At 38.8% G+C, this 72089-nt stretch overlaps 1 protein-coding gene across 2 annotated transcripts; it reads left to right on the top strand.

Moving 5' to 3' along the window:
- Nucleotides 1-21389: 21389 nt before the first annotated feature.
- Nucleotides 21390-47331, top strand: Zc4h2 (zinc finger C4H2-type containing). 2 transcript variants are annotated; one of them, XM_042666908.1, is made up of 5 exons: nucleotides 21390-21640; nucleotides 40939-41110; nucleotides 43141-43313; nucleotides 44515-44677; nucleotides 45951-47331. In XM_042666908.1, exons 1-5 carry the CDS (start codon nucleotides 21588-21590, stop codon nucleotides 46062-46064), a joined length of 675 nt encoding a protein of 224 aa, XP_042522842.1. In that variant the 5' UTR covers nucleotides 21390-21587; the 3' UTR covers nucleotides 46065-47331. The 2 variants fall into 2 exon arrangements, with proteins under 2 accessions (XP_042522842.1, XP_042522843.1); XM_042666909.1 differs by lacking the exon at nucleotides 45951-47331 and having other exon boundaries at nucleotides 44483-44675.
- The last annotated feature ends 24758 nt before the right edge of the window (nucleotides 47332-72089 follow it).

Here is a 72089-nt window from a genome sequence, read left to right as displayed (position 1 = left end):
GTGCCTTCGCCTCTCCTTTCCTTCTCATATTCTCTCTGTCTCTCTGTTTCTCTGTATCTGTGTCTCTGTCTCTTTCTCTTCCCCTTTTTCTGGCCGCCATAAGGTAAGCAGCTCCTATCACATTCTGTCATGATATTCTGCTTCATCTTAGAGGTCACTAAACAATGGATCCAACTGACCATGGACTGAAGCCTCTGAAACAGCTTAAATAAATCATTCCTCTTTTAAATTGCTTTGTTCAAGTATTTGTCACAGTGACAAAAAGTCTGACTAACACTAGTGATTTAATTTCCTTTGGATATTTGTACGTTACAGTGAGATTGATGGATCATATGGACATTCTGTTTTCAGTTTCCTGAAGAAACTCCATACTGTTTTTCATGATGCCTGTACTAATTTATACCCCTAAATGCGGTGTATAAGAGTTTCCCTTTTTCTATATTCTAGCCAATGCTTATTATTTTTTAACTGATGTGAGTTTATAGGCTATTTCATTGTGGTTTGAACTTTCATTTCCCTGATAGTTAATGATATTGAGCTTTCTTTTTCTTTTTCTTTTCTTTTTTTTGCTGGTCCTGGGACTTGAACACAAGGCCTGGGCACTGCCCCTGAGCCTCTTTGTACTCAAGAAAAGTGCTCCACCACTTGAGCCATAGCCCCACCTCCAGATTTTTCTGAGTAATTTATTGGAGATTAGAGTCTCACAGGCTTTCCTGCCCGGACTGGCTTCAAACCTCAATCATTAGATCTTAGCCTCCTGAGGATTACAGACATGAACCACTTGTGCCCATCTGTTACATCCAAATCTTTAAGATCATCAAGACCACATGCTTTCATGGAAAACAAAGTCCTACATAATCTGAGTCCTGTTTCTAGTGCTATCCAGAATGTAAGCTGTGGGTTTTTGGCAGCCTGTTACCCTTAGGCCAATATGAAATGCATTTTCATTTCCAAGCAAATATTAATTGATTACAACACAGACACATGCTGTGTAGCAGAGGGAAACCAGCTTGAGATTTTAATTTGTCACCAATGATCCACAAAGTATACAGTCAAGCAGATAATCAAGGGTTGGCAGTATATAGCCATTACTCACAAGTAGGAGCTGTTTAGGTTATTCATTTATTCTAAGTATAGCAGGGGATAACAGAAAGACAACCAACTAATGCTACAATGTTGAGAATGATAGAGAATTTTTATGAAGTGAAATTATAGAGTTTTGCTCTCTTTATAATGGTATGACATTTGTGAGCTCCAGAAATATGTTCATAAATGCACTGTAATATAAATTCACTCACCTTTGTCGAAGGGAATAGAATTAGCATTTATTGAATGGCTAGGATCCTTGGAGATGCCTTATTCACTCTTCTGTATAATTTATTGATTATATAACTGAGTCCCAGAGAGGCAAAATGACTTCCCAGAAGATTATAGCCAGAAAATACAAATATGAAGATTTAAATGAAATTTATTTGAAGGTTAGTGAAATAAAGATTGCTGGACCTCAATCTCAGAGCTTCTGATTTGATAAGTTTAGGATAAAATTGAGAGTTTGCATTCTACAGGGGCCAGGTTGTGCCTACTGCTGTTCTGGGACTCACACCATAAAAACTATTGCTGCAGGGATTCTAACTATGGAAAACCTTAAGTCATCTTGACTTGGAGTTTGAAATCAATGAAATAAGGTACTAATGAATTCCAGTTATTCAAAATTCTAAGAAAGGTTGAGTAGGACCTAGAAAAATTAGTCACAATTTTTAGACCACAGCAGCTTTGTTTGCATGCAGTGTACCATACATATTTTATATAATCTTTAAAGGGCTACCACACACTCATCTAGTTCATCCATTCATTTGATGCCTTACCACAAAACTTCTATATGTTTATACAGCTTCTGCTTGCATAGTTCTTGAGATAGGGAGCTCATTCACCTATGAAAGATTCCTTTCCACTCTTATACTCACTGCTTTAACCTGAAATTAGAAATACTTTTCTTTCTTCCTTCCTTCCTTCCTTCCTTTTTTGAATACATTTTTATTGTAAAAATACTGTATAGAGGGGTTACAGATACATGAGCAAGGTAATGAGTACATTTCCTATAAAGCATTGTTACCTCCTCCTTTGTTTTTCCCCTACCATCCCTTCCCTCCCACCTCCACAATTACACTGCCCCTTCTCCCCTCCCCTCTCCCCACCTAAGCTGTAAAGTTCATTTTTCAACATAGTGTCTTGTACATGTCATTGTTACAATGGGTCAACCTGTATCCCTATTTAAGCATTTTGTTTTTTCCCTTCTCCTCTCCAAGTTAGAGAAGTGTATGTACAAGATGCAGGGCACCAACATCAAAGTTGTGGGGCTTTGAACTCAAGGCCTGGGTGCTGTTCCTGAGCATTTTCTTTTCTTTTCTTTTGCCAGTCCTGGGGCTTGAACTCAGGGGTCGGGCACTGTCCCTGGGCCTCTTTGTGCTCAAGGCTAGTGCGCTACAATTTGAGACACAGCATCACTTTAAGTTCTTTCTGAGTGGTTTATTGGAGACAAGAGTCTCATGGGATCTTCCTGCTCAGGCTGGCTTTGAACCTCATCCTCAGATCTCAGCCTCCTGAATAGCTAGTATTACAGGTGTAAACCACTGGCACCTGGGTGATTGTATCAATTGAAATGTAATTTTACTTATAGTGAAACTGCAATTTAAAAATATGAAGTTAAGTGGGCAGCACACAGTTGTAGTCCCAGCATTCAGGAGGCAAAGGAAAGAGGATCCATGTTTGAGGTAAGCCTGAGCTATTTCAGAGTGTTCATATTTCAGAAAAAAAGTAGGGAACAGGGTTCACACCTGTATTCCTAGTGACTCAGGGGGTTGAGATACTAGAACCGTGACTCAAAGCTATCCCAGGCAAGAAAATCCTTGAGGCGCCCATCCCCAATAAGCCACTAAAAAAAGCCAGAAGTTGGGCTGTGGTTCAAGTGGTAGAGCACTAGCCCTGACCAAAAATAAATAAATAAATAGCCCTGGGACTGCACCCAGGCCCCAGAATTCAAGCATCAGAACCAGCACACACACAATAAATCTAGTTTGTATCTCCTCCCCACTTTTTTTGCTGGTCATGGGGCTTGAACTCTGGGCCTGGGTGCTGTCCACGGTGAGCACCCTACCACTTGAACCACAGAGCCACCTCTGGTTTTCTGGTGGTTAACTGGGGTCAGCAGTCTCATGGACTTTCCTGACCTGGCTGGCTTTGAACTGTGATCCTCAGTTCTCAGCCTCCTGAGTGGCCAGGATCACAGCCACTTGCCACCAGTGCCTGGCTTTCCCCCCCCCCCCTTTTTTTTGTAGTATTTGTTTTCACTAAAGTTTTACAGAAGAAACCTCAGCTATGGTTTGAAAAACTAAAAGTGTGGGTCATTCAGCACAAATAATTTGAAAATCAGCTCTTTGAAGGTAAATTTCAAAACAGAGAGTTAACAGTGTAGTGAAAAGGAGGGCCCTGAAATGAGCTTCAAACATTGGATAAACCTGATCTAAGCTTTAGTAGCTAACATTCTTTCCTGGTTAGAAATGCTCAGATTGCCAGGTGCCTATAATCCTAGCTACTCAGATGGCTGAGATCCGAGGATCACAGTTCAAAGCCAGCCCCTGCAGCTAGCAAGATTTTTCTCTACAGCTTGGAAAAGGAAGACTAGAGGAGAAAATATCCAAATCATAACTCTTCAGCTCATGACAGCTTGAATGATGTTCTGAACATCATTCCCTTTCTATGTTACTTTTGCTGAATAACAAATTATTCAAATTCAAATATATTATCCAAATATATTCAAATATATAATATATTATATTACAAAAATATATGTAACTATATGTTATATAAATATATACTACAGTATTAAATATATTACTCAGATTCAAATATATTATTATAACAAATTATTCAAGTCAGTTTGAAACAGCTCACATTTACTATCTTACCATTTCTGTGGGTCAGAAATCTGGAGACAACTTTGATTAGATCCTTGGCTTCCAGGGTATCTCACAGCCAGAGAGTTTGCATGTCTCCCCCAGTTGACTAGGATATAATCATCTTTATTTTTTTATGCCAGTCCTAGAGTTTGAACTCAGGGCCTGAGCACTGTCCCTGAGCTCTTGTGCTCTAGGTTAATGCTGCTCTACAACTTGAACCACAGCTCCACTTCTGGCTTTTTTTACTCAGGGCTAGCATTCTACCACTTGAGTCACAGCTCAACTAATGGCTTTTTGGTGTTTAATTGGAGATGAAAGTCTCACAGACTTTTCTGCCTGGGCTGGCTTTGAATCATGATCCTCCGAGCTTAGCCTTCTGAGTAGCTAGAATTACAGGTGTAAGCCACCAGCACCCAGTAGAGATATAGTCATCTTAATGTTTAATTTTGTAAAAATTAACTTCTAAGTTAATGGAGAGAATCTCTAGTGAAAGAAAAGTAATAATATTTTGTAACCAAGCATTCAATGATCTTTCACATTTTCTGTTCATAAGAAGCAGTTTACTAAATCTAGCTCACACTCAACTGCCAGTTGCAAAAAGAAACTAGGAGACAGGGATCCTTGAACATCACCTCAGAAGTCTATCTACTATAGAAGTTGTTTTGATTGTAAAGGTGATGTACAGAGAGGTTACAGTTACATAAATAAGGTAATGAGTACATTTCTTTTTTTTTGGGGGGGGGGGTCCGGTCATGGGGCCTGAACTCTGGGCCTGGGCGCTGTCCCTCAGCTCTTCAGCTCAAGGCTAGCGCTCTACCACTTGAGCCACAGTGCCACTTCTGGCTTTTTTCTTTTTGCTTATGTAGTGCTGAGGAATCGAACCCAGGGCCTCATGCATGCAAGGCAAGTGCTCTACCACTGAGCCACCTTCCCAGCCCTACATTTCTTTTGAACAGTGTCACCCTCTCCATCATTTTCTCCCATTCCCTCCCCCACTCCCCTCCCCCCCCCCAAGTTGTAAAGTTAATTTTCAACATAGTGTCTAGCGTGTATCACTGTTGCATTGGTTTTCCCTTTGTCCCACCATTTCTGCAATTCTCCTTCCCTTCCCCAAATCAGATAAGCTTATATAGAAGACAAAGGGTACGGAAATCAATAACAGTGACAAGAGGTAATAAAGCAAAGGGAAAAAAGAAAGAAGGAAAGAAAGAAAGAAAGGAAGGAAAGAAGGAAGGAAGGAAGGAAGAAAGAAAGAAAGAAAGAAAGAAAGAAAGAAAGAAAGAAAGAAAGAAAGAAAGAAAGAAAGAAAGAAAGAAAGAAAGAAAGAGAAGAAACAACTGTAAACAGTACACTAGAAAAACCTCTTGTTTCCATTTCTTGGAATTCATTTCAATAAGCATTGTTTTGTATTGTCAAGCACATAACTATTGAGCTATTGTGATCATCTGCTAAGAATATCCTAGACATATTATATAGTTATTACAAATGAGGGAAACCAACAATGAGAAAAGTGAGGCTGAAATCAGAAAACAACTCCTATTGTTATAGACTCAAAAAAATAAAATACCTAGGAATTATCTTAATCAAAGGTGTGAAGGACTTCTATGATGAAAACTTTAAAAAAAGGAATTAAAGCAGACTGAAAGAAATGGAAAAACCTAGCATGCTCCTGGATTAGGAGCATGAAAATGGCAATACTATCAATGCTATCTACAAATTCAAAGCAATACCCATCAAAATCCCAACAATATTCTTCAATGATATAGAAGAAGCAATCTAAAAATTCATATAGAATAAAAGAAGACCCCAATAGTAAAAAGAGTGCTGGAGGAATATAAATTCCAAATTTCAAACTCTATTATAAAACTGTAGTTATAAAAACAGCTTGGTTTTGGCACATGAACATGCCTGAGGACCAATGGAACAGAACTGAAGATCCGGAAATGAGCCCACAGATCTGTGGTCACCTAATCTTTGATAAAGGAGCCCAAAATACAGGAAGACAGACAGCCTCTTCAACAAATGTTACTGGCCAAGTTTGCTATACATATCTAGAAAATTGAAGTTAGATCTTTATATATCACCCTGCACCAGAATCAATTCCAAATGGATCAAAGATCTCCATGTCGAAGTTCTTCTTTCAAAATATTTATTTTATTGTAAAGATGCTGTAATTAGGGGTTACAGTTACATGAATAAGGTAATGAGTACATTTCTTGTCGAACATTGTTACTCCCTCCTTAATTATTTTCCTACTATCCATTCCCTCCCCCTCCCCACCCCACCAAAGTTGTAAAGATCATTTCCAACATAGTGTCTTGTGAGTCTCATTGTTGCAATGAGTTATCCTGTGTCCTTATTTCAGCATTTTGTTATTCCCCTTCCCCTCCCTAAATTAGATAAATGTACAGATGCAGGGTACCAAAATCAAAAACAGTGACAACAGGGCATATACCAGAGGAGGAAGAACATACAAAAGAAACAAAAAAATCACATAGTACATTAAAAACAACAACAACAAAGAAAAACCTCTTGTGTCCATATCTTGGGATTCATAGAAAGCCCAAAGATTGGAAGAAGAACCTTACTAGCCATACAACAGACAAGGGCCCCGTATCTAAAATATACTTAGAATTCAAAAAAATAAATCCCCCTTAAACAAATGCTCAAAGAAAAAACTCCCTATTAATAAGTGGGTTAAGACTTAGAGACTTATCTGAAGAGGAAATAAGAATGGCCAATAGATACATGAAGAAATTCTCAACTTCTATGGCCATAAAAAATGCAAATCAAACAACATTGAGATTCCACCTCACCCCAGTTAGAATGGCTATAATCAAGAGATCTAATAACAAAAGATGCTGGAGGGGTTGTGGTCAAAAGAGAACCCGACTGCACTGTTGGTGGGAGTGTAAACTTGTTCAACCACTTTGGAAAGCAGTATGGAGATTCCTCGAAAGACTACACATAAAGATCCCCTATGATCTAGCAATTCTACTTCTCGGCATTTACCCCAATGATCGCTGTTCTTTAATACTTCCTAGAGAAGCTATCCCTGACACAGCTTCAACAAGGCAACTTTTCAATGATTTAGATTAGGCAATACAAAGACTAGGTTGCATGCCATAGGGAGCTGAGCTGGCAGGTTATTGCAGTGTACACACAGCTACCAGCATAGCATTCAGCAGGTCAGAGATTTTATTCAGGTCAACAAGTATAAGTTCACTTTCCTTCTTCCCTTTGCAGCTAAGACTAGTTCTAGTCATTGAAACTTAAGAGAAAATGTACGGACATTTCTGAGAATAGAAAGGAACAAAAAAGAGCTGGGTGCTAGTGGCTCATACCTGTAATCATAGCTACTCAAGAAGTTAAGATCCAGAGGATGGCTGCTTAAGGCCAGCAGAACATTCACTAGATCTCATCTTCAAATCAGGTTGGTGATTTAAGTGGTACAGTGCTAGCTAAGTAATAAAGCCAAGTAAGAGGGAGGACAAGTTCAACACTCCAATACTGAAAAGTGAAGACAAATAGCTAGAGGTTTGTTCTATACTTACTGTGCTTTTTGCTTCCATGAACATAAATATGATCACTAGAATCAAAACAGCTATCCTACAACCATGTAAGAAAGGTCAATGAAATCTTGGCCTGGACAGCATTGAGCTATTCTATTAACAGCAATAACCCCATACATCTAGACACATTAAGTGACAAAAACATTTGGTTAAGTCATTGTAGTTAAATTTCATGTTTCTTGCTATTAAAAGCATATCTATCTGATCCAACCATGTACATTAGATGACTGGAACTTTAATCTTTTTTGCCAGTCATGAGCTTGAACTCAGGGCCTGAGCACTGTTGCTGAACTCTTTTGTTAAGGCAAGTGCTCTACCACTTTGAGCCACAAGTCCACTTCCAGTTATCTGGTGCTTAATTGGAGATAGGAGTCACATAGACTTTCCAGTGGCCTGGGCTGGCTTTGAACCACAATACGCAGATATCAGCTTCCTGAGTAGCTAGGATTACAGTCATGAGCCACCAGCTCCCAGCCTGGAACTTTAATTTTTGGTTACCCATAATTACCTATCATCATTCCAATAAATAAGCAGAAGATAAATAAGAAGTAGAACTGTGTCCTGTAATCTTAGTATTCAGGTCACCAGCTATCAGTAATTAAATATAAACAGATTAAATTGTTCAATCAAAAGATAAAAATTAGCAAGTGGATCAAAATATATAATCCAACTATATGCTACTTATAAATGGGTCTGTTTATATCTAAATGTACAAATAAATTGAAAATTAAAAGATGAAAGAATATTCCATGTAAATACTATAAAAAGGGGGAGAAGTGGCTATATTCATATCAGATATATAGATTTTAAATAAGCATATTAAAAGTGACAATAAGAGGTGCAGATTTAGGAGCAAACCATGAAGAATTAAAACCCTATTTGTAAACAGCTTAGCATTATGTTTAAGATTCTGATTCCTAGAACTGATAAAATAGGTAAGTATACCCCTTTCAGGATGGTATACTAATGAATTCTAAGTACATTTGAATGACCTATAGAATGAAAAGTTAATTATTTCTGGCAGGAGATAAGGAGTATTCTGGAAAGTATGTGAAATGAATGAACCTACCTAGAAAGATAGTCAAAAGCCAAAAATCAGACATTTCAATTTTTATCCTGAAAAGTGTAAGGAGCCACAGATTGATTTAGATAGGAGAAGGTGGCTAATTGTAGAAGTAGATTAAAATTAACACCTCAGGGAGGAAAAATGGAATGTGAGAAGGAGATCAGAGGTAGGCAAGATTTGAAACTTTCACATTAATCAAGACATGAGATGATCAGGCTAGAACTAAGGTATTGGCAGGCAAGGCAGATAGGAGCAAGAGGAGTAAAGGTATTTGAAACAGGAATAATGAGAAAATTTGTGTTATTATCCAAACTAAGTCATGACATAATGTTTGACCTGGAACTCTGAAATACCTAGAACTACTGGAAGGAAACAAGGAGAAACACTTTCTGTAGTTGAGAAAGATGACTTTTTTAATAAACAGGAAAAACAAAGAAAAATTGACAACAGGATTACATAAAACTAAAAAGCATCTGCAAACAAAGAAAACAGATAAGGAGATAATCGACCAAATGTGAGAAAATATTTGTCAAAATATTTGACAGAAGATTGATATTCAGAACAGGTAAGGAAGTGTAACAAAAATAATCAAGTAATCCAGTTAAAAGTTGGGCAAAATATCTGAATAGACATACAATATAAATACATAACAGACACACATAAAAATATTCTAGGCTGGGAATGTGGCTTAGTGGTAGAGTGCTTTCTAGCATGCATTAAACCCCAGTTCAATTCCTCAGTACCACATAAACAGAAAAGGCTAGAAGTGGCGCTGTGGCTTAAGTGGTAGAGCGCTAGCCTTGAGCAAAAGAAGCCCAGGGACAGTGCCCAGGCCCTGAGTTCAAGCTCCAGGACTTGCAAAAATATATTTTATATTGTCTGGCATGTTGACCCTTTGCTTATAATCTCATGTATTCAGGAAGCAGTGGCCAGGAGAATTGTATGCTAAGGCTTCTCAGGGACAAATGTTAGTGAAACCCCCATCTCCATCAATAAACAGAGTGTGGGAGCACAGCTGTGGTCCCAGCTAGTGGGAGTCTATAAGTAGAAGAATCATGGTCTGAGGCTCTCTCCAATCAAACAAACAGAAGAAAACCTTCCAGACCCTAACTAAAAAAATAACTGAGACAATAAAGAAAGGGCTGGTGGCATGGGTCAAGTGATAGAGTGCCTATTTAGCAAGGTCCTAAATGTGTACAACAGCACTGCCAGAAAGAGAAAGAAAAAGAAAGGGGGGGGGGAGGGAAAAAGGAAAAAGAAAGAGACAGAGACAGAGAAGGAAAGGAAAAGAAAAAGAATATATTCAATATCCCTTAGCCATCAGAGAAACATAGTCAATAGTATAGGACATCCTTAGAATGATTGAAATATATTGTAAATATGTATGGAAATGTAATGGGTAAGTCTTCCCCTATAACTAAGATAAGCTAATAAGAAAACAAATCATGGGTGAAAAAATAAAAGTGAATATATGATTTGAAAAGAGCTCTCATGCACTGCTAGCAGGAGTGTAAATTAGTGTAGTATGGAAGTTTCTCATATAACTAAATATACATCTACCATTGATTTTGGAGGTACATATTCAAAAGAATTTAAATCAACATACCATACAATGATGGGAATTGGTGTGTGTGTGTGTGCATGTACATGTGCACATGCGTGCATGTGTGTGAGAGAGAGGGGGGGTAAGGTACATAAAGAAAGGTTGAACTCCATTCACATTTATAATTAAACAACAAACTAGAATCTTATTACAAAGAAAATGAGTCATGAAAGCAAAGACAGTTAAAGAAGACCACCAGGTTTGTGGGTTTTATTATTGTTATTATTCCCTGTTAATTTTCCCTTCCTTTGGTAGTAGCATCATTATTTTATATGGAAATGATCTTTCTAAAGCATTTTGTGTAGACCTGTTAAGAGTATCAACGTAAGATTTCCTCCCGACCTTGGATAAGAGTTCATTGACCAAAGATTAGACAATAAGATTATCTTTTGTGAAGTTATATAATTTAAATGAAGTGATATGTTAATGGGGAAAATACATTTGGAACTAATTCATCATAGTGGTAGCACCCTGAAGAATCTCTGGAAGTACTCTAGTTCCAATGCTTTCGTTGATTCTTTAATTCCCAGCTAGCCTTATTTTTCCTTTTAACTGAATCAGAGGCACTTACCATTACATACAACCAATGAATCTGTTACCAGAGGAGGGGTGAGGAGTTCTGTCTTCTACACAGTTATGATGAAAAAAAAATAAGTAGTCAAGATCCACATGTGAAATTCATTTTATTGAGTCTGAAAAAAATGAGTCAGCTCAGTGATGGTGGCTCCTACCTACCCAGGAGACTGAGATCTGAGGATCTGTTTAAAGCCAGCCTGGGCTAAATAAAAGTCTCTGAGATTCTTATCTCCAATTAACCACCAGTAAATCAGAAGGGGAACTATGTTTTAAGTTGTAGAGCACCAGCTGTGGGCAAAAATGCCAAGTGAGAGTGCAAATCCGTGAGTTCAAGTTCCAGTATTAGCATATGCATGCACATGCGCGCGCACACACACACACACACACACACACACACACACACACACAGTCTCACAAAGTAGACATTTTAGCAAGGATTTATTTTAGGATACCTGGGTAAAATGGAGAGTAATGAGAAATGGAGGAAACATTTCAGCTCTCCAAACAGGAAATGGGAATGAAGACTCATAACTGGTAGTTTTCATCTGAGCTGGGAAAATACACATGGTCATGGCATCCAGCAACTCCTAATCTTGAGACAAAGGTTCTAGGTGAACTAAATTGGTGCTGTTTATTAATCTATAATATCAAAATGTGATCTAGGCCTATGTAAAACATAAGGGAAATACACTTCTTTACTTAGCAGGCATGGAGAACCTTTTATCTGTGAAGGACCACTTGGATATTTCTAACAACATTCATGGGCCATACAAAATGATAATATAGTCAGATGGTTACATGTAGCAATGAGGAACATACAAGAAGCACCCATGTGTTTGGAGGGATGGCTAAGGTAGTAAAGCACCAGCCAATGTGCAAAAGTGTCAGATACTGAGTTCAAATCCTGGTGTTGGACAAAGAAGTATATATGTCTATCTCATTAAATACTAAATGATTTCATGGGCTATATATGGTCCTCCAATGTACTACACCCCCAAAAAGTTTGCAACTTTCTAACATCTCAAAGGATAAGGAAGGTTCAGGTAGATTGTTTACGCGTTTTCCTGGCTTTGTAAGTTAACATGTGAAAGGAAAATGGTACGGGAACTGATTGCTTTTTTCCCCCAGTTTACTTCCTGATTCTAACTTCTGAGTTTGGCCCTATGAATGTTGATTGATTTTAATTTTCCTGTTTCCTCACCTACCTTTCCTGCCTCACAGCCTCCTTCATACTGGTGTTGTGATCAAGGTCATTTATACTCACTATTTCGATTATTATTTCTTAGCCCCAAACATATCCTTATAAACTCTGCTTTATGTGCTTGGTGACTGCAAATACAGTTTCCTCTGGCAACTAACTCCCTGTAAAGCTCTGCCAACAGGGACCATTAAGAAAAGACCTCAAGGCTGAAAGAGGAAGACTGCTTGTCCTTAGGGTATTGGTTCCTATTTGTGCTGCTCCAGCAATGTATTTTCATTAGTTGGTGGCAACTGAATTCTGTAGCAACTGGTTCCAATTCCTAGTTTCTGCTCTACTGTCATAACTCACAGAACTAATTTTATCAGGTTTCCTCAGAGAACCCCCAGCACCAGTGGGGCCTCTTTTAGCAGGAAACTAGATCTTAGCTACCAAGAATCTTCCTTTAAATGCTTAAAGTCTAATAATCTCCGTCTTTTCCCCTAGCCATAGGAAAATAGCTGCTTCTTGAAATTATAACCTCTGTCGGATCTCAATGTCCTTTTGCTCTTTGAGTTTTCCAATAAAAATTTAAAATTATGGGCCTGGGAAGGTGGCTCAGTGGTAGAGTGCTTGCCTTGGATGTATGAGGTCCTGGGTTTGATTCCTCCGCACCATATAAGTAGAAAAAGCCAGAAGTGGTGCTGTGGCTCACTCAAGTGGTAGAGTGCTAGCCTTGAGCAAAACAAGCTCAGGGACAGTGCACAGGCCCTAAGTTCAAGCCCCACAACTGGAAAAACAAAACAAAACAAAACAAAAAAACCAACAAAAAAGAAGAAGAGGAGTAAGTTGGGGACAATGTAGTTACATGGTGACTTTTGTTCATGTTGAGCATGAGTTATCTGTAAGACACCTAAGTGCCAATCAAAGGAAAGCAGTAGTTTATATGAATCTGACTGATACTGTCTAGGTTTGAGTTCATTTTCACTTCCAGTTAAAGAATTAACAGGCATAAAAGTGTTTAAAGCAAGCAGGCTAGGTTGATTTCAAGCCAAAGGGAAGCAAGCAAAATGAACTCCTCTAAGAATATAAAGTAAGCCACAGAGGTATTACTGGTTTTTTGGTGGTTAATTAGAGATAAGAGTCTCAGACTTATCTTGCCTAAGCTGGCTTCAAATCATGATCCTCATATTTCAGCCTCCTGACTAGGTAGGATTACAGGCGTGAGTCACCGGCACCCAGCTTCAAACATACGTACATACATACATATATATGTATATATGTAAAAAGATCATGTTTTTAAAATGCCTCCTTCATGAGACCTCCAATTATGAAAAAATCATACTAGTTTAATTCTAGTTGAAGCCAGTAAGCAGGTATGCCTTCCCTATATTCTGAAATCTTAGGAATCTGCCAAACCTTGTTTGAATACCATTGATCTTGCTGATTTCTGAGACAACATCACATCTCTGGCACTTACTAACCTTTGCAGGATTAAATGAATGGATGAAGTAAAAGAGTTAAGAGGGAAAATGTTGTGTTAGTTTCTATCTAAAATGTGCTTGGAGAGGTGCACGAACTAGGCACATGGCATACTTTTATCTCCCACAGAGAAATTGATTGAGGCTCTGCTGTGGTGTCATATCAGCAAAAGAGCAGCTTTGAAACCATCCATCTGGAAAACCTTTTCTGATTCTCCAAGGTGGACTTTCTTAGTCTCTTCTGACAGCTAAGACCTGGACACACCATGACTTAAATTCCTTCAGTTGCCTTCTAGGAAAACCTTCCAGGCATTTCACTAATGATTCTTTTTTTTTCTTAATATATATTTTTATTGTAAAGATATTGTACAGAGGGGTTACAGTTACATGAGCAAGGTGGGGAAAAACAAAGGAGGGTGTAACAATGTTCAATAGGAAATGGACTCATTACCTTGCTGGATAATGATGCTTATAGTTTGGAACTGGTTTTTCAAGAATGGACATAAGCAGAATAAGCCAGCTTGTCCAGTCAATGATATCCCCTACATAGAGCATAACACCCTTGAAAAAAAGATGTGTAATGGGAAAATTGAGGGTATAGGTGGGGCTAGAGAGAAAGAGAAGAACAATGGAAAGGGTAATCAAGATACATTGTATTCATGCACTGGCACGTTGAATAAAGATAATAAAATAATGGAATTATTGAATTCAATAAAATAATTGAATTAGAGATAATAAAATAATAACATGATAACAATAATTTCAAAAGAAAATAGAAACGTGACTTTTTTTCTTGTCATCCAACCAACAAGCAATAAGTTCCCTCTCTTTTCTAATATATTTCCTTATAGAAGCCACTGATTGGGGAGGCAAATTTGAGCTTTTAGCTCCTGACCTCCTTTACAATAAAACCTTTTTTTACAAAAACATGGGTGGCACCATATCGGTTTGTATACACATTGGACAGTGAGCCCTTGCTCAGTAACACTTCTTTGTAGTCACAGAGTATGCTATTCACCCCTCTATTATAAAACAGTTTCCATTGTTTTGGCATTGTTTATTTACTGGCCTATCTCTAATTAGTCTATGAGCATCCTGACAGCAGAAACTTCTGATTTCTCTGGCTTTCCAGCTCCCAGAAAAACACTTGAAACAGGGAAGGTAGTTGAAAAACATGCACTGACTTGAAGTGTTATGCATTTCTCAAATCTTTTCTCCCTCGAGGAAACCAAGTTGTTCAAACCATTCCCCAGAAAATATCTAAATTTTAAGAAGGAAAAACTATTTGTATTAAATATTTTAGTAATGTTCAATAGCCAGCATTATTATCTAATTGAGAATGTATTTTGTCTAATTGAGATGTATTTTTATGTGCCAACATGCCATATATAGAATTTCTCACGTTATTTTATTTTGAATAGCAGATCATGAAATCAGTGCATATAGTTTATATGTAAAACACACACACATAGTGTATACGGCCATTTTATAACACTGAGAACATGATTTCCCTATTTTAAATGGTATCAGAAATTTAAATTTGCTATAACCTCCATTTTATGATAAACTGACCATAGCAATGAGGCATTTGTTTGGTATTTTCATTTCTAATTAGATATGTACAATCATTCTTCTTTATCTTTATGATTTAAAGGATGCTGGGGGAACTGTTAGGAGTTAAGCTGCCAACACCAATGATAAAGTTAATTGAAGAATATCTACCCTGAGCCAGGTATGGTGGTGAATGATTGTAATACCCGTGTTTTGGAGGCTAAGGCAAAAGAATCACAACTTTGGGGCAATTGAGTGAAATCCTGAATCAATACACACACACACACACACACACACACACACACACACACAAAGACACACATACACACCATTATTACCACTATTACCAACAAAAAGAAATGTAACAAATATAGTTGTGATCATTTTTTTAAATTTAATTTTGTTGTCAAGGTAATGTACAGAGAGGTTACAGTTACATACATAAGATAGTGAGCGTGTTTCTTGTTGAATATTTTTACCTCCTCCCTCAATTTTCTCCCACTTTTCCTTCCCCAATCTTCCCGCAAATTCTAAAGTTCATCTCCAACATATTGTCCTGTGAGTATCGCTGTTGCATTGCCTCTCCCTTTGTCCTTTGTCTCACCATTTTGTTGTTCACTTTCTCTTCCCCAATTCAGATAAATGTATATACAACACGTGATTTTTTTCACCTTTCCTGGTTAAGATACAATTAATATGTGAACAATCCCATAAGGAGAAAGTTTAAGGAAATCAGAAAATCACTGCATCTTTTAGAACAACACAAGCAGGAAATGATGGATGAAATAGCTCATACCTACTGAGAGTGTTAGGGATGGATAATATGGGCTCTAGATTCATATCTTATTGGTCTTAGAAAATAGATATATCTGCATTGTATCCTTAGATTTTTTTTTTTTTTTGGTAGTGCTAGGCCTTGAACTCTGGGCCTGGTCTTTGTCCTTAAGCTCCATTTGCTCAAAGCTAGCACACTTGAGCTACAGCACAACTTCTGTATTTTTCTGTGATTAATTGGAGATGAGTCTTATGGACTTTCCTGCCAGAGCTGGCTTCAAACAATTATCTTCAGCTCTCTGCCTCCTGAGTAGCTACAATTATGGACATGAGCCACCAGCACCTGGCTTTTCAGATATATTTTAAGCACCGTGAGTTCCACCTTATCATTTTATAGATAGCAAGACTGAAGTCTAGTAAAGGAAGGGAGTCAGTATCAGAACTGGGATTTGAATCCAAATTCTTGGGACTCAGAATTCAATATGTCTTCTCTGAGTTTTAGAGGGAGTTTATAAAAATTATTGAGAAAATTTAGCAGAAATACACAAAGCTACTTTTACAACAATGTTTTCCACACTAAAGTTTACAGACTTGGAAAAGGGAAAATTAAGAGTCCCCAACTGCAGTTCCAGTTCTTCTTTGTTCACTGCACTTCACACTTGGGGATCTAGGTCACTGAATAGGTGAGAAAGAATAAGGAGTGAAAATTCAGTGATATAAAGCCATCAAAAATAGCATGAATCTTAGCTGAAACATTGCCTGGAGAGTACCTAATACACTTTATGAAGGCAGATACAAGTTATCTTAATCACAAGTAACTCCCATCAACCAGGGAAATCTTAGATAAGGCTCTAATTACTACTCCCCAAGTTAAAGGGATAGAGAACATGAAAGTTTTCTGGTAAGTAACAGATTGGTAACAGATTACCAATTCAGTCTTTCATTCCTAAATGCTGGCAATGGCAAGCCAATTCCATTTCCATTTCCATTTAATTCTTTGCTTTTCTTTTTTTGTTCCAGTACTGGGACTTGAACTCTATCCCTTAGCTTTTTCATTCACTGGAGATACACCTTGACTTCTGGATTTGGGGTAGTTAATTAGAGATAAGAATTTCATAGGTTTTTCTGCCCAGGCTGGCTTCAAACTAAGATCCTCGGCTCTCAGCCTCATGAGTAAGTAGGATTACAGGCATGAGCTTGCCAATTCTGGTCTTCAGTTTTTCTGTGTGTCATATATAGGGTCCTTTCCAACTCTGATATTCTATAGTTCTCTTTTACTCTTTTCTATCTCAGTAAATGGCACTGTCCTACTTTTCAGGCCCTGCATCCAGGAATTATTTCCTTTAAAAATATTATTTTTATTAATTTTAGGTTTTATTTTATTTTTGGTTCATACATTGTAACTGTACACTTTCATGGAGTACAATGTGATATTGTAATACATATAGTGATCAAATCAAAATAATTAAAATATTGCCTTAACTATTTTTCTTTTTTTTTGTGGTAAAGACATTTAAAGTCCTCTTTTCTAGCTTTTTTTGCAATACACAATGCATTATCAGTAACTATAGCCACCCTACTGTGCAATAGAACACCACCACTTATTTCTCCTAAATGTAATACTGTACACATTACAAGAATCATTTTAGATGTGCTATTGCTCCCACTGTACCTTCTATCTCATCTATGCATGAGTCATATCAATCCAGTAATATGTTTCCAGTAAATCTATTTTTCTTCATGTCTACTATTACTACTGTAATTCAATCTATCACCAGCTTTTTCCTGGACAACTGTAATCACTTTTCTTCTTTCTTTTGCTTGTACTCTTACCCGGTACAATCTATTCTCACAGCAGTCAGAGGGCTATTTAAAACCTAGATTATGTTGTTCCACTGCTTAAAATAAAATCCCAGCTCATCATGGTGGCATAGAAGATTCTGCTTTTTCCTGCTTATCTCCACAATCTACTACTGCTTCACTTAATTGTCCAGAGCCCTGACAGCCTATGTGTTTGTCATGGGTGCATGGGTGCATGCTTCTTGAAGCTTGAACTCAGGATCCAGGTGTTGTCTCTTAGCTTTTTTGTTCAAGGTTGGCATTCTACTACTGGAGCCATAGCTCCATGTCTAGCTTTTTGGTGGTTAATTGGAAAGAAGAGTCTCAGGAATTGTCCTTCCCCTGCTAGCTTTGAACCACAGTCTTCAGAGCTCAGCCTCTTGAGTAGCTAGGATTACAGGCATGAGCCACCAGCGCCCCACTCTGAAGACCATTCTTAAACTTCATCCCACACATTCTCATACATATATTTCACTTCTTGCCCAACCAATGCTCACTCACTTTGTAAAGCACTTTATGCTTATTCATCACCCTATTTTCTTTGTCATATTTTTCCATACATACTGTCTTCATTAATCTGAAGATGACTCAGTTCAAATTGAGTTCAAATTCTTACTTCATACCTTTGTGCATGGCCTTGATAAACATGTTTTTCTCATTTGAGTCTATTTTCAGCCTTATTAAAGAGGATTAACCTGTCTCCTTCATTGTAGTTCTGAGGATGCAATGAGAAACTATACCTATAGTCTTCTTGCACAGAAGTCATTACATGATAGGTACATGATGGGTAAATCCTAGGTACACAAGCTTCTTCCTCAATGCCACTCATAGACATGGTGGAAGCCATGTCTTGGCCTAAATCCACAGGCAATGCAAACAACCAACTCAGTGGTCTTTAAATGACACATCGTGGCGCTATAATATAGGGACCTTCAAGATCCCCAGAAAATCTGGGTGCTAGTGCCTCACACCTGTAATCCTAACTACTCAGGAGGCTGAGATATGAGGATTATGGCTCAAAGCCAGCTCATAAAAAATGTTCCTCAGACAACTATCTCCAATTAAGCTACAAAAATCTGGAAGTAGAGGTTTGGTCAAGTGGTAGAGCACCAACTTGAGGGGAAAAGCCAAGCAAGAACATAAGGCTTTGAGTTTAAGTCCCAATATCAGGAAATTTTAAAAAGAGATCATCAGAAAAACATCAGACTAAAACCACTTCTTGGTTTATGCCCCTAAATAATTAAAGTCAGCTTAAAATAGAGACACCTGTACAACTATATTATTCAAAATTGGTGTAAAAAGGGATAGAGAAAATACAAGAGTTTTTTTTAAAAATTAGGGATGGAGTGTTCTAAGTGGTGGAATACCTGCCTAGCAAGCACAAAACCCTGAGTGCAAGGCCCAGGACTGGAAAAATATGAAATTATTCTGGAAAATGGACAGAATTCAAGATCATCATGTTGAATGTAATAAGCCAGTCTCACAAAGCCAAGTATCACATTTTCTCTCATTTGTGGAAATAAGAAGAAAATAAAATAATCATGAAATTAACGGGGGACTACTAGGAGGAAGAAAGAAATAAAGTACTAAAGGGGTGACTATGATTGCGTGTATGAAACGGTCATGATGAAATCCCTAACTCTGTACTATTTAATATTCATGAATAAAAATATATATCCTGTTGATTTACAAAAAGGAAAAAATATAGAGGATATCCTGGCTATGAAAATTATTAAGATCTGAGATTCAAAGAACAGAAATGTTTCAGTACCTTACCCAGAGAATATTTAAATTGTGTGGACATTCAGAATGGGCTGACATTCATGTTTCACATACTTTTTTAAGCTCCTACAAAATACCAAGTCATGTATTCAGCACCATTATGGAGGATGATCTCATTGAGTCTTCAAAATAAACATTTGAAGACTGGAAGTCCATTTTTTCAGATGATAAACTGAGTTTCAGGCAAATGGAAGCTCGGGGAAATTTCTGACACACCTGTAGTTGGAAGAGAGTCAAATCCTCCTTTTGTCCAAAGCCTACTTCTTGGGGTATGTCCTTGCTCTTTGAGTAACTAACTCCTTCTTAGGTACTGTCATTTCTAATTTTCCATTTGCTTCCAATGTCACTTTCCTCAGACATGCCTTCAACATTATCATTCCTATGCTGTTCAAATTATTTTATGTTAGGGCCTGATGCATAGTTCATGAGCAGAGATTATACTAAATATGCATAAATCCCTGGGTTCCATCTCCTCTGCCTCCACCAAAACCACTTAATATAATGTCACATTACTTGACATATAGCGAGCACTTAATAACTGCTACTGAATATATGTGGTACATAGGATTAAGTCCCAACTTTTTATTCTGACATTCAAATCTTCAATTTATGCTTTAAAAATTTTTATTGTAAAACTGATGTACAGAGGTTTACAGTTACAGAAGTAATGAATACATTTCTTTTTGAAGAGTTACCCCCTCCCTCATTTTCTCCCATTTCCCTCCATTCCCCTCCAAGTTGTAAATTTCATTTTCAACATAGTGTCTAGTTAGTATCACTGTTGCACTGGTTCACCCTTTCCCCCACTATTTTTGTGATTCACCTTCCCTTCCCCAAATCAGATAAACTTACATTCAAGACAAAGAGTACAGAAATCAAATCAGTGACAACAGGGAATAAACCGAAGGGGGGGGGGGGGAGGAGGGGGGAATAAAGAAAAAAGAAATAATTGCAAACAGTACACTAAGAAAAACACTCGATTCCATTTCTTGGAGTTCATTTCAATTAGCATAGTTTTATATGGTCATACGTACATTGAGCTATTGTGATCCTCTGCTAAGGGTAGTCTAGACATATTCTAGTTATTACCAATTAGAGAGACTATGCAGCCTATGTTTCTTTGGGTCTGGCTTACTTCGTTTAATATAATTTTTCCCAAGTCTTTCCATGTCCTTACAAATGGAACAATGACAACTTCTGTTTTCTGGATACATTTCTCTTTTTACCTCACACCTGTCATATGAACTTTATTCTCCTGAGACCCTGAACGATTTTTCCTTTCTCTGTGTGTTTGTTGTGTCTTTTCGTGGAAACCCAATTTTTCCTCTATGCTCTGGGAAATTCTTAGTAACCTTTAGAGAGATCTATTTACATCATCACTGCTCAGGTTACAACTATTTATTCCTGTAATAGGACACCTCACTGAACTGTAATTAATGGGCTTTTTTTTTTTTCAGTCTCGCTTTTCAGAAGCAAGGACTTGCTTTTATTTTCTTTGCCTGTTCCAGTACTTCCTTTATTGAGTGGCAAAGTCTGAGCTTAGTAAAGTTTCACTGGATGGATAACTAGAAGGAAAGAGGTTTCCCCACCAGCTTTCCCCAGTTTTTATCGCTATCTCCTCCTTCCTTCCTCTCTCCTCTTTCCTCTTTCCTCATTCCACCCCCACTTCAATCTCAATACCAAACGTACAAGTTACTAGGTAGAGGCTAGGACACTTGGCATCTTGGAAGCTAGTTCTCTCTGCAGGGTTTCACTCTGTGTCCAGGGACTCACTAATTAGAGACTTGCTAATGTGTCTGGGGCAGAAGGCCCAGAACAGTTGTGGGTACGTGTATTTCTCATTTCTCTAGTTGTCTTCGGGACTATTTCCCTTCATTTTTTTCCATACGCTGGTCAGACGAATATTTCCATTGGTCTGCCCTCCCCACAACCTTTGAGATAATTATCTGTGACAAATTGATTTAAAGTGCGGCTGCAGGAAGAGAAACAGGAGTGTCTCGCTTGGCCTTCTGGGAGTTGTAGTCCTGCAGGGCCTTGGGCTGCCTGGCTGGCCCTGGAGCTGCGGACTACAGCTCCCAGGCCTTCCCCAAGCTCCTAACGCACAGGCTCAGAGCCCCAAGCCTGGAGGAGGTGGCTACATTGTATCTATTGTATCCCTTGGCTGGTGCATTTATAAGATTCTCCCGGACGGGAAATTGAGAGTGAAAAGCATGGCAGATGAACAAGAAATCATGTGCAAATTGGAAAGCATTAAAGAGATTAGGTAAGTGAGCCACTGTACGTCTCAGCATCCCTGCCCCCTTCCGCCGCCCACCTCGAGACCCCCAACATCCCTCGCTGGGCACCAAGCTGTTACCTATGGAAAATATCTATTGTTGGGCTACTTGCGGAGGGGAACTGGAGAGGGTCGTGTTCACTAGTGATTTACAGGTGAGGTGAAGATTAGGGGTGTTGAAGAGAGTCGGAAACAGACTTCAGACTTGGAGGAGGGTGGGAAGAGATGAGAGGGAGGAGGGAAAAAGGAGGGAGGGAAGGAGGGAGTGAGAGTCAGTCTCCAGATGGAGACCCTAGGGACTGGTTCCAAGACAGCTTTATTCTCTTCGGGTACTGGTCACAGCATTCACGGATGCTTTCCTTTTTTATTTTTATTTTTCTTTTATTGACTCTAAAGTGTCTTTGGCTTCTTGCTCTTTATGGTTCGAGACCCGACATCCCCCCGCCCCCCCACCACACACACAGAGACACACAGACACAGACACACAGACACACACAGACACAGACACACACACAGACACACACAGACACACAGACACACACACACACACACACACACACACGCCAGCCAACTTCGGGATCCCCAAGATCGGGAAAGCCTTTTGAAAGCAGAACCTATCTAATCTGCTGTGGCCGCTGCCCTTGGCTGCGGGGCTGGGATGCTGAGGAATCCGGGGGGGGGGGGACCCAAGATCGGGAAAGCCTTTTGAAAGGTGAACCTATCTAATCTGCTGTGGTGGCTGCCCTTGGCTGCGGGGCTGGGATGCTGAGGAATCCCGGGGGGTGGGGGTGACCGGGACCTGGAGGATGGAGCGCGTTTTCCTTTTACTCTCTTGCTACTACTTTCTTCCTATCCCGCGCTTGGAGGGGGGATGGGAGCTACGGTAGCCAGGCTGATGAGATCACAACGATTGCTCTGAGGAGCAGGAGGTGAAAGGAGTGCTGACAAAGTGTTCATTGCCATAGTTCGTCACTAGCTACCCCAAGAGCAGCTTTGGCCAGAGAATATTGATGTTGCTCTGAACACAATAGTGTCTTGAGAGCTGACCGTGTGGGCCAGCACTTGGTCTTTCATGGCCTCCTCTAATCTGCCTGAGTTCCTGCTTCTCTCCCACTCTCCTTCTAATGGTGGCCTTACTGGAATTGTCTTCGTGTTTCTGTGGTGTTTTCAGGATCCTGGGGGGAAAGGTGTGGAAGAGATCAAATGTATCTGTTCAAGCTATTAGACTATAAGATTTAAACATGATAAATTAGACATGAGATTGAAGCCCTGGAATATTTAAATGAGATCTGCACATGGCATGGGTAGTTTCTTGGTTTCTTCTTCCTCTGAATGGATTGCATCACACGTTTGACAAGGAAAGGAAAAGGAGGGAATTGTGATTTATTGAGCCTCCAGTGTGCTGGGCCTTGTGACCTACTTTTACTAATTTCTGCAAGAATCCTGTGACCTTCCTATGCCTCCTTTCCAATTTGGAAAATGGAGACTCAAAGAATAGGGATGAGTGTCCCAGGGCCATGCAGCTTGATCATGCCACATTTAATCACACGTGTAAACAAAGCCTCTGTTCTTCTTACAGTGGTCTATGGAAGGTCTGGGAAGGGAGAGTCATGATGCAGTTTTTCTACAGAAGCAGCTGGACATTGTTTTATCATGTTTTTAATCCTAGTTAGTCAGGAGGCTGACATCTGGGAATCTTGGTTCAAAGCCAGCCCAAGTAGGAGACTCTGTGAGACTTTTATCTCCAATTAAACCAGCTAGAAGTGGAGATGTGATTCAAGAGTGCCAGCATTGAGGGGTAAAAACTAAGGGACAGCCCCCAGGCCCTGATTTCAAGCCCCAGACCCACCCCAACACCCCCCCCCCCCCAAAGCAGCAAGAAACAGGGAGTGAGATACCTGCATGTAGTAAAATGCTAGGGATCATAATACTGTAGCTAATAAGAAGTTTAGGCCGTCTTGTACACAGAGAAGGACCATTTGGGAGAAAGGACATTTATCCTAAATGAAAATGGACCCCTCCCAGTGGAGACCACCATGATTTCTACTCTCAACAGTAGTAACCAGGAGAGGTTGTTTTGTTGTTGTTGGTGGTGGTGGTAGGGGTTTTTGTTGTTGTTTTTTTTTTTTTTTTAGCATAACTGAGATAGAATCAGTGGAGGTTGAGGCAAGACCAAACTCACACTCCTAACCAACCTGATTAGCAAGAGACATCTTGTGTAAAAACTGGACTTCTAATGACCTGCCCTATCTGTCCAGGAAAGTATCAGAGGAAACCTGCTTAAACAATTTGAGTTCCAGAATGTCCAACTTCTAATGAAAAATTTCTAACCATATCCACTTGAATGAAAAGAGAAAATACACAGATGTCAATATTGAAAGAGACACTTAAATTATCTGAAAAACATTTAAAAATATCCCATGAAATACTTCAGTGAGAAATTACAAAACACTTCAAAATATTATAAAATAGAAAATCACAGCAAATAAGCAGTGTCAATAACAAAAAAGAGTGGAAAACGAATGGAGTTTTTAGAGCTCAAAAACATAACACTACCAGTACCTGAGAACTCAGTGGATAGGCCCAACAGAAAGTTGGAGAAGACACAGAAAAAAATTAGCCATCTTAAATAAAAATTAATAAGCCAAGCACTGGTGGCTCATGCCTGTATTCTAGTCACTCAGGAAGCTGAGATCTGAGGATTGCAGTTGGAAGCCAGCCCAGGCAGAACAGTCCATGACACTCTTGTCTCCAATTAACCAGCAAAAAGTTATAAGTGGAAGTGTGGCCATTCTTTGATGAAAAAGCTAAGGGACAGAGCCCAGGTCTTGAGTTCAAAACCCAGTACTGGTATACCCATTTGCAAAAAAAAAAAAAAAGCCCCATAGAGTAATAGAAATCACTCATACTATTACAAAAGTTTTAACATTCATACCAACAGATTCCCCATAAGAGAGGAGAAAAAAAAGACAAAATTGAAAGGAATGGAAGAAACAATGACCAAAACCTTCACAACAACCTCCAGATTCAAGAAGCTGAGCAAGCTGGGCGCTGGTGGCTCATGCCTATAATCCTAGCTACTCAGGAGGCTGAGATCTGTGGATCACAGTTCAAAGCCAGCCCGGGCAGGAAAATCCAGTGAAATTCTTCTGTCCAATTAGCCACCAGAAAACCAGAAATGGTGCTGTGGCTCAAAGTGGTAGTAGCCTTGAGCAAAAGAGTTCAGGGACAGTGTCCAAGCCTCAAGTTCCAGCCCAATAACTGACAAAAAGAAGAAAAAGAAAAAGAAGGAGGAGTACGAGGAGGAGGAGGACGAGGAGGAGGATGAGGACGATGACAACGACTAGGAAGAGGAAGAGGAGAATGCAGAACCAGCAGCAGCAGCTGAGCAAACACCAATAGAAACAATCAAAAGCAAGCCATTCCAAGGCACACTGTAATTAAACTTCTGAAAAAGGAAAATCTTGAAGAGAAACAATATCTTATTTATACTTACTAAGAAAATTACAGAGCCTAACTAACAAAGCAGCACATTTTCAAGTGCTAAAGGAAAGGAATGGTCAACCTATGTTGACTTATCAGTGATAGTATACATCATTATTGAGGGTGTAAGCTAGACATCCTCAGATGATGAAAAACAAAGGGAATTTAACAGTAGTGCTATCATGAAAAAGTGACAAATGTGATGGGCTGGCACAGTGGCTCAGTGGTAGCAAGTGTGGCTAGCAAGTGGGAGGTCTTGAGTTCAAACTCCAGTACTACTAAAAAAAATTCTTCAGAATAACAAAAGTAAGTTCACTTTGTAATAGCAAGAAAGAAAAATAAACACTGAAAGCAAAAGTGTGAGTAAATATGGGATACTTTCCTTTTGAGATTTTAAAAGTTATGTTTCGTGATCAAAGGGAAAGTTTTCTCTTTTTAAATTACTAATATTAAATTGCTGAAAATAAATTTAATGATATTTTCTTTTTTGTGCTGGCACTGGGGCTTGAATTTGGGGCCTTGTACCCTCCCTTAGCTTTTTGGCTAAAGGCACTTGAGCCACAGTTCCATTTTTGGCTTTTTGCTGGTTAATTAACCAGCCTGTGCTGGTATGGGACTGTGATCCTCAAGTCTCAGCCTCTTAAGTGGCTAGGATTATAAGTATGAGCCAGAGGCACCCAGTGAATTTAGCAATATTTTTCACACATATATGTAATATCCTTTGATCATATTTACCCCCATCACCCTCTCCCACACATTCCCTGCTACCCTTGACTGCCTTCCTCATTCCTTATTAGGAATTCCCTGAAAGTTTATAACATGTAATGTGATCACAGTGTATGTAGAAAAAAATGTGACATTTTATAAGTAGAGGAACTTAAAGGGATATAAAAGGGAGACGTTTCTCTTCTTTAAACTTTTTTTTTATTATCATCTTTAAGTAGTTGTACAAAAAAGTTCCCATTCTACAAAACAGTACATGAATACAAGGTGTCTGACATTGTCACCCATCGAAAAGGGAGATGTTTCTATATTTTTATATTTCACAAAACCTGATACATAGTAATGTTAGACGATAGTGATAAATTTTGTATTTATAATGTATTACTGAGAGCAAACACCAATAAACACTATGCAAAGAGATATACTTAAACACATTAAAAACAAATAAAAATAGGATTATAAAATGTTCAATTCATATATGGAAAATGGGGCAAAGAAAAAGAATGAAAATAAAAAAGACAGATTTAGTTTCTTGAGACAGGGAATTTACATTTACATTTGGGAATTTACATTTCTAACTAGTTCCCAAGCAGCAATGCTATGCTGTGATGAGAAGGTAATCAGGTACACAACACTGGATTTTTCACTTCCTGAATTTCTGATTTTGGCAATTCACTTTGCTTCTCTCTATCTCAAAATCTTCCCCTGTAAAAATAAGCTGAACATAGTTGTAAGGATGGGAGGTAGAAAATGTGGGAGAATGATGGAAGGTGTGACATTGATCATGCATTGTACTTATAACCTGACTTATATAATTGTAACTTCCTGGTCTAACTACTTAATAATTTTTTAAAACAATGAACTTGTGTTGTTGCAGAAAAATGGATGGAATTGGAGATCATGATCATGTTGAGTGACATAATCCACACTCAGAAAGTTACATATTTATTATTTTCACTCATATGCAGAAGCTAGATCTAAAACATGTAATAATATGCTATGGTTTTTTAAAGGGTACTGCTGAAAGGGAAAAGGAAAGAGTGATTGGAGGTGGATATTAAAGGAATACATAATATATGTATGAAAAAAGCACAATGAAATCCACTAAAAACTCTAATAAAAGAAAGGAAATAAAGAAGGGTAAGAAAAAATAACAGATGGTATGAATTTGATCAAAGTATATTATATGCATGTATGTAAATCTCACAATGGAACTCTTTTAAGTTAATATTTGCTAATAAAAATAAAACATTTGCTCTTCAAAATAGTGTAAGAATCTAAAAATTATTGAACTTTTGTTTCCTTCTTTGTTTTTTTTTTTGCGTTGGTTGTGGGGCTAGACAGTGCCTAGGCACTATCCCTGAGCTGTTTTGCTTAAGGCTAGCAGTCTACCACTTGAGCCACACCACTACTTCTGGCTTTTTCTGCTTATGTGGTGCTGAGCAGGACCTCATGCATGCAAGGCAAGCACTCTACCACTGAGCCACCCTCCCAGCCTCTCCACTTCTGAGTTCTGAGTGGTTAATTGAAGACAATAGTCTCACAAGGGCTCTTCTGCACCGGCTGTCTTTGAACCATGATCCTCAGATCTCAGCCACTGGCACCCCGCCCTCTTTCCTCTTTCTGATGTCATGTTATTAGACTGGTTAAATTCTTATCTTTTCAGTGTAATTCATCATATGTTTCCATGCAATTCCCTTTTTATTGTTCTTTATTAGTTTGTGTAGACATATATTTCTCTGTTATCATTTTCCTTCAGCTTGAAGGACTTCCTTTAAATTTTCTTGTAGTATGGTTTGCTGTTTGGTAATGGGGTATTTCAGGTTTTGTATGTCTGGGAAGTACTCAGACTTAAGTTTCAGACTTAATGTCACTGGAAGAATAATTCTATACTGTCAAGAATTTTGTCAGTACTTTAAACAATGGTATCATTCTTTGGAGTATGCTCTAAGTAGGCCAAAATGTATTCATCATTCTTTGTTCCTCTAATGTGTCTTTTTTCCTCTAGCTGCTTTAAAATTTTTCTCTTAATCACTGTTTTAAGCAATATTATTGTGATATAATTGTAGTTTTTTAATGTTCCCATGCTGGTGGTTTGTTGAACCTACTGGATCAATAGATGTGTAGTTGCTATTAAATTTGAGACATTTTTGCCATTAATTCTTCAAATAATTTTTTGCCTCCTTCTTGTTCTCCCATTACTTGTACTTTATTTTTTAATTTATTGATTGTGTGTGTGTGCGGGCACACGGGCATGTGTGCTGTTCCCGGGACTTGAAATCAGGGTCTGGGCACTGTCCCTGAGTTTTTTTGCTCAAGGCTACTGCTCTAACACTTGAGCCAGAGCTCCACTTCTGGATTTTGGGTAGTTTTTATTGGAGGTAAGAGTGTCACAGACTTTCCTGACTGGGCTGGCTTTGAATCCCAGTTCTCAGATCTCAGCCTCTTAAGTTGCTAGCATTACAGGCAGTACCCAGTACCCACCTAGTTATTTTATTTTTATCTTGGTAAGCTCATTGAATATGAGATGTACATATTTGATAAATATTTTGTATTTATATTATGGTATTGTTAACTACAGATGTCTTGAAATTATTCATCTTATGTAACTGAAACTTTGTATATATTTTATATGCCCCAAAAAACAGCTCCACATTTTTGTTTTCTCCAATCCCCTAGCAACTACCATAGAAGCAACTCTCTGCTTCTGTTAGTTTCACTACTATAAATATCTCTTATAAATGGAATCATGTTGTAATTATCCCTCTCTGACTTGTTTATTTCACTTAGCATTATATCAAAGTTTATACACGCCTTCATATGTGGTAAGATTTCTTTTAAATGTTGAATAATTCCATTGTGTATATGAACCATGTTTTCTTTGTCCTTTCATCTGTTGATGGACATTTAATTTTTCCCAATTCTTCACTACTGTGAATAATGCTGCCATGAACATGGGGTTGTTGGCAACTCTTTGAGATCTGGGTTTCAATTCTTTTGGTTAAATACCCAGAATTTAGATTGCTGGATCATATGGTAGTTCTATTTTAGTTCCTAAAGTTTTATTTTATTTTAAATTGAAAAGTAAATGTATTTTTATGCAGTAAAATGATATTTTGACAGATATATACAGTGTGTAATGATCAAATCAGAGTAGTTAACATATCCATCAGCTTAAACATGTATCATTTACTTGTGGTGAGACCATTCAAAATCCTCTCATACTTTTTTTAGTGTCCAATAGTTTGCTTTTTTTATATGTGTGTGCTGGTACTGTGACTTGAACTCTGGGCCTTGCATTCTCATTTGGCTTTTTTGCTAAATACTGGCATTCTACCTCTTGAGCCATACCTCCACATCTACCTTTTTGTTGGTTAATTGGAGAAAAGAATCTTATTGAGTTTTCTTCCTAGGATGGCCTTGAACTGAGATCTTGAGGTTTCAGCCCCTTCCTGAGAAGCTTAGGATTACAGGCATGAGCCATCAATGCTCAACTCTAATAGTTATTAATACATGTAGTCACCTTACCCTGTAGTAGAATACTAGAAATTATTCCTTCTATCTAACTATAACTGTTCCAATTGACTAAACTTCCCCAATGTTGAAAACACATGACTCCACATTGTTAGAAAATGAACAGACACACAAGAGATACTAGAGAATTTGTCAAGGAATGTTATTTCTATGCAGAAAGGTACTGCCATTATTCTCCCCAGAGCTAGGCAGGCATCCTGGGTGGAGTGGTCTGTTCAGTTTTTAATCCTAACCCAAGGGGTAATAATGTCCCTTCTTGTTGCTAAGGAGTCAGCCTCAGAATGTTTTACAACTGGTTACCAGGGTGATGGGGTAATACAAGGAAGTTAGAAAGCACTCTAACCATAAGTGAGAGGTCCCTACTAGGGGGAAGCTTTCCTTTTGGAGGCAAAGGCACATGTCGTGTGTGTGTGTGTGTGTGTGTGTGTGTGTGTGTGTGTGTGTGTGTGTGTGTGTGTGTGTGCATACACCCTGGTAATGGGGCTTGAACTCTGGGCTTGGGCACTGTCCCTGAGCTCTGTTGCTCAAGGCTAGCACTCTACCTTGAGCCACAGCTCCACTTCCAGCTTTTTAATTTTAGTTTTATTTTTTGTGGTTAATTAGAGATAAGAGTCTCACAGGCTTTTTCTGCCTGGGTTGGCTTTGAACGATGACCCTCAGATCTCAGCTTCCTGATAGCTAGAATTACAGGTTGTCAGACACCAGTGCCTGGCAAAGGCACACATTCTTCTCAACTCGGCTGGCTGGGGACAGGGCTGAGAATAGGGCTGCTCACTCTTACAGTTGGAGGAGATTGGTAAAGACAGTGGAATGTTCCAACTCAAGGGTAGTCTTCTTTAACTCCATTTGTTGATTTTGTTGTTTTTGTTGGTTGTAGGGCCTGAACTCTGGGCTTGGGTGCTGTCCCTCAGCTCTTCAGCTTAAGGCTAATGCTGTACCGCTTGAGCCACAGCACTACTTAAGCTTTTTTTGCTTATATAGTGCTGAGGAAGTAAACCCAGGGCCTCATGCATGCAAGGCAAGCACTCTATCACTAAGCCACCTTCCCAGCCCCCATTTGTAAAGACTCATACCCTTGACATGGCTGGCTAGTTCAAACAATACAGATGATAATTACAATAGAAATCAAAAAGCAAATAATTCCAGTTATTGTCAGTACCAGGAAATATCAGTACAGAATGGTGAGTTGTTACAAGATGGAGAAATTTTAGTTTGACAGAAAAGATTGCTTTTTCCCACACCAAGTCTCTGTAATTGCTGTTCTACAGTTTACTATGTATCAAATTATGGATGAATGGATAAAGAAAATGTGATATATATATATGTACCATAAAAAAGATAAAATGCTGTCATTTTGACAAAAAGTTAATAAAGACAGAGGGCACGCATGTTAATTGACAAGCCATATACAGAAAAACAAACAGCACATATCACTCATGGAATAATCAAGGAATATGCATACTATTTTCTATAGTGGCTGCACCATTTTCCATTCCTGCTGACAGTATACAAAGATTCCAATATCTCCTTAATTTGGTCAACAGACTGTATGTATGTGTATGTGTGTATAATACTGAGTGTTGAACCCAGTGTCTCACAATGCTTATCATATGATCTTCCAGTGAGATAAACATCCAATATGTCTTTTAAATAATATGTCTCTTAACTAGTGTGAGGAGATATCATTATATATTTTTTTTCTGATGATTTAGCAACACTGAAGATCATATATACCTGCTGACTATTTCATTGATCTTTTGTTGTTGTTGTTGTTGATACTGTAACAGAGAAAACGTTTAAAGGAGAGAAGGTATCTTTTTGGTTCATGGTTTCAGTCCACTGTTGGCTGGCTCTGTAGTTTCTGGGCCTGAGAGTGGAAGGGAATGAAGGAATGAAGATGCTCTCCTCTGGCAACCTGAAAGCAGAGAAACACAGGCAGGGGCCAGGGACAGGATATATCCTCCCAGGGCATGCTGCTCATGGGCTATTTCCTCCAAATAAGTCCCATTGCTAAGATGTAAGTCAGAAACTCTGTCCTATGTTTTCTTTAGGAATCTGTGGGCTAGATATGTTTGTCTCAACAAAATGTCACAGACTTAGTGGCTTAAACAACAGATATTTATTTTCTCATAGTTCTGGAGGCTAGAAATCCATGATAAAGGTTCTGGCAATTTTACCTTTCTGAGAGCTCGCTACATGAATGGATGAATGTGTTCTTGCAGTGTTGTTACTGGCCTTTCCTGTGCGTGGAGGGTGGGAGAGAAAGTAGCGGGGAGGAGAAGAGAGGGTTGTGATTTTCTTCTTTTTTATAAGGGCACAAATTAATTCTGTCAAATTAGAACCCTATCATTATGACTTCATTTTTCCTTAGAATGGTTAGGGGGAGAGATAAAAGGTATTAGCAATAGAAGTAAAAGGGAATTAAGGTACTAATGAATTAAGTTATTAGAAAGACCTTATTTTGGACACAGGATCTTGGGGTATAGCCCCAAGTTGGCTTAAAACTCAAGATCTTCCTGCATCTGCCTCCCTAGGGCTGGGGTTACAGATATGTGCCACACCACTCAGAGTGGTCTTTCCATTTGTTTGCCTGATAGAAAGTTTCACTATGTAGTCCAGGCTGTCCTTAAACTTGGAATCTTCCTGCATCATTCTCTACTTTTGTAGAGTAGATAGAAGGTAGGGCTGAAAAAATACTTGACGTTATGGTTTGAAAACTCTCTAAAATTCCAAGAGAAACATAATAAGTCATCATTTTTATGAATTTCAAACAGTATAACTCTGAAAATTCGAGAAAAAATTCCTTTAACTAGGCAAAGACAAATGACATCATATCTGTAGGAGAAAACAATTGGAATGAAGATGCCCAAAGTAGTGGCACAAGACTTTTTGAAATACTGAAAGAAAATAACTTACAACACAGATTTTATTTTATTTTTTTCCAATACTTGAAAATCAATGTACATCAATACATTGTTGAAATAAGGAGGAAAAATCAGGTCAATTGATAATCTTATCATATTCATCTCAGTAACCAAAGAATAGACTGTTCTCTGTAAGAGTATATTTATCATACTTGAGAAGTATAACATATCTGTATAAAATTGTCTAATAATGTATATTCAGATTTACCCAGTTGTTCCAACCCTGTCCTACCTCCTTTTTTCCAGTATAAAACCCAGGTGTGTGTGTATGTGTGTCTCTGTTATAAATGGGGATGGGTAAATGGGCATAAAGGGAAGTAATATGGTATGAAATATAATATAGCAAGCATTAAAATAAGCTATGCAAAATACACACACTAGAAATGCTGTAGGTAAAATATTTATTTAAAAAGTGATATTTATGATAGGAAGGCAGCAAAAAGAAAACAGAATCAAATATGAGAAATCAAATATTAGACTCAAGCTCTAACATCAAATTTAAATAGTATAAGTAATAAAGTGAAAGCACTAGTTACCCCAGAACATTAGAGGGGAAGGAGGTAAGAAAGAGTAATAAAATAGTGAATATGATCAAAGTAAATTACATGCTTGTATAGAAATGCCCTAATGGAACCCTTTAATTTGTACAGTTAATATACAACAATAAAAACAAATTATAAAGTATAGGTAAAAACAGAAATTTAAAATATTACTCATTTGTACATTGTCTAGAAGAAACTGACCTTAAATATAAAAATATGTAAAAAAATGGAAGATCATATACCACAGATAGATTAACCAAAGGAAGTCAGAAATCTATTAATAGCAGATCATGTAGCCTTGATAGCAATGGAATTGCAAAATACATGAAGCAAAAGCTAAAATAACTGAAGGAATAGATAAATCAACAATCATATTTGGAGTCTTCAACACAGCTCTGTCAACGTCTAATACTACTAACCAGTAGTAGCCATAATATAGAACTCCATATCACCATCCACAACAGGATTTAATTGGTGTTTGTAGAATGCTCTACCCACCTACAATAGAACATACATTCTTTTCAAATGCTAATATAACATGTATCAAAATAATTCAAATACTGTGATAAAAATATGATCTTCAACACACTTAAAACAGTTGAAATATATAATGTTCTCTGACATTAATAAAAAAACTTTATTCCTTTCTGTTTCAAAGGTAAAATCTCAAAGTAAAAATACACTGAACTATATAAAGATGAAAATGTAATTTATCAAAATTTGTATAATACAACAAAAGCATCAATGAAAGGAAAATTTATAGCAATAAATATTTACATTAAAACAAATTCCTCAAATCAATATTCTGAACTTTTATCTGTAAACAATCGGAGAGAAAAAATATGAACAAAGCAAGCAGAAAACAGGAAATAATAAATATAAGAACAAAAATCAGTGAAATTAAAAACTACACATACACACATATTTCAAAATATGGTAGCAGCACTAACAAAAAATATAGACATCAAAAGTAAAACAAAATGTCAGCACAGACCCCTAGACAAAAGGATGCCAGCTATAAAATTCTATATGAGCCAGGTGTTGATGGCGGACGACTGCAAACCAACCTACTCAGAAGTTTGAAACCTGAGGATTCCAGTTCAGAGTCAGCCTAGGAAGGAAAGTCTGTAAGACTCATATCTCCAATTAACAAGCCAAAAGCCCAAAGTGTAGCCATGACTCAATTGGTAGAGTACTAGCCTTGAGAAATAAAGTCCTAAATTAAAGCCCCAGTACTGGCACACCAAAAAAAGATATACTGCAAGAATTTTTAAAATGTGATGTACAACAAAATTAAATGTCTGTTATTGAAAAATGGAAACAATAGACTTGGTCAGCACAAGTTTTCCACAAACTTTGTTTGTAAATAATGCATATTAATTTTCTATTGTGACAAAAATGTCTGAGAGAAACAACTTAAAGGAGGAGCAAATGTTTACTTTGGTTCATGGTTTTAGAGTTTTCAAACAATGTGTACTTGGCTCCATTGTTCTGGGCATGGGATGATGCAAAAAATTGTTGTGGGAATTGTGTGCTACAGTAGAGCTTCTCACTTCAGGTTGGCCAGGAAAGGGGGACAGAGGGAAAAACAGAGAGACAAACAGAGACAGAGACAGTGAAAGAGGCAAAAAGAGAGACAGAGACAAAGACAGAGAAAGAGAAGAGTCATGCACTACCCCAATGATCTACTTTCTCCAACTAGGCTCCACTTCCTGAAATTTCTACCACCACCCAACAGATCATTAAGCTATGAATCAATTAGTGGATCCATCCACTTATGAAATCAGAGACTTCATGATCCAAATGTACCTTAAAGGCCCCACCTCTGAGTACTAATGTATTGATTGTGGGACCAGCCTTTAATGCATGAATTTGGGGGGATATTTCAAATCCAAACCATAACAAAGTATAATGTTTGTGAAGCAAATTAAATACATCTATAGATAATTTAAATAGCCCCATGTAACTATTTAGGAAATTGAATATGTAACTTAACAACTCTCAAAATTGGAATCTCTGAGCCCAGATGGCTTCACTGGAAAATCCTTCCAAACATTTAAAAAGAATTAACACCAGTGCTTCACAGTCTCTTCCAGAAAGTAGCAGTGTAAAGAACACTTCTCATTTCATCTTCTGAAGTTATTATTACCCTGATACCAACTTCAGGCAATGACAGTATAAAAAAAAGAAGAAGAAAACTACAGAATCATTTATGAATGTAGATGCAAAACTCTTTATTAACAAATAGGATTTAGCAATGCATAAAAATAATTATGTATTGAGACCAATTGGGATTTTTTCAGGAGATGCAAGACCAGCTAATGACTCAAAAATCCATCAGTATAGCTAGGTGCTGGTGGCTCATGCGTGCATTCTTCACTACCCAGGAGGCTGAGATCTGACAATCATGGTTCAAAGTCAGCCCAGGCAGGAAAGCCCATGAGTCTCATATGTCAATTAAGCAGCAAAATGCTAGAAGTGGAGCTGTTGCTTAAGTGGTAGAACACCTGCCTTGAGCAAAAACTAAAGGGACAGCTTCCAAACACTGAGCCCAAGCCCCAGTACTGGTTCAAAAATAGTGTCTATCAACAAGTTCAAGAAAAATCACATGATCATGTTAATTTGTACAGATATACACTTGACAAAATTCAACACACATTTGTTGCGAAAATCTATTAGAAAACCAGGAATGTCCCTAAATATTTAATTGTGAAAGAACTGAATGCTGTCCCTCAAAGATCAAAGAGAGCAAGGGTGTCTACTCTCAGCACCACTATTCAATAGATGACCAGAATTTCTTACCAGTTAGGTAAGAAATTTAGAAAGACATATGCTCATAGAGAAGAAGAAATGAAACTGTACTTATTTGCTGATGACGTTCTTGACTATTGTAGGAAATGGCTAGAAATATATTTTTAAAACATATTTTAAGGAAATCTCCTAAATCTAGTGAGTTCAGTGAGGTTACTAAAATTGATGGTATATTTATAATCTAGCATCAAGCATGTGGAAGCTATGATTAAAAACATAAAACCATGATTAAAATCACAAAATTATTTACATTCACTAAGAAATATGTGAAATGAGCACTCAAGCCTGTAATTGTTGCTACTTAGGAGGCTGAGATGTGAATGAGGATTGAAGTTTGAAGCCAGCCCAGGAAGAAAAGTCTATGAGACTCTTAACTCGAATTAACCACCTAAAAGCTGGGAGTGGAGATGTAGCTCAAGTGGTAGAGGACCAGCCTTGATAGGAAAAATGCCACATAAGAACTTGCTTGAGACTCTTAAGTTCAAATCCCAATACTGGCACAAAAAAGGAATAAAAAAAAGAAAAGTGAGAATAAAGAAAAAGAAAAGAAATGTGAAATTATTTGGTTGTTAGTATTTGTTGTCATAAATTGAGAATGTCTATAATGATGTCGACATTGCAGCTAACATGTACTCACAGGCAAAGGATAACACTACCCTCTTGCTGATGACAGACAGGGAGAGGAGATGCCACTGTGTCCTGATCCTTTGAGGAAGACTTCATACCTTTAATTTACCATGCACAGACGGCAGTTAACTCTGACTCCACCATGAAAAAAGTGGTGTAATTTTATTTAATCTGGGATTGCAGTGTGTCTTGCCTGACAAGATGAAGTTCTGGGAACTGTAGACATAGAGGGAGGAGCAGTAGATAAAAGGCATTCATCCAAGTGGAGATAGCTATGTGCTATGCTAATTTCTACTAAGTATCAGCAGGAGAAACCACTCATCTCTGGTTTCATTTAATGGTACTTGTTGCTATGTTAATTGACTTGATTCTGAATTAGAAAAGCTTGTCTTGGCCCCCTGTAGCATGCCACTGAAATTACTAGGTAGCTTATGCTAATGATCATTATTTTGATCTTTGTAATTTGTAATCATAATATACCTGGCTACACACACACACAAACACACACACACACACACACACACACACACACTGCTTGATTTAAGCTCTTTGTAACAAAATCCAAACCTCTGTGGTGAAGGAGGTAGACATGGCACAAGCATTGGGCACTATCATATTGACTTCCCACCATGTACCATATTGTCAGCTTGAGAATGTGTTAGTACACTAAACTTTATTATGTGAGCTGGCAAGTAGGTGTGATTATGCCCATGTTATTTTAATGCTGTTTAAAATGTTAAGATTCCCTCTTTCTCTGAAAACAAAAGGACTAACTCATCCTAAGCTCCAAGCTGCATTGTGAGCTCTACCAAACTTCCTAGTTTCAACTATGCCCCTTTTTAGTAGATGATTCAGCCATGCTGGTCTTTGGAATTTTTTTTGTGCTGGTACTGGGGCTTGAACTCAGAGCCTGAGCTCTTTCCCTCAAGGTTGTCACTTTACCATTTGAGTTACAGCTCCACTTCTAGCTTTTGGTAGTTAATTAGAATTAAGAGCACAAAGACTTTCTTGTCCAGACTGGCTTCAAACTGCGATCCTCAGCCTCCTGACTTTCTAGGATTCCTGGTGTCAACTACCTGCAACCAGCTGTTTATTTGCTTTTTTCTGCTTTGGAGCCATTGTTCATGCTGCTCTCACTCTGGCCTGCTCTTTTCTGTGTCTACTTGCACTAACCAGCTAACCTACTAATTGTTTAGATATCAGTGGAGATGCCACAACCTCAGATTGTCAGGGAACCTTTTTGTGGCTGATCAAACTCATTAAGGAGGCACTACTGAGGTTTCAACTCAAGGTTGCATAGGCAGGTACTCTATGGCTGAGCCATGCCTCCAGGCACTGACAGCTCTCCTACCTCTACCGTATCCTTCAGCCTTCCATTGCATTCTGCATCTGCTCTCTACAACTTATCATGTGGTTCCACATATAACTGTGTCCAGGGGTCAGATTTTCTCATTAGATGAAGTTTCTTGTCCATATATTATTGTCCTCTTTCTGTCTGTCCCTAGCATCTAGTATAGTACATGGCTTATGACAGTTGTTCAGTACATATTTTTGAATGAATATGTAAGTAAACCCTCTATTTTTGGTCCTTAGTAGGTGTTGAATAAATATAGTTAAAATATAATTGTAGTTGTTATTATTGGCCAAGGCAAATAGTCAAGGGCAGAACCAGGATTTGTATAGTTTTAAATCTGATGTGATTTCCTGCAGAAGCAGTTCTCAGCCCAAGCCTGCCTTCACTGGGATATGGATCAAGTTGAGATAATATACCATTTGAAATCTCAGTTTTCCCATCTGTAATGCTCTACCAAGCTAGGCCATTTCCATACTCTTCATATCCTAGAAGAGTATAGAAATCTAGATATGAGGGTATCTTAGAAAGTCATGGCTGGGAAGGTGACTCAGTGGTAGAATGCTCACTTTGCATGTATGAGCCCTGGGTTTGATTCCTCACCACCACATAAACAGAAAAAGCCAGACGTGGCACTGTGGCTCAAGGGGTAGAGTGCTAACCTTGAGCTGAAGAGCTGAGGGACAGTGCCCAGGCCCATAGCTCAAGACAACCGCCAAAAAAAAAAAAAGTTATGGCTAGTAAAAAATCAATATCATTCACATATAAGATATTTCAGTGATGTACTAAGAATCCTTGATATGTTTACTCCCTTCAGCCTGGTAACATGTGTCAACAACAATATGGACTAGTGGTTGATATGTAGGCATGATGGTAACTTTTACATTGCCATGACAAAATAGCTGACATAAACAACTTAAAGGGAAGATTTATTTTATTTCACAGTTTCAGAGGTTTCAGCTCATAGTCCCTGGTTCCACTTTCTGGGCCCAAGGCAAGACAAAACATCATGGGAATAGGAGGGTGTGACAGAGGAGGTTCTTCACCTCATGGCAACCAAGGTCCAAGGCAAGATATAATCCCTAGGATACATTTCCACTGACCTACTTCTTCCAGCTAGGCATCTCCTCCAGCTGGGAACCAAACATTGAACACATGGTTCTGTGGAGCAACATTTCATATTTAGTCTATAAGAACTGGATTCGGTATTAGAGATCTTTAGCTTTAAATCCCAATATCTGATTTACTAGCTCTGTGATCCCACCTATTTGTAACACAGATGTCTAAAGGATAATGGCTCAAAGCTACCCCAGAGCAAAAGGTAGTGAGTGAGACTCCATCTAAGTCAGTTGGGCATGGTGGTACTTTGCTATAACCCCAGTTATGTGAGAGGCATACGTAGGAGAATCATGGCCCAAGGCCTGGCTGGGTAAAAATCAAAAACAAAACACAGAAGCTGGCTGATATTAGAAGCCAGAGGGCAACGTGAAGAGCTGGAACCCCATGAGATAGGCTGGTACAGAGGGAATACCAGGCATTGAGGCAGAAGAAAGAATGTATTAAGTATGAGTAAAGGATCAATGTTTAGGCAGGTCCTGAGAACAGGGAGATAGGGTTCCAGTATAGAAATAGTAATGTGCCTTGAGGGGACCTCCTTCTAGAATCTTGCATTCCCTTATGTAGGCCCCTTTGAAATCTCATGTATACTTTGAACTTAAAAGCTCAGTGTAGTATAATCACAACTTAAGGTATATATTTTTTATTAACAAACATGTCATTAGCAATTTCTATATTACAAACATTCCAGTTTTGCTTGTCTATCATCTATTGACTTTTGCCTTTTTGAATTATTGCATTAATTTAAACGCCTAGATGTGACATTACTGAGACAGAGGAAATGTACTCCAGATTTAACAATTATAAACAAGGTTTTATTAGAGACAGAAGTAATTCATAATAATTCATGTCCCCATTCTCTTCCGAAACTGAGTGAAGTCTAGAGTTGTGCTGTCCATGGGAACCATCAGCTACATATGTTGTTTAAAGTTACATTAATGAAAATAAATTAAAATTAAAAATTCAGTTCCTCAGTTGCACAAGCCACATCTCAAGTTCTCAGTAGCCACTTATGCCTAGGGCTACTGTTAAAGAAAGCATAGCTAAAAAGATTTCCATCTTGTCACACACATGACACACACCTGTAATCCTAGCTACTCAGGAGGCTATCTGAGGATCATGGTGTTCTATGTGATCTGTTCCCATACCTAAATGGGTATGCTCTCTCCTTTCCTATGCTCCCATGGTGCACATGTGACTGTCCATTCCATATCTTCTCACAGAACTTTCTGGATCAAGCCACTCTTGACTAAGAAACAAAAGAAAACTATTCTGTTGCCCAACAGGTTCAAATAAAAACTGGTAATAGCCATGGTTTGAAGTTATCCTGGGTAGACAAATCCTTGAAACTCTTATTTCGAGTTAACTACCAAAAAGCTGGAAGTGGAAGCCTTGAGCCAAAAATAAAAACAAAAACAAAAAAACAAGCAAGAGTGCTATGTCTTGAGTTCAAGCCCCAGTACCAGCACTGAAAAATAATAAAATAAAAATAAAAATAAATCCATCCCTGTAGGAAGTTTATTGGCTATGGGGCTGAGAAGGTGGTTCAGTGGTAGAGCTCTTGCCTTGCATGCATGAGGCCCTGGGTTCGATTCCTCAGCACCACATAAGCAAAAAGAAAAAAGCCGGAAGTGGTGCTGTGGCTCAAGTGGTAGAGCGCTAGCCTTGAGCTGAAGAGCTGAGGGACAGCGCCCAGGCCCAGAGTTCAGGCCTCACGACTGGACCCCCCTTCCCCCCCAAAAAAGAAAGTTTATTGGCTAGTGCCTCCTAGAGTTTCTACAAAGGTCACTATTGGCAACTTTTATGGGAGTTCTCTGTAGTGTGTGACTTTCCTGTGTATCAAGAATCTATTTAATATCTCTAGATCACGTCCACTAAATGCCACAGATAAGTGAGGCCTACACGCCTCATTTGAAAATGTCCTAATGGTACACAATTAGCCCCATTTGTGAACATTGAGCATTTTTCTTAAAAGAAAACATCTTCTGACTTCTCTTGGGATGGTTTCTACTTGACTCTGCCCAAGAGAGGAATGTTTGGAATGATGGTATAGGCAGAAAGCGTTTGGAATGATGGTATAGGCAGAAAGCGCTGTCTCAGGGCATAACTATGTTCTCTATTTCCATTTTTCTCCCTTCTTCTGCTGACCTGTTTCCTGCTTGGGGGAAATTTCAGGAATAAGACCCTGCAAATGGAGAAGATCAAGGCACGTTTGAAGGCAGAGTTTGAAGCGCTTGAGTCAGAAGAGAGGCACCTGAAGGAATACAAGCAAGAGATGGACCTCCTGCTACAGGAGAAGATGGCCCATGTGGAGGAACTTCGACTGATCCACGCTGATATCAATGTGGTATGGGGCTGGCTAAGGAAGATATAGCAGTGAATGTATGGCCTTTCTTTGGGATGTGGTTGTGGCCATCCTGAGGGACCATGTGTCAGGACATTGTACAGTGCAACAATCCAGGAGTTCCCTGGAAAGGCCTCTCACTCTGGGCCTCATTTTATTGTCTATGCATTGTATGAGGGGTTCACTAACCTCCAGGGGCTCTTTCATTTGGTTATGCTTTTATTCTGGAATCTGAGAGTCAAGAACTTGTCATGAAGAAAAGCAGAGCAGACACCTGGCTCTGAGGGTGTATCTTAAGGTACTCTAAAGCTTCCAACCAGACTGAACAAATTATCTCAGCATACCTATCAAAGTGAGGCTCTCTTATTACAACTTGCCTTTTGGAGACTCTTGTGACAAGGTGATAAGTTTCCCTCTTTTGGAGTTATCCAAAAACCTATAAGGTTTTTTCCAATCCTTAGAGCCTATGACATTTCTTTAAATAACTTTTTGGGGAGCTGGTACTAGAGCTTGAAATCATGGCCTGGGAGCTGCCCCTGAGCTTTCTGGCTCAAGGCTAGAGCTCTACTATTTGAGCCACAGCTCCACTTCTAGGTTTGGGTGGTTAATTGGAGGTAAGAATCTCACATACTTTCCTGCCCAAGCTGGCTTTGAACTGCTGTTCTCAGATCTCAGCTTCTTGAGTAGCTAAGATTACAGGTGTGAGCCACTAGTGCCCGCCCCTTTAAACTATTTTTTTTCATTTTCATTTTTTTCTTTTTTTGTGCTTATCCTAGGACTTAAACTCAGGGCCTGGGCACTGTCCCTGAGCTCTTTTTTTCAGGGCTAGCACTCTACCATTTGAGCCAGAGCTCTATTTCCTGCTTTTTGGTGCTTAACTGGAGATAAGAGTCTTATGGACTTTTCTGCTTGGGCTGGCTTTAATTGTGATTCTCAGATCTCAGCCTCCTGACTAGCTTTTTTTGTTGTTGGTCATGAGCCTGAACTCTGGGTCTGGGCACTGTCTCTCAGCTCTTCAGTTCAAGGCTAGCACTCTACCACTTAAGCACAGTGCCATGGATTTTTCTGCTTATGTGGTACTGAGGAATCGAACCCAGGGCCTCATGCATGCAAGGCAAGCTACCACTGAGCCACCTTCACAGCCCCATTTAAATTACTTTTGATGGAGTAAGAGCCAATGACTCAACATCTGGATAGGCCTATTAACAAACAAATTGTTAGGCTCTACCCACTTGAGAATTTCCAGTTCAATATGGCTTGGTTGGAGCCTGAGAAGTTACATTTCTGACTTCTCAATGATGCTGGTGCTGGTGATCTGGCAACTGCATTTTGAGAACAATTGACCTAGGAGAAAAATCACTGGTCTAGGAGAAAGAAACTCTATGTTTTGTACAGGCTTTGTCCTTAAGAAGTATTTCCCAGCTGGGAGATGTTGACTTATGCTGTAATCCTAGCTACTCAGAAACCTGAGATCTAAGAATAGCAGTTTGAAGCCAACCAAAGCAGAAAAGTCTGTGACACTCTTATCTCCAATTAACCAGCAAAAAGCTAGAAGCAGAGCTGTGGTAGAGTTGGTAGAGCACCAACCTTGAGCAAAAAAAAAAGAAAAAGCTATGGTACAACTCCCAGGCCCTGAGTTCAAGCTCCAATACCAGAACAAAAAAAAGTATTTCCCTAGAGAAGTCTTTTCTTCTAATTGAAGCTTACGTCTCTGACCTAAAGGAGCTATAAAGGCCTTCACAGCTCTGAGGTGTGTTTGAACATTATCATTCATTCAGTCTTTGTTCTGTTAGTCCTTATATTAGTGCTTTGTATGAATCATTAAATCTTCATCAACATTGCATGGGATAATGCACTAATACACCTGCAGAGATGAAGAAGCTGAGGCTTGACAGAAAGATCATGACAGATCCAAAACTTGAACATAAATTGGTCTGGCCCTAGAGTTTTTGCTGTTATCTGCTCAGTCATAAAGTGTCTTCAAGAACTTTGGGATTTTTTTCTTCCCCCTGCTATCCTACTCTATTTTCCAGATGGAAAACACCATCAAACAATCTGAGAATGACCTAAACAAGCTTCTAGAGTCTACCCGGCGACTACATGATGAGTATAAGCCACTGAAAGAACATGTAGATGCTCTGCGCATGACTCTGGGCCTGCAGCGGCTTCCTGACTTGTGTGAGGAGGAAGAGAAGCTCTCCTTGGAGTAAGCTGACTCCTCCTATACCCACAATACATCAATCACACTGACACACATGCAAGCAAAGACAAACACTGGCACTATGTATTATACCCAAAGCCTGGCCTGTAAGCCAGGATATATTGTCCTAATTCTAGGCCTATCAATGGTTGATTCATTGCATGATGTTAGGTAAGTCTGTGGGCTGGGCTAGCCTGGATGATTAGACTAGAATTAATAGCTGCCTTTTCAATTTCTTTTTGATTTTAACAACATAAAATTTTACCTACGACTAGTCAGACACTGGTAGCTCATACCTATAATCCTCGCTACTCAGAAGGAAAGCTTCCTAAAGGTAGAACAGGTTGCCTGTGGAAGTGGTAAGCTTCTGATGCTGAGGGGTTTATAAATATAGGCTTGGGGGACACTTAAAAGGAGTAGTGAAGCCGGGCATCAGTGGCTCATACCTATAATCCTAGTTACTCAGGAGACAGATCTGAGGATTGCAATTCAAAGCCAGCCTGGGCAAGAAAGTCCATCAGACTCTTATCTCCAATTAATCACCAGAAAACTGGCACTGGTGCTGTGGATCAAAGTGGTAAAGCACTAGCCTTGAGCAAAAAAGCTCAGGGACAGCACTCAGGCCCTGAATTCAAGCCCTGCAACCGACAAAAAAAAAAAAGAGTAGTGAAAATAGGCATGGATTGAAGGATAGGAATAAATATCTTAAAGGATTTTGCTAACCAGAGCAAAGTTTCATAATCAGATCTTCCTTCCTTGTTTCCTTCCTTGCTTCCTTCCTTGCTTCCTTCCTTCCTTCCTTTGTCCCTTCCATCCATTTGTTCTTTCTTTCTGGCGATGGTACTGGGGCTTGAACTCAAGACCTAAGTGCTGTCTCTTAAATTTTGTTTAAGGCTAGTGCTTTCCCACATGAGTCACAACTCCATTTCTGGCTTTTTGATGGTTAATTGGAGATAAAAGTCATATGGACTTTTCTGCCCAGGCTAGCTTCATCTGAGGTTACCTAATCCACTAGGCTTCTTAAAGTCAAGGGCATGAGGGATACGCTCCTAGCTGATAAGAGATGAGATCTTTGAGCTCAAGAGGGTGTGATCACTTTCTAGAGAGAACCATAATCCAAACCCTAGTTCAGTGGCCTGGATACTTTAGATGGGGAAGGTTCTTCTTGCTTTCAGAATGATTCAGCCAATGTCTTTTATCTCCAAAGTTACTTTGAGAAGCAGAAAGCAGAATGGCAGACAGAGCCTCAAGAGCCTCCCATCCCTGAGTCTCTGGCTGCTGCAGCTGCTGCTGCCCAGCAACTCCAAGTGGCCCGGAAGCAGGACACCCGGCAGACAGCCACCTTCAGACAACAGCCTCCACCTATGAAGGTGAGTGGGGGCTGTGAAAGAATCCAAGTATCTTCCTATAGGAGGCCCATGGAATTCTGGGTGTGGGGCTTTGGGCCTTATTTATTTGTTGTTGTTGTTTTTTTAATAGCCTTCTCTTGGGATGCTAGGAAACTGCTAAATTGGGCTCAGTGATTTTTATTGCTCCATATTCCTACATGTATTCAAATTAAGGGAGATAGGTCAGTCCTGCTGAAATGTTTCAAATGTTGCAGACATAATTATTTACACAAATATATAGTTAGCATGGATCAATGATGGAGCCACCAGGATCAGAAGGCATGTTCCTAGAATAGTTGAGGAGCAGATATTTATATCGTGAAGAAAACAAAGGAGATCTGAAATAAATTTGCAAAGTTAGATACAAAACTGATTTATTTCCTATGGGGCAATTTGGTTATCCACCACCCCAAAAGAACTCATTTGTATCATTACCGGGCAAAATTCATCTACAGGTTATCCTAATAACCTTACACGGTTTGATCAATAGTAAACAGTTAAACAAAGAGACATTCTGTTAGATCCTAGGCTCAGCAAACTATAATGTACAGGCAAAGTCAGACCTGATCCTGTTTTTGTTAAAGATTTATCAGCACACATTCATGCCTGTATATTTATATATTGTATCTTTTTGTTGTTGTTTTGTTGCTGTGCCCATACTGGGGACTGAACTGAGGTATTCAACTTGGCTTTTTCTGTTTAGGGGTGAGGCTCTACCACTTAAGCCATACCTCAACTTCTGCCTTTTTGCCAAATAATTGAAAATAAGAATCTCACAGACTTTTCTGTGTAGGCTTTGCATTCTGTTCCTCAGATCTCAGCCTTCTGCATAGCTAGGATTTATAGGCATCTTAACATAAAATAGAGTTGAGTAGTTGCAACAAAAACAATATAGTATCAAAAGTCTAGACTTTTTCTTATTTTGGCCTTTTTAGAAAAAGTTTACTAACCCCCCCCCCCCAGAATATTAAATAATCATGTGTCAGTCTGTTAGAGACAGCAGTGTAGTATAATGCTAAGTCCTCATTTTGCCTTATTTCCAAAATTTACATACATTTTCAACACCCTTCTCTGACCTGAGTTTTTCCCTTTACCTCATCTTCTATGATATCCAAGAGCACTGATCTCTATCCTGGAGTCTGATTACTGTTCCATCCTGATGGAAAATCACAATTGCTTTCTGGGTCCCTGAGGAGCCATGGTCTAGATGAATATATGCACTAACTTTCTTTATCCTGTGCCCCTCCCCCACCAGGCTTGTTTGTCCTGTCACCAGCAAATTCACCGGAATGCACCTATATGTCCTCTTTGCAAAGCCAAGAGTCGGTCTAGAAACCCCAAAAAGCCCAAACGGAAGCAGGACGAATGAAGAGGAGAACATGTAGACTTCAGCTGATCATAAGCCCTCCCCTTGGCAGAGTGATTGATGTCCTGATCCCCTACATCACCAAGTCTCCTATTTAATGTGATAGAAGCACAACACCCTCCCCCTCCCCCCACTTTGCTCTTCATTTTTTCGTGCTCTTGGGATTTCTGATTTAAGAAGAAATGAGATTCAGGTGCTAACGACTGTATCTGATGATGAGGCCTTCTCTCCCATTTTCATTTCGCTGCTCCTGTTTGGAGTTAAAGGCAGGGCAAAAGCCCAGAAGTGACTGTTGCTTGTACCTGATACCTGAAGTCTTAAGAAGCTATAGGCTCTGAGGCCAGGGGGAATGCTCATATCTTGGTTTCTCTTCCATTTATTTTTGCCTAAGGCTCCCAAGAGACAGCAGTCTTCTTGATGGACTTCCCAACAGACTAAGTGCCATCTTTTCCTCCATCTCCATCCTCATCCTTAAGTACCAGAGGTAGCTTAGACAAATCTTCCTTTTAATATCATTTATGAGGCCTGGATGTTAGCCTATAGCTCCCTACCCAAGTCTCTCAGATGTGCTAAAATTCTTAAGTACCAGGTTAGGTGGCTGGAAATTCTGAGATCTGTTGGACTGGATTAGACTTTCTCCACAATGAATTACAGAGCCAGTCCCTGTGTATAGGTCCTGCCTAACTCACTGCCCAAGCAAGACATTGAGGCTGAGGCGTAACCTACAGGAGTTATCTTAGGCTGAGAAGGGCCCGGTGATGATTAAGATGTTGGCTTGTGTTCAAAATAGTTACTTTGGTACCTGCTCAGTGGTATATCATGGGGAGAGAAGGTGTGGACTTAAATTCACATGAGTACCAATCAGTAAACACTGATGAAGTGGATAGACTTCTTTCCATTCATCCTTCTCTCTTCTAAGTCTGTCTTCTATAAGGCAACCTCAGCTCAGGATAGATGCTGGGGACCTCTTTCCTGTGGATTGTGCAGGAAACTTCATTCCAAAAGAAAAGGCCTCATGCTCACCAGGTTCTACAATTCTTCTCTGCACCAAACCTAGCTAGGTCTCCTTTTCAAGTCACTCAGACTTAAAGAATGAAGAAGGGGGCTGACTGAGTGAAAAAGTTTTAGTTCTAGGTCTCAGTCCCTGGCTAGGGAGGAGATATTTTTTCCCTCTTTCCTTAACCGTAGTTTTAAGTTGCCACAGTGTATGTGTTCATAATAACAAAGGCTCCTCTGCCTTTTGAAGGTAAGAGTGTTATGTCTGTATAAATCCTTTTCAATAAACGTTTGTTCATTGGAGTAAATGCTGACTTGAGGGCCTACTGAATACATGATAATTCAGAAAATATAATACCATTTTCTCTCCTGGATAGCTCTTTACTTTTATTCCCTCCAGTTTATAAATAGAATACCACAACATAATAATTCTCCTAGTTATCATAGAAGCTATTCAGTACCTACTCTGTATCAGGCAAAATGCTTTATCTCACATTCTTGATTTTCAAACCAGTCTTACAAGCTATTCCTTTTTCTATTTTTTCTGCTTTTCAGTGTTGATACTGGGGCTTGAACTCAGGCCCTGAGTGCTATCCCTAACCTTTTTCACTCAAGGGTAGTGCTCTACCACTTGAGCCATACCTCCACTTCCTAACTATACTTTTTCTTATTGTTTTTGAGACAGGGTCATGCTATGTAGTCCACGTTAGCCTCTCACATTCTCAATTTTCTGCCTTTGCCTTCCAAGTGCTGGGATTATAGGCACACAGCCTTATATCTGGCTACAGGTAAGTATTCTTATTATAATTTTCCATAAAACATAAACTGAATTTCAGAGGCTTCCATAAGTTACCCAGAATTAAATAGCTTAAGAGAAACTTTCAGGTTTGGAGTCAGATTTTTCTACTTCATCACATGATTAATTTTTTTTCTTTCAACATTTCTGCATTTGGGCCATGTGACAGTGGCTCACACCTGTAAACCTTGCTACTTATGAAACTGAGATCTGAGGATCCTGGTTGAGAACTATCCTGAACAGGAAATTCCAGGACCAAAATGTGAGAAGTAGAGCTGTGGCTCAAGAGGTAGAGAGCCAGCCTTGAGTGAAAAAGCTAAAGAACAGTCCCCAGGCCCTGAGTTCAAGCACCAGTACCAACACACACACACATACACACACACACACACACACACACACACCCCACATAAGTGGCATTTCTTCATTTGGGAATGGCTTGAACAGGGAGATATTAAATCTGGACTTGAAATCATGGAGTAGTTATCTAATGAGTGATTGATACAGAGATCTGTCATCCTCCATAGGGAGCTGCCATTAGGACTGCCCAACAGTCCATCTTTATCTGCTCAGTCTTGTCTCATTTGTCGTGTATTACCTTGGCTTCCCTTCTCTCCCATGATTCTTGATCCATGGTCCCCCTAATTACTATCTGGTAATTGAGGCTGGGATTTTAGACCTCAGGCCCAAAGTCTAGGAGATCTAAGTTAGGTTCAGCCACTTTCCAGGTTGTGCCAAATAAAGATGAGGGGCAAAGAGAGGAGACTGATTACATGGCAGCCATGTAATCAGCACTTCAATACACCTTTCACAGGCTTCAGAGGTACAGACACTGGTTTTAGGTTAAGGAGGGAGAATTGGGGGCAAGGAGTGAGAAAGGTATGTATAATCACAGGTATGGCCTGGCTGTTCTTTACTTCAGTCTTTGTTCCTGGAGTAACTCTATAGAAGTTGTTCCTTTATTACTGGAACAGAACAAGGAGCAAGGTGGTCTCCTAAATTTTAGACTGTTTTCTTTAAGATGATAAGAAGGAAGTATTGTTTGAGGTGCAGCTTGCCTTCCACACAAGATGGTTATCTGAATCTTCTCTTTCCTCTTGGAAACAAGGTGATTGCAAAGGGACCATGAGAGAATAGGTCAGATCCAAGGGCACAGATACAAAGTTGAGAGAGTTTTAGTTAATTCAAAGGACCCAACAAAAACTCTGTGTGTGTGTGTGTATTTGTCCTGGGGCTTGAACCCAGGACCTGGGTGCTATCCCTGAGCTTTTGTATTCAAGGTAAGCACTCTACCACTTGAGCTACAGCTCCATTTCTGTCTTTTTGGTGGTTAATTGGAGGTAAGAGTTTCATAGATTTTTCTGCCTGGACTGATTTCAAACTATGATCCTCAGATCTCAGCCTGCTGAATAATTGCTAGGATGACAGGCATGAGCCATGGATACCTGGCCCAAAGCATCTTTTAAGTTGCCTCTTACATACTATCAGTGCTTCCCAGGGAGCCCAAAGAGTGGGCAAAAACTTCTCTATCCTTCATGTTTATAATCTGAAAATAGGGAACATGATATATTTAATTCATTGAGCAGTGATGAGTAATGCCAGGCATATAACAAACAATTGATGTCTTAATTTCCTTCTCTGTGTTGCTGGAATTGGGTAGATTAAATGACTTACTATTCATTTTGCCTGGCATCAATTAAGCAGTACACCTGTAGGTGACACAGGCACAGTCTGGGCAAAGGGAGGTCACTTAACTGTGCATCCTTAACCTGTGTAACCTTCATGGGTGCCTTTAAATAGAGATGATGGTCATTACCTTATGTCCGTGTCACAATAGAGGTCAAGTCTCTCAGTTATGTTGTAGTGAAAGTAACAAGCTTTGATCATGAACAGCACCAACCTAGAAAGCCAACAAACACTTCAATTTTGTGTGTGTGTGCCAGTATTGAGGGCCATGAACTCAGGCCTGGCTGCTGTTCCTTAGTTTTTTTAATCAAGGTTGGTGCTCTTCCACAGCTTTATTTCCAGCTTTTTAAAAATTGGAGATAAGAGTCTCACAGAATTTCCTACCTGGTATGAATTTGAACCATGATCCTCAGATATCAGCCTCCAGAGTAGCTAGGATGACAGCTGTGAGCCACTGGCGCCTAGCCAAGGGACTCTTTTATTTATTTATTTTTGTATTTAATACGTTTTTACTGTGAAAATAGTGTACAGAGGAGGGGTTACAGTTACATGAGCAAGGTAATGAGTACATTTCTTATCAAGCATTGTCTCCTCCTTTGTTTTTCCCCTACCATCCCTTCCCTCCCACCTCCTCAACTATACTCCCTTCCACACACCCCTCCCCCGCCTAAATTGTAAAGTTCGTTTTTCAGCATAACATCTTGTACATCTCATTGTTGCAATGGGTCAACCTGTATCCCAATATAAACAATTTGTTTTTTTTCCCTTCCCCTCTCCAAATTATACCAACATCAAATACAGTAAAAGAAAAAGGGGGTGGGAGGGGGTTATACCGTGGGGGAGGGACATACAAAGCAACAAAAAAATCACGTGGTACCTTAAATATATTAGAAGAAAAGGTGAGATAAGATGATGTTAAGTGAAATGAACCCCAAGGTAAGGAAACAAGTGGCTTTATCTTTCTTACTATTGTTTTTAATGTATTTATAAGACACTTTTTTTATGTTTTGTTTGTCTTGGGGCTTGCACTCTGGGCCTGGGAGCTGTCCCTCAGCACTCTAGCTCAAGGCTAGCGCTCTACCACTTGAGCCACAGCACCCAGCAGGGTTTTTTTTTTGTTTTCTGGTGGTTTATTGGAGGTAAGAGTCTCATGGGCCGGGTGCCGGTAGCTCATGCCTGTAATCCTAGCTACTCAGTAGGGTGAGATCTGAGGATCGTGGTTCAAAGCCAGTCCATGCAGGAAAGTTCATGAGACTCTTATCTCCAATAAACCACCAGAAAACTGGAAGTAGTGCTGTGGCTCAAGTGGTAGAGCCGTAGCCTTGAGCAGAAGAGCTGAGGGACAGCACCTAGGACCAGAGTTCAAGTCCCACAACTGACCAAAAAAAATAGAGTCTCATGGACTTCCTTGCGAGGGCTGGCTTGGACTACGATCCTCAGATCTCAGCCTCCTGAGTAGCTAGGATTACAGGCGTGAGCCACCAGTACACAGCAGGGGACACTTAAATGAAGAATAATCAGGCCTTGAGCACTTAACCCTACCAACCACTTGGTGGGGCACTATTTCATTTTGTTTGTTTTTTTAAATCTGTTTTCTATGAAACAAAATGTTCCCACACTTATTGGTTTAATTCAACCACCATTTATGTTTATGCTTATGATTTTGAAGTTGGAACAGATCTGGTGAGGAATGTTTCATTTCTGTTGTCATATTTCTTCAGAAAGCTGGTTAGGGACTGGAGAATCCAATATGGCTGCTCTCTCATCTGGCACCTCAGCTCAAGTGTCTGAACAGCTGGTCATCTATCACTCTTCTGTAATATTTATCTTCCAAAGCCACTCATAGTTTATATGGCATTTCTCGAGAGTAGTCAGACATTTATACTTGGTAGCTGGCTTTCAAAAGGGTGAAAATATACTTGCTAGGTCCTTTGTGACCTAAAATCAGAAGTCATATGTGCACAATACTGCTGCAGCACTCATTCTGTTAATCAAAGCAAGTCACAAGGCTAATTTCAATTTGAAAAGTGAGAAAATAGATTTCTCTTCATGGGAGGAGCTGGATGCATATCAGAGACAGTAAGAACTGCTGACATATGTCCAATCTGTCCCATTTTCTGACAACAACCTTGTGAGGAATGTGTTATGTGTGTTCACTTTTTACAGATAATAAAACTGAGGTTCAAGAAGAGGAAGTGCCAAGGGTTGATAGCTCATGCCTATAATCCTAGCTACTGAGGAAGCTGAGATCTGAGTACTATAGTTCAAACTCAACCCAGGCAGGAAACTCCATGTGATGCTTTATCTCCAATTTACCACAAAAAATGGCTGAAAGTAGAGTTGTGGTCCAAGTGGTAGAGCACTAGCCCTAAGTGAAAAAAGGTCAGGGACAGTACCCAGGCCCTGAGTTCTAGCTGCAAGATTGGCACAAAAAAAGGATGAGGGAGGAGTTACCAAACAACTTGGAAGGAACAGATTCAATATTCAGATTTCTTAACTAGACACTAAACTTTGTTTCTTTTGCCTAAGTGCAGTGCTGTTTGGTAAACTCAAGATCCAATTAGGGGATAATAAAAAAGAGAACAGAAAGAATTAAATGAGAGGAGCTGCTGGTGGGGAGAAATATAAGGAGAAAAATAATAGTAAGACAAGTGATTATATACTTAAGATGTTTTATGCTTCAAACACTAATGTTTGTATAAGTATGTAACATATGTGTATGTGTGTAGTATGTAATAGGGCTTGAACATAGAGCCAGGGTGCTCTCCCTTAGTTTTTTGTTTTTTTTTTTCAAAAGCTTAGGTCTGGTGCTCCAATATGAGCCACACTTCTACTTCTGGGTTTTTACTGGTTAATTGGAGATAGTCTCAGATTTGTCTATCCATGCTAGTTTTGAGCTATGATCCTCAGATCTCAGTCTCCTGGGTAGCTAGGATTACAGGTGTGAGTCATTAGTGGTTGCCTCACAATTCCTGTTTGATGCTTATACTGTACTGTTTGTACCATATGTGTTAACATCCACTTATGATCAATGAGGCCCTGAGGAGGGAACTTACTTGTGTAAGTTAGAATCACAGTTATAACCAGAATCTATACCTTCAGATTTGGGATCAGTCAGTCTGTAGTCATCTTTACCTGCTCTACACAGCTAGAATGAGTTGTATGCATATTTTGTGTCATAGGTTACTGATTCTCTTACATTGGAGGTAAGAACTCCACTCCACATAAGATTAGGTAATTTCAACAGTTTTTCTCTTAAAGCCCTCAGTTCATTTTTTGTAGCAACTATCCACACTTTTGATATAAATCAACATCTCCCAAGGTGAACACAGGGAAGGCTTAACTAGGCCAGAGGGCCAAAGGCTCCTAACTTCATTACCAGCTGTTCAACAACAACTATGTATCTGCCTGTCATTGATTACTATCTATAAAGGTACTTCGGTCAGTGAGTAAGTATCAGTATCAATCCAATTCCAAAATGGAATTCCAGTTTTTAATCTGACCTTTCAGATCATTCAATTGGATGGCCTGATATCTTCCATCAAATGGGATAATCCTTTCCTTTTTGGTCCAATATTATCAAAACCTGATGAAACACATACACTACAACACTACACTGGGCTAGCCCCAATTTAAACATTTCAGTCTTTTGGAGTAGATCACAAGTAGAAGCAATGAATCATAAACAAGATGGCCAATATGTTTCTGTGTTTTCGAGTTGTTTTGAGTTATGCAACAGTTCATGGGACTTTCCCCAACATCTTCAGGAGTACCTCAAGGGCCAGACTTTGCTTTTCATATACATGCCATTTAAATTGCCTTTAAACCAAGCAATCTCAGGGGAATGCTGTCATGAGGCTTTGTGTTAAAAATTCAAAGATCTTTTTTTTTTGGGGGGGGGGGTCCGGTCGTGGGGCCTGAACTCTGGGCCTGGGCACTGTCCCTCAGCTCTTCAGCTCAAGGCTAGCGCTCTACCACTTGATCCACAGTGCCACTTCTGGCTTTTTTCTTTTTGCTTATGTGGTGCTGAGGAATTGAATTCAGGGCCTCAGGCATGCAAGGCAAGCGCTCTACTACTGAGCCACCATCCCAGCCCCAAAATTTAAAGATCTTTTGACATTCCCCTGTCCAAATCAACGGTTTGTGTTGGTTCATTTGAGAACTTCATACAAAAACTTTGCTATTAGCCCAAACTTTGGAATCTAAAATGTCACAAAAACCTGTTATTCCCAAGAAACCATGTAATTTTATCTTGCTCCTTGGGGCATGTAAATTTTAAAAAATGGCCTATCTCAAGTCTGGCATGGGAATGTGGATTCCTCAAATTACTGAAAACCTGATAGGTAACCCATTGTAGATGGAGTCTGGCAGACTTTTCTTCCATGGCTAGCCTCAAACTGTGATCCTCTGAATCTCAGCCTCCTGAGTAGCTAGGACTACAGGCATGAGCTAGTAGCTTAATCTGAGCCTTTTAAAGTGACACCTTGCAGCTATGTCAAGAAAGATGATTCAGCATTGCACTGATGTTAGCAAGTCAGTGTTCAGGATCAGGGCTGACCACAAGGAGGTCATTCACATATTGTAATATATTTTCATATTGTCAGGTATTTGTAACTGCAAATTCTATGAGTCTCTTGCTATGCTTTCACTAAATAGAGCAAATGGGCTTTTAAATCCTTGTGACAAGACTGTTCAACAATATTGTGTAGTCACTTAAGTATTAGGATCTTGTGATTTCAAATGTAAATAATATTTTTCCTCCATAAGGTTGCAAAAGAAAGCATCCTTTCAATCCAACACTAAAACTCATTCATGATAGTTATTCCCCTCATTCACCAGACACTGTAGTTAGAAAGATTTAACTTTTTGGTATAATTGGGGTATATTACCTGAATCATCTCATTTATGGACCTCAAATCTATATTCTACCATGTGGGGCTTTTTAACAAGTAATAATCTTGTATTTTAGGAAGGCTGGCAAGATTAAGTCCATGCTCTAAAAATATGCTTAGAAAAGAATCTGAATTCCTTTTGTTTTTAGAGCGAGTTTCCCCTTCTGTTAATAGCACTTCAATGGGGACCAGTATAATGGCTCCATTAGCATTTCCAGCTTTACTTACTTTTCACAGACTTGGTGAGGCCATAACAAATCCACTTCAACCCCAAAATAAAGGTGGAGGGCATTCTCCAAAATTACCTTTTGGGGGAGCTATTGCTTTCCAGGTAGCAAAGTTATTTGTGCATCAATTTACATAGTAAATCTTATTGCAAGAGCTAATTTATACAGAAAGCAATGTCTTCTTGATCCATTGGTATATATACAAAATGGAGTTCTATGCCTCCATCAGAAAAAAATGATATTGCCCCATTCCTAAGGAAATGGGAAGACCTGGAAAAAATATATTAAGCCAGCAAACCAGGCCCAAAGAAATATAGGTTGAATGGTTTCCCTTATTTTATATAACTAGAATATGTCTATGATATTCTTAGCAGGGGATCGCAATTGCCCAATCAATAAGTACATTGTACCATATATAATGAAACATATCAAAATGCACTCCAAGAACTGGAAACAAGAAGTTCTTTTTATGTCCTGTATGCAGTTATTTCTATTTTTTTTCTCCCTGTTTTTGTTTTCTGTACGCTTTGTCTTGTATATAAGCTTTTCTGATCCATAGACAGGAAAGGGAATCACAGAAACAACAGGACAAAGGATGATCTAATACAACAATGATACTCACTAGACACTGTGTTGGAAATTAACTTTACAACTTGGGGGGGGGAGAGAGAATGGTAAGTGGGAGAAAATGAGGGAGGGGTAACAGTGTTTAAAAGAAATTTACTCATTACCTTTTGTAACTGAAAACCCCCTGTTCATCACCTTTACAATATAATATTAAAAAAGAAAAATGACACTATATTAAAGAATTTAAAAGTATTCAAAAGAAAAGAAGGCAATATCTATTTCTAGTATTATTAAACCTTGTAAGAAATGTCAGCAAATTTTGAGAAGTCCAGTGCTGGTGGCTCATGCCTGTAATTCTAGCTACTAGAGAGCCTGAGATTGAGGATCATGATTTGAAGGCAGACTGAGATTGTTATATCCAATTAACCACCCGAACCTGGAAATGGAGTGTGGCTTAAGCAGTAAAGCACCAACCTTGACTGAAAAAACAAAACAAAACAAGCGAGAGCCTAAGGCTCTGAGTTCCAGCCCTAGGACCAGCACAAAATGTTTTAATTAAATTTTAAAAGAGTAAACATAGAAAGCATTGTTTGATAAATAACTAAATTAATAAAAATATTCCTAACAGAATTCTGTGTCATCAAGTTAGAAATAAGATAGTTAAGAGTGAGAGAGATCAAGTGTCTTAGGTCTAATATGCTCCAAATATACATAAAATAGTACCTGGTACTAAATAAGTCCTCAGTATCACTTCATTCCTTTTAGAATTGGAATTTGAAAGCTTGGGTATGAGTCTTGTCTTGCTCCAAGTCAATGAGTAGAGGAAGGAAACTGAAAAAGAAGCAAAGTCACAACTCAATAAGAAATCATGGATTGGAGGCTGGGCATCCATGGCTTACACCTGTAATCCTAGCCTTGCACACAAAAGCTCAGGGACAGTGCCGAGGCCCTAAATTCAAGCCCAGGATGGTCTCTCTCTCTCTCTCTCTCTCTCTCTCTCTCTCTCTCTCTCTCTCTCTCTCTCTCACACACACACACACACACACACACACACGAGAAAGCATATGGGTTATTCATTTCTACTCAGGGGCCTTACTCCCTTTGCAACGCACATTATTAGTGATTTCCCTGTTTGTCTGGCTTTGTTATCCACTATGAGGTGAGCGTCCAAAGAACAGAGCTTGTATCTCCAACGAATTAGTTTTCCACTGGGAGATATTGGTTCTGTAAGAGTATAAACAGGGTACCAAAAGAATATTCCAAAAAAGATCTGCCCCTCCTTATAGTTTTGCATCTGGCTTCCAGCTAGGCCAGATAAGATTGACATTGAAGACTGGAAAGTGAGAAATGACAAAGGTCATTTAAACACCCCTGCCTCACTGACCGCCAAGCAGATTTTACTTAAATTAGGCTAAGGGTGGGCAATGGGAAATAGGAGGATATGCCATCGTTCTCCGAGGATCATACTTACTTCTTTCCAGCTGCCTTGGTACAAATGAATGGAAAGAATCAGACACTTCTTCAGGAGGGGCAGAACTAGAATTAATTCAAGTGAATTATTCATTGTCACCTGGTAACAAGTGGTATTTCAATCCTCCGCTAATCCAGCCACACGTATTCCCTCCCCCTTATACTCATGGCTTTTCACACCCTGGCCTTTTCCCTTTTCCCCTCCCTCATGCCCTAGCTCCTATATCAGGCTTCATTATTTATATATCAGGAAACTCATGTAATGAAAAACATATCCTTATTCCTATAGCTTACTCCCCTAAATTTTCCTTAGTTCTTCCTCAGTCTGTCATTTCCTGGAGGTCTGGCACATATGAAGACCATCAAACCTTCTGCCCTTATGAGATTAGGAGAGTCAAAGATATATGAGCCACAATTACCATATCAACCTCTTTGCTTTCCTCTGATCTCTGGACTAATCAAAGCTAATTCACATACTTTGGTCTTGATTTTCCCTCTTCTGCTTCAAATATATCAATTGTCCATCCTCTCTTTTCCAATTCCAAACTCTACTGTGACTATTTCTCACCTTATTTACAACTCAAATAATCCTTATCTGTAGGAAGAAGAAATAAAAGAGAAAAGGAAAGTAAAAGGTAAGGGAAAGGAAAGGAAAGAGGAGAAAAAGAAATTTCCATTAAGACTGTGTGTCTCTCACATGCTACCTACCCTCAATCCTTCTGTCGTATAGACAAACATACATATCTATGCCCACTACCTTCACTTTCTTATTCCCATCATCATCATCACTATAGTTTTTGCTGCCTCTTTATCCATGGAAACACTTCAGAGATCTCAATTGATTTTCATACTGTGAAAGTTAATGGACTTCAGTTGACCCTACTTGATTTGTGTATTTTTCTCTTGTTGAACCTCACTGCCTTCTTACAATGCTCCATACAGCTCCTCCTACCTTAGCCATTTCATTTTATTCTGCATTGTATTTTCATAGACTCTTGCACTTCTGCCTTTTTCCTGCAGGTTGAACTTTCCTAGGATGCCAACTTCAGCTCTTTTTACATTTTACAATAAATTTTCCAAGAAAAATAATGAATCCTGTGGTTTTTAACAGCCTCTCAATAAAACAATCTTTATATCTGAATCTCTCTTCTAGATTCTGTCCCTCCTCTAGACAATAGAAGAATAACAACAGCTGGCATTTATTAAGAACTTACTGGGCTTGAACTCAGGGCCTGGGCACTGTCTCTGAGCTTTTTCACTCAAGGCTGATATTCTGCCACTTGAACCACAATTCTGCTTCCTCAACTAGTACTAAACATGTATTTTTTTGTTTGTTTTTTGTTTGTGGGGCCTGAACTCTGGGCCTGGGCACTTTCCCTCAGCTCTTCAGCTCAAGGCTAGCACTCTACCACTTGAGCCACAGCTCCACTTCCAACTTTTCTCTGCTTAGGAATCGAACCCAGGGACTGATGCATGCAAGGCAAGCACTCTACCACTGAGCTACCTTCCCAGCCCCTAAACATGTGTTTTTCATAGACTCTCCACAAAAGTTTTATTGGGCCAGGAATTGCTCTTGTTATCCCTCATTTACTTATAGAGGAAATTGAAGCTTGATTAACATAATAAATTTGTCTAGTCCCACACTAGTAAGAGATGGGATTAGCATTTGAATTCAGGTACATTCAACCTCAGAATCTTTGTTTTCAAGCACTCTGTTCTGCAAAGTAAAAACAAATACCAGGATGGCTAAGACACTAGTACAAAATCCTTCAAATGGAGAGCTTATTTCTCACCTGGACAGGCAGACTTGAGGGAGCAGCAATTTGCACTGGGAAAAAAATGAACATTTAGAACTAGAGAAAAAATAAACAACTTTCTAGGCTAAAGGAACAGCAAAAAATCAAAGCCAAGAGTCAGAAAAACAGAGAGAACTCAAATTCCAAAAGAATTTGGAATTTAGTTCAAAAGATTTTTCTCTTAGCAGTATGGATGATAGATATGAAGGAGAGATTGAGGCAAAGTGATCATCTGAAAGGCTATTGCAAATGCCCTGGCAAAAGACAAAAATGTCTCAAACTAAACAAGTGCATGGAGATAATATGAGTTGGAGAGAAGGTAGCCAAAGGGCTCTTGGAAAAAGGAAATGAAGAATATTGACAGCCATGATGCGTGAGAAGGCTTATTCTAGATCCAGAGTGTTCCTTCTCAGCTTCAGTACTACCACAATTAGTAGTTGCCAGAACACATATCTCAAAAAGGTCTTCCCACATGAGAGCAAGGCTGCATTAGGCAGTGTAGGGGAGGGAAGTCCAGGCCTGGGTGATGCATGGAGTGAGAGATATTTTTTGCACATTTTCAGGAGTATCTTGATGTTGAGATAGGGAATGTCCTTCAGAAAAAGGATGGGAAGAAGGAACACCTAACTATTCTCATGGCCCTCATATAAGTAGTTTAAAGTCTGAACAGGGACACCTCCCTCCTTCGGCTGTTTCCTCCCAGTATCTGTTACCTAGGTAACTGGTAGATCTGGAAGCAGTCACCTTCCCCTCCTACTATATCACACCCTGGGCCACCTCTGGTCACATGCCTCCCATCTGACCTTAGGAGGGTGCCAGGCCCTGAGGTCACATCCAGATCCAGTGTGGCCACAACTTTCCCCCACTTGGCCACACCTCTTCCTGTCCCTGGCCTAGATAAGTCCTGGGCCAGAGGTGGGCCCCCTCCCCCCTTTCCTTTGCAGCCATGCTTCTCCACCATGCATGGAGGGGGCAGCAGTTCGGTAAATAAACTTTTCTGGCCTGAATAGCCTGTGCTGTTCTTTCATCAGCTACCTAATGAAACCTACCTATTTAATATACCTTACAAGTAGCAGGACAGGATTTGGTGGTAAATGGAAGAAATTATAAACTATATACTTCTAAATTGTTTTCTTTTTCTTTTATTTTTTTTACCTTGCTGGAGATGGAACCCAGGGCTTCCCATATTCTAGGCAAGTGCCTTACCACTAAATTACATCCATAGCCCTAAATTGTTTTAGTATTATTTTTGAGTGTTTGTGTGCCAGTACTGAGGTTTGAACTTAGGGCCTCCCCACTTTTGCTTAGCTTCTCCCTTTCAACATCTCCTCTTACAGTATTTTGTAAATTGGAGATAAGAGTCCTGATTGGGCTAACTTGAAACCACGATCCTCAGATCTCAGCCTCTTGAGTAACTAGTATTATAGGCATGAGCCACTGGCACCTGCCAAACTGCATTATTTTTAACAAGTACATTTGGTTTGTTTGTTTTTTAATAAATAAAACAATACTATGAATGTGACTGTAAATCCACTAAAATGACTAATATTAAAATGAATAATGACACCAAATGTTGGTGAGAATATGAAGCAATTAATATCCTTATGCATTGAGTGTGTGAATGTAAAATAATCATTTTAGGAAAAATATGAGTTTATTTAAAGTGAAGTAGTCACTCACATTATAACCTAGCACTATGACCCAGTAGTACATACCTCTGCTAAATAAGAGAAGGAACTTATATTTACAGTAAAATCTTACCTATGAATGTTTCATTAAAGCTCCAGTGTAGGTGCAACTCAGGGGTTCATCAATACAATAACAAATAAATTAAGTATGGCATATTCAAAGGAGCAAGCTATGCATGTGAAAACATGAACAAATCTTTAAAAAATATCCTGAACAAAGGAAACCATTATATGCTGTTTGATTCTATTTATATGATATTCTAGGAAGAGGCAAAACTAATCTATAATGATAAATTATAACAGTATTTGTTTCTGGAGGATTGGGATGCTGAGGATTAATAGAGAAGAGGAATAAGGAAACTTTCTCTAAGGGTCACTATGTTGGGAATTTTCAAGATGACCCCTTTGCTTAGATGATTTGATGAGAGCTTACAGTGCTTAGCACAAAGTCACAATCATAGCTGTAATTTATTACATTTAAAGGGGAAACAGCAAAATCATCAAAGGGAAAAGATATATAGTAAAGTCTTGAAAAAATCAGGAAAATATTCTAAAGAGTCCTCTGTCAGGGGAATTACTTAGGATGTAGTTAGTTACCCCACAAACTGTCCATGACAACACTGAAATATTGACTACCAGGAAGCTTTTCTTGTGTGTCTGTGTGTGTGTGAGTGTGTGTGTGTGTGTGTGTGTGTGTGTGTGTGTGTGTGTGTGTGTGTGTGTGCCAGATTTGGGCTTGAACTCAGGGCCTGGGTGCTGTCCCAAAGCTATTTTGCCCTAGGCTAGAACTCTACCACTTGAGCCTCAGCTCTATTTCTAGCTTTTGGTGGTTAATTTGCAATAAGAGTTTCATGGACTTTCCCATTCACAGATGGCTTCAAACCATGATCCTTGTTTCTTAGTCTCATAAGTAACTACGCATGAACAACCAGTTCCAGGCTTCAGGAAGCTTATTAAAGACTCAGTATGCGAGGCTGGGAAGGTGACTCAGTGGTAGAGTGCTTGCCTTGCATGCATGAGACCCTGGGTTCTATTCCTCAGTACCACATAAGCAGAAAAAGCTGGAAATGGTGCTGTGACTCAAGAGGTAGAGCACTAGCCTTGAGCTGACGAGCTGAGGGACAGAGGGACAGAGTTCAGGCCTCACAACAGACAAAATAACAAACAAAACAAAACAAAGACTTAGTATGCATGATTTATTGAGCGCTTGTTACATAGCCAGTCTCTGCATAGGGTGTACCAAAATGTCATATTCCCCAAAGGATAGGAGGTATAAAACATTAACCGTATAATTTGTATAGATATTGAGTCATTCATACCATAAGTGGTCGCAGTCATTCCAATATTAAAGATTATAGATTCTATTCAAGAATTAGCCTCTAAGCAGGCTGTCAAAGTATAACAGTAAAGTTTGGAAGTGAACCCTTTTCTATATATTTCTATATTTTGATACAATTTGGGTTATGTATGCCAATGGATGCCTATGTCAAAATTCAGAGAAAAGTGCATTTAAAATTTGTATATTTAATTGTATGTAAAACTTACCTCAATAACACTATTAGTGTCTGTACTAACATACATATAAATATTAATCAAATCCATTTTTAGGGATAAATGTATTATTCTGTGCATCTTATTTTAAAATGCATCAACTATCAGGTTATTATGTATGGATAGAAGAATAGATAAGGATACGTGATTAAATAAATCCAGCAAAATGCTATAAATGTAGAATTTAAGTGGAGCACATGGGAGTTAACTATAAAATCCATATTTCATTGTAATTTTATAGTATTTTCTTTATAATTTCATAATAAAATAGTAGAGAAATAAAATATCTATATGATGGTGTTACTTCATTGGCTAAAAGCTTTAGTTTGCCTCCCAAATACAAGGCAATTTATAATCTAATCTCTCATGCAGTTATCATTGCTTTCACTGACTACAGTGGAATTGGCAATTTGCCAGGGAGAATAAGTGAGTAGTGAACAGCTTTGGCTAATCATCCTTCTGCATCTTTGGGTCCAGGTGCTGTCAACCTTTCCTCTTTCTTTCTTTCTTTTTTTCTTTCTTTCTTTCTTTCTTTCTTTCTTTCTTTCTTTCTTTCTTTCTTTCTTTCTTTCTTTCTTTCTTTCTTTCTTTCTTTCTTTCTTTCTTTCTTTTTCTTTCTTTTTCTTGCTTGCTTGCTTTTTCATTCTTCCTTTTGTTTTTCTTCCTCCTTCTCCTCCTCCCCTTTCTGCCTCCCCCCTCTCCTCCTCCTCCTCCTCCTCCTTCTCCTCCTCCTCCTCCTCCTCTTCCTCCTTCTTCCTCATTTCCTTCTTCTTCCTCATTTCCTTCTTCTTCCTTCTTTCCTTCTTCTTCCTTCTTCATCTTTGTGTGTTAGTGGCAACTCCCACCTGATCTTTCTAATCCATTTCATGACATGCTCTTGGGCTCTGCACAATTTGAGATCTGGCCCTGACACACTCATTTTGACATCTACATAGATGCTACCTTCTAAAAGCAGGTTTTTAGACCCCAGGGGTCCCAAATTAGGTCTGTCCACTTGCCACTATAAGCCAAATTAAGAGACATGGTGATGGGCAGAGAAAGGAGACTAGTTACATGGCAGCTGTGGGAAGACATTAGCTTCAGGTTAAATAGGGAGAATTAGGTGTAGGGAATGATAAGGGTATGTGTAATTAAAATAGTACCATATTGCAGGTGTGATATGGTTGACCATTAGCTCAATCCGTGTCCCTGGAGGAGTTCCAGAGAAGTAATTAGTTTATTACTAGAACAGGACAAGAACAAGGTGGTCCTCTGAAGTTTTGGCTGTTCGCTTTAAAATTATGAGAAAAAGATACTGCTTGTCTGAGGGGGCAGTTGGCCTTCCACACAAGGTTATTTATTGGTTAATATATTCTTTCTTGGTGATGCAAAGTTGATTGGGGGACTGGTAGTTAATTTATAGGACCTAGTAAAAGCCTCTTTCTAAAAAGCTTACACTGGGGCTTGAACTCAGATCCTGGATGCTGTTCCTTAGCTTTTTCACTCAAGGCTAGTGCTCTAACACTTGAACTACACCTCTATTCTCAATTCTGGCTTTTTGATGGTCTCATTAACTTTTCTGCTTGGGCTGGCTTTGAACAGTTATCCTTAGATCTCAACCCCTAAGTAGTTAGGATTACAAGCATGAGTCGTCTCTGAAAGATAATAAGGAGTTTTGACAATTTTTTGATTAATATTCATTTTTGAAAAAAAATAAAAATGAGTATTTTTTAAAGTAAGAGTAAATGCTTTTATCTCATTCAGATTCTACTATAGAGAATTTAGTTCTCTAGAATATGCTGGATCTTAATTCTCTCCTGATTTTTTTCCCAAGAACTCAAAGAATGTGGCTATGATTATATAAAACTATTGAAATGAAAAAAGAAAGAGTCTAAATTACCTTCCATGCTTAAAAAACAGACCACACTTTTACCATATGCAGTACTTTTTACCAGAAGTTGCATAACGTTAGTGTCTGTGAAACTACTGAGTTTAACTTCTTAATCTCTCCGCTGTTCAACAGCTCACTAAATCTGTCTGTTAAACTCAACTTGCTCCATGTGCAGCACTTAGCATAGCTGAGAATGGCTTTTCCATGAAGTGTTACTACCGAGCTTTTTTTCTTCTGGCACCAGGAGAGAGATCAAAATATACCTATAGGCTCAAGAGAAAAAATACGTTATGAACTTCAGCAATCCAAGAAACGATGGGTGATATGTAATAAAAACTGAAATGTGTAGACACTGCAGTAAATCAGATTTCACAAGTTCATCTGGAAACTACTAGGGAGTCAGTAATCCTTTCACAGTTGAGGTTAACAGTTTCGGACAATTATTACAGCTATTATATCATATTATATCCCCATAAGCACTTGACCAACTAAACTCTTTCCAAGTTAAAAAAAAAAAAACAAAAAACAAGCTTACTGGAGTTTGAACTCAGGGCCTGAATGCTGTCCCTTAGCTTTTTCACTCAAGGCTAGTGCTCTAACACTTGAACTACACGTCTACTTTTACTTCTGGCTTTTTGCTGGCAAATTGGAGATCAAGGTCTCATGGACTTTTTTGCCTGGGCTGGCTTTGAACAGTTAGATCCCAGTCCCTAAGTAGTTAGGATTACAAGCATGAGTCGCAGGTGCCAGGCAAAAGCATCTTCTAAATTACCTCTTACTCTCCCTGCTTGTGATGGAGTATATGTATTAGATTTTCCCATTAGAGTTCAATACAGCCAGTATAGTATGACAGTTCAAATTGATTCTTTCTTTTCCATACCTCACTTCACTCTTGGCCTCTTGTGCTTAAAATATTATAATTTCATCATCTCCAGGGGAATAGAATCAGTAGTGATTATCTCCAGATCCTCATGCTTAAGTGACTCCAGGAATTCATCATCATCCTAGCTGCATAACCATATTGCCCACCAGGAGGCATCTAGGTTCCATGTATAAGACAGAATAAATGCTCACATATCAGGCATACTTTTTTTTCCAAAAGGAAAAAGAAACAGATCCACATACATGGCAATATCTGGGTCAGAATGAAAAGGCTGCCTAGGGAGCTGCTCATGTGCTTTGAAGGAAGATACAGAGAGGTTTACTTCTGAAATAATAAAAAGTGGGATTGAGCTAAACTAAAATACGGAGAATCTCTGTACCTATCCTAAACATAGGGACAATAGGTGAGCTTTAGGGCTCCTTTTTCTCAAATAAGCTTTTCATCTTACTGTTTGTATCATGTTAAATTTTTACCATTTTAAAGGGGAAGGCAGTGTTTTGTTTTGTGGTGTGTGTGTGTGTGTGTGTGTGTGTGTGTGTGTGTGTGTGTGTGTGTGTGTACGTGTGCTGGTCCCAGGTCTTGAACTCAGGGTCTAGGTGCTGTCCCTGAGCTCTTGTGCTCAAGGCTAGAGCCCTATCACCTGAGCCATAGCTCCACTTCTAGCTTTGGTAGTTAAATAGAGACAAGAATCTCATAACTTTCCTGCCTAACCTGGTTTTGAACCAAGATCCTCAGATTTCAGCTTTGTAAGTAGCTAGGCTTACAGGCATGAGCCATTGGCATCTAGTTCAGGGGGCAGCTTTTGATATTTAGCCCATTCTAGGTCTCCCAGGTTTTATAACTTGGAATTTAAATAGAGGAAAGCTTAACTTCTTTGATAATCTCTTCCCTTGTCCAACTTCCAAGTCTAACCTTTTTATATTTGATAAAAAATAATATAATTACCCTTTCTTCTCACATAGCTTTCCTGTAATCACAGGTAACTTGGAGAACTTTAGCTTGGTACCGTCTAGAAAAGGGTCCATGATTTGAGACAGGGATACTCTGGAGACATGAAAACAAGGAACCATTGCAACATGAGGAGCCTTAGTGCTTGGGTAGGAGATGATTAATAGAGGTGATTGAGGAAAGGAGGAGGGTATAATATGGACTCACTGAAAGTTAAAGCAGAAGTGATATTTTTTGTTTTGCTCAGTTGTGGGGCTTGAAATCTGAGCCTAGATGCTATCCCTCAGCTCTTCAGCTCAAGACAAGCACTATACCACTTGAGCCACAGTGCCACTTCTGCGAAACTTTTGATTACATTAGTGGTCTTTTCTTCTATTATAAAGGGTAAGCCCCATCACCAAAGGAACACTGCAGATAAAAAGAATTTTTACACACTTATTTGTCTAAAAATTTTTTGTAATAAATAGAACAAATGTTTTGCTGTAAATAAAAAGTAAAAAATTCTAATTAGTTTATAGCTAGCTAGTAGCCTTTTAGCCTTTAAATCATATATGCCAGCAAATTTCTCTAAGACACCTATCTATATTGCAATAAAAGATTCTTGCATACAAATTACCAGCTTCTCTGGGACACAGAAAAGGCAGTACTCAGAGAAAAAATTTATAGCTCTGAGTCTCTACATCAACAAATTGGAGAAATCTCAAACCAACAATTTAATGATATACCTGAAGCTCCTTGAAAAAGAGCAACAAGCCAAACCCCAATCCAGTAGATGGAAACAAATGATTAAAACTAAATAGGAATTAAATGAAGTAGAGTCCAAAAAACTATAGAACGAATCAACAAAACAAAGGGTTGGTTCTTAGGAAGAAAATATTAACAAAATTGACAGCCCCTTAGCAAATCTTACAAAAAAAAAGAGAACACACCAAATAAATAAAATCAGAGATGAGAATGGAAACATCACCACAGAAACAACCAAGATTGAGAATATTATAAGGGAATAGTTCTCAACCTTTATGCTAACAAATTTAGAATTTGGAAGAAATGGAAGAATTTCTTGCAAATATTGATATGATCAAATTAAACCAAGATTTAAACCAATTAAACAAACATATCAAGCATTGAAATAGAAACAGCAATAAGAAACCTCCCATCTAAGAAAATCCCAGGACCAGATGGATTTACAGCGGAATTCTACAAGGCCTTCAAAGCAGAACTCACACCAATATTCCTCCAACTCTTCAATAAAATTGAAAGTGAATGTTCACTACTAAACTCTTTCTATGAAGCCATCATAACCCTCATCCAGACAGGGTCGCATCAAAGAAAGAGAACTATAGACCCATTTCTTTGATGAATATCAATACAAAACTTCTCAACACAATTCTGGCCAATTGACTTCAACAATTCATCAAAAAAATCATACACTCTGATCAAACAGGATTCATTTCAGGAATGCAAAACTGGTTCAATATATGCAAATAAATTAATATAATTAATCACATCAAGAAGAGCAAGGATGGGGCTGGGAAGGTGGCTCAGTGGTAGAGCGCTTGCCTTGCATGCATGAGGCCCTGGGTTTGATTCCTCAGCCCACAAAAGCAAAAAGAAAAAAGCCGGAAGTGGTGCTGTGGCTCAAGTGGTAGAGCGATAGCCTTGAGCTGAAGAGCTGAGGGACATTGCCCAGGCCCAGAGTTCAGGCCCCATGACCAGACTCCCCCCCGCAAAAAAAGAAGAGCAAGAAAAGAAGAGCAAGGATAAGAACCACATGATTATCTCAATAGATGCAGAAAAAGCATTTGACAAGATCCAACATCCCTTCATGCTGAAAGCGCTGGAAAAACTGGGAATCCATGGAACACTCCTCAATATAATAAAGGCTGTGTATGACAAACTTACAGCCAGCATTGAACTTAATGGCAAAGAGCTAAAGCCATTTCCTCTAAATTCAGGAAGGAGACAAGGATGTCCACTCTCTCCACTTCTCTTCAAGTTAGTATTAGAATATCTAGGTAGAGCAATAAGAAAAGATGCAAACATAAAGGGGATCCAAATAAGGAAAGATGAAGTAAAACTCTCCCTCTTTGCAGATGACATGATCTTGTATTTAAAGAACCCCATGGACTCCAGCCTAAGTTACTCAAGCTGATCTGAACCTTTGACAAGTAGCAGTGTAGAAAATTAACCCTCAAAAATCAATGGCTTTTTTGTATGCCAATAATGAGAAGAGCGCAGCTGTCAGGAAAGCAACTCCTTTTGTAATAGCCCCCAAAAATAAAATACCTAGGAATTTACCATAGAAGTGAAGGACCTCTATGATGAAACCTTTAAAAACCTGAAAAAGGAAATTAAAGCAGAACTAAAGAAGTGGAAAAGCCTCCCATGCTCCTGGATTGGGAGGAATAACATTGTGAAAATGGCAATACTGCCAAAGGCTATGTACAAATTCAGTGCAATACCCATCAATATCTCAACCTCATTCTTCAATGAAATAGAAGAAGCAATTCAATAAAAATCCTGAATAGCAATAACAATGCTTAGCAGAAAGAACAATGCTAGAGGAATAGCAATACCAGACTTCAAACTCTACAACAAAGCCATAGTAATCTAAACAGCTTGGTACTGGCACAAGAACAGACCTGAAGACCAATGGAATAGAACTGAAGAACTAGAAAGGAACCCACAGACCCATGGCCACCTAGTCTTCGATAAGGGAGTAAAAAATTGGGATGGAAGATAGATAGACTCTTCAGTGAATGGTACTGGCAAAATTAGTTAAACAAATGTATAAAACTAAAGTTAGATCATTATATATCACCCTGCATCAGAATCAAGTCCAAATGAATCAAAGACCTCGAGGTAAAAGCAGACACCCTGAAAACATTACAGGAAGGAATAGGAGAAACTGTAGGGATGAAACATATAGGCAGAAATTTCCTTAATAAAGAATCAGAAACACAACAAATCAAAGAAAGGTTGGACAAAAGGATATCACTAAACTGCAGTACTTCTGCATGGAAAGGACATAGCTAGCAAGATCAATAGAAAGCCCACGGATTGGGAGATCTTCACTAGCCATACAACAGACAAGGGCCTCATATCTAAAATATACTTAGAACTCAAAAAATTAAATCTCCCAACAAAGAAAAAACTGCCCCATTTATAAGTAGGCTAAAGACTTAAAGAGATACTTCTCTGAAGAGGAAATAAGAATTGCCAAGAGACACATGAAGAAATTCTCAACTTCTTTAGTCATAAAAGAAATGCAAATCAAAACAATATTGAAATTCCACCTCACCCCAGTTAGAATGGCTATAATCAAGAACTGTAATAACAACAGATGCTGGAGAGGATGTGTCCAACAGGGAACCCTATTGCATTGTTGGTGGGAGTGTAAACTTGTTCAACCACTCTGGAAAGCAGTATGGAGGTTTGTCAAAAGACTCCACATAGAGCTCCCTTTTGACCCAGCGATCTCACTTTTGGGCATTTACTCAAATGATCACAAATAAGGCCATAGTAAAGCTACCAGCACAACTATGTTTATTGCAGCATTATTTTCCATAGCTGATATATGGAACTAACCCAGATGCCCTTCAGTAGATGCATGGATCAAGAAAATGTGGTATATATACAATGGAATTCTATGCCTCCATCAGAAAGAATGACACTCCCCATTTGTAAGAAAATGGAAAGGCCAAAAAAAATCATATTAAGTGAAGTAAACCAGACCCAAAGAAACATAGGTCCCATGGTTTCCCTTATTTCCAATAATAAGTATACGTCTAGGATAATCTTAGCAGATGAGCAGAATAGTTCAATAACTATGTACATATGACCATATAAGATGATTCTAAGTGAAATGAACTCCAAGACATAGACACAAGAGGTTTTCCTTTGTTACTGTTTTTAATGTAGTATGTGATTTTTTTTTGTTTCTTTTGTATGTTCTTCCCCCTATGGTATGTCCCCTATTGTCACTGTTCTTGATTTTGCTTCACTGGTATTTTATATACATGTATTTGAATTAGGAAAGGATAGGGAACAACAGAATGGTGAGACAAAGGACAAGGGGGAACCAATGCAACAGTGACATACACAAGAAAATATGTTGGAAATGATCTGTACAACTTGGGTGAGGGTTGGGGAGGAGGGAAAGTAAGAGCAAAATGAGGGAAAGTGGTAACAACTTTGACAATAAATGTGCTTATTACGTTATTTAACTGTAACCCCTCTGTACATCACCTTGACAATAAAAAATAAATAAAATATTATTTTTCAAAATATTTTTATTGTAAAGATACTGTTCAGAGGGGTTACAGTTATATAAGTAAGGGAATGAGTACATGTCCTATCAAGCATTGTTACCCCCTCCTTTGTTTTTCTCCTACTATCCCTTCCCTCCCCATCTCCCTAACTCTCCCTTCCCCCCTCCCCTGCTCAAAGATGTAAAGTTCGTTTTCAACATAGTGTCTTATACAACTCATTGTTACAATGTAACCCCTCTGTACATCACCTTGACAACAAAAAATAAAATATAATTTTAAAAAAAGATTCCTGTTAAAATCAAACTGTGTTATTGAGTCTTACTGAAGTAGGGCTTCCATTGCTACTAGAAATCATTTAGAGAGTAAGATAGGGCCACATCACCACCATTACTATTTTTTTTTTGGTTGGTCGTGTGGCCTGAACTCTAGGCCTGGGCACTGTCCCTCAGCTCTTCAGCTCAAGGCTAGTGCTGTACCACTGAAGCCACAGTGCCACTTCTGGCTTTTTATGCTTATGTGATACTGAGGAATCAAACCTAGGGCCTCATGCATGCAAGGCAAGCACTCTACCTCTGAGCCACCTTCCCAGCCCCTACCATTACTATTAATAAAAGTTAGAGAAGAGATTATTGCAGTGCTTTTCTTTATCAACACCATCATTGTTGCATTTATTAAAAAAATACCATCCAATATTTAGCTTTTAGATATATTGTAGACATTTTCACTTAATTTTTGCAATTGAAACCAAAAGTACTTGTAGGGTTTGGTGCTAGGAACACAGGGAAACAGTCCTGGTCTGAAGTGCTGCCCCTCTGAGTAACAGTGTCTCTTTGAAATGAGCCACAGAGAGGCCATGCTTTACTCCACTTTTTTACTACTTGATCATAGCCATCTGCTCTTACTTCCTTTGTTTTCAAACTTTTTCTCCAATATTGTTTTCAGTCTTTTGTTTATGATTAGAAATTATAAAAAAAATAAAAACCCACAACTCCATTTAATGTTTAAAAATGTGAGGAGATAAATCAGACTTAATATGTATGTAAAGTCAGTTCTCTAATAGGAAGAGTTTGGTCCAAAATAGCAAAGTAGGAGCAGGTAAAACATGTAGTCACTCTTTAAAGCATGTAGTTGGTCTTTTGTCAGTGTCTGTTTTATTTCATTAAATGGCCAAGAGACACATGAAGAATTGCTCAACATTTCTGACTATAAAAGAAATGCAAATCAAAACAACATTGAGATTCTATCTTATACTAGTTAGAATGGCCATTATCAAGCAATTTAACAGCAACAGATGCTGGTGGGGATGTGACCAAAGAGGAACGCTACAGTATACTGTTGATGGGAGTGCAAACTTGTTCAAAGACTCTAGAAAGCAGTGTGAAGGTTCTTCAAAAAACTACACATAGAGCTCCTCTATGACCTAGCAATCCCACTTCTGGGAATTTATGCGAATGTCCACAAACAAGGCCACCAGTATAATGATGTTTATCACATTATATACCATAGCCAAGATATGGAACCAACCCAAATGCCCCTCAGTAGATGAATAGATCAAGAAAATGTGGTACATATACACAATAGAATTCTATGCTTCCATCAGAAAGAATAACATTTTTCCATTCCTAAGGAAATGCAAAGTCTTGGAAAAAAATTATATTAAGTGAAGTAAGCCAGACTCAAAGAAAAACAGATCCCATGATATCTCTCATCTGTAAGAACTAGAATATGTAGATGGTACTTTAAACAGGGGATCTCAATATCCCAAATGCTTAGTGCAAAGGACTATATATAATGAATCATATTAATATGAACTCCAACTTTTGGAAAAGAGTCTCTCATTAGACCCTCTATACAATTCATTCTTTTTCTCTATGGTTGTTTTTTTCCCCATGGTTTCCCTCATTTGCAATAATTAGTATACATCTAGGACAATTTTATCAGATGAGGAGAAAAGCCCAAAAATATGCACATGTGGCTATATAAGATGATGCTAAATGAAATGAACCCTAAGATATGGACACAAGTGGTTCTTAGATGTTGTTTCTAATGCACTATAAGATGGTTTTGTTTCTTTTGTATGTTCTTCCCCCTATGGTCTATCTCCTGTTGTCACTGTGCTTGATAGTGGTACCCTGCATCTTGTATATACATTTGTCCAATTTGGGGAGGGGAAGGGGAATAACAAAATGCTGAAACAAGGACACAGGATGACCCATTGCAACAATGATACCCACCAGACAGGATACTGGAAACTTTACAACTTCAGGAGGATTGGGGAGGAGGGAGAGAGATGGGGGAGGGAAGGGATAGTGGGAGAACAACAAAGGAGGGAGTAATAATTCTCAACAAGAAATGTACTCATTACCTTACTCATGTAACTGTATCCCCTC

The sequence above is a fragment of the Dipodomys spectabilis genome, unplaced genomic scaffold (assembly GCF_019054845.1).
Source record: "Dipodomys spectabilis isolate Male_0828 unplaced genomic scaffold, ASM1905484v1 ptg000370l, whole genome shotgun sequence".
NCBI classification, from domain to species: Eukaryota; Metazoa; Chordata; class Mammalia; order Rodentia; family Heteromyidae; genus Dipodomys; species Dipodomys spectabilis.
The sequence above is the reverse complement of the archived record's forward strand: the minus strand, read 5'-3'. Positions and strand labels throughout refer to the sequence as shown.

Excerpts from the sequence above, each read along its gene's own strand:
- Zc4h2 (XM_042666908.1), top strand. The coding sequence starts at position 21,588 with ATGGCAGATGAACAAGAAATCATGTGCAAATTGGAAAGCATTAAAGAG. Across the intron at positions 21,641-40,938 it reads GAAAGCATTAAAGAGATTAG|GAATAAGACCCTGCAAATGG; the intron begins GTAAGTGAGCCA and ends GGGAAATTTCAG. Across the intron at positions 44,678-45,950 it reads AACAGCCTCCACCTATGAAG|GCTTGTTTGTCCTGTCACCA; the intron begins GTGAGTGGGGGC and ends CTCCCCCACCAG.